The 71,784-nt window shown below is 46.5% G+C and overlaps 1 protein-coding gene across 1 annotated transcript; it reads left to right on the top strand.

Annotated features, from left to right (window-relative positions):
* Positions 1–17,315: 17,315 nt before the first annotated feature.
* Slc14a2 (solute carrier family 14 member 2) lies at positions 17,316–64,151 on the top strand. Its single transcript, XM_027935643.2, has 19 exons — positions 17,316–17,495; positions 18,993–19,173; positions 20,154–20,343; positions 24,633–24,761; positions 27,666–27,858; positions 30,463–30,610; positions 31,572–31,706; positions 32,094–32,143; positions 32,631–32,805; positions 46,724–46,846; positions 49,162–49,244; positions 49,864–50,023; positions 50,741–50,930; positions 51,469–51,597; positions 52,437–52,629; positions 55,396–55,543; positions 56,211–56,345; positions 59,868–59,917; positions 63,160–64,151. Exons 1-19 carry the CDS (start codon positions 17,316–17,318, stop codon positions 63,358–63,360), a joined length of 2,793 nt encoding a protein of 930 aa, XP_027791444.2. The 3' UTR covers positions 63,361–64,151.
* Positions 64,152–71,784: the final 7,633 nt, after the last annotated feature.

Genomic DNA, 71,784 nt, shown 5'->3' with positions numbered 1-71,784 from the left:
AAAAGCATTCACCCAGGCAGTCTGGCTCCAAGGTCTGCATAAGCAACCACCGTCCTCTTACTTTTGCAGTCTGATCTTGACACATGATGGATAAGGACCAAATGTGACAGAACCCAACCTGAAAAATGATCTGAGCCAGGACACCTTATATCAAATGCTAATAAAGTTTGATTTCCCTTTTTTTTTTTTTTTTTTTGTACCCGGGATTGAACCCAGGGGCACTTAACCACCGAGCCACATCCCCAGCCCCTTTTATATATACATATATATTAATTACAGACAGGTTCTCACAGAGTTGTGCTTAGGTCCTTGCTAAGTTGCTGAGGCTGGCTTTGAACTTGCAATTCTTCCTCAGCCTCCTTAACCACTGGAATCATAGGCATGCACCACTCCACCAGGCTCCTTAATTTTTAGATTAAAAAAATATACATAGGCATTCGACCCACACCCTAGTAGACTGTCTTGTGCACCCTTCAGCATGAACTCCCCACTTTGGGGACTGCTGGTTTTAGTTCATTTTAAGATACAGCCCTCTATGGGACAGGAGGCAAGGCAGACTTCACTCCCTGCCCAGGAGCTTTGACATCCTGAGGGCACCAGCAAACATTAAAGAGTCCTCAAGGAGAGGAGAGATGATCTGACTTGTATTCTGACAAGATTATTCTGGGGGCACTGAGAAGAAAGGGTTGTGGAAGATACACAAATAACAGGAACTGAAACAGGAGAAACCAGTGTGGCCTGAGTTAAAGTTGCAGCATTTAAACTAGAAATGGGAAGACCGGCAAGATGATAAAGAGTTGCTTACTAATTCAACTTGCCCAAGGTTAACCAGCTAGTAGTAGCTAAATTTAGACCCTAGGGCTTGCCACTCCCACGCAGCGATTTTTCTTCTGATTTGCTGTGTCAAAGAACACCTGGCCCCTCTGTTTTGCCCTTCCCCCAGGAGGTAGGTGATCCGGAAGTGAGTGTAGACAGCAGCTTACAGTCTCCAGCAGGGTGATGAAGGAAGGTGACAGGAAAGGAAACACACTGTCTTTTCCAGATGCATTTATGTTTGCACGGCCCATGAGGAGCTCCATGAGAATCGGCTGAGTATCGAACCCCACGCAGAAAGAACACATTTCTCAGTGACAACAAACAGAAACTCCAAGTAACTTTATTCAAGTCTGGGTCTTAATAAAAACCATAACCCATACAGCTGGAGGGAGAAAGAAGATGGGAAGTACCAATTTGGGCAGGGGGAGAGGAACAGCCTCTTAATTACTCTCACTTGGGAGCTGTGGTCTGTCCTCTGGGCTGTTTTAAATCCATAGTTCTTTATGCTAAGCATCCGCCCTCCAAAAATTCCTATTTATCCCCCCTCTCAAAAACACTCTGTGGTTGCTTTCTTAGAGCATCTATCAGCCTATCAACAAAGGAAACAGAAACCACTATTGGTATTGTAAGCAGAAAAACATGATAGGTGTTTAAGGTTGCACAAATTTTGGGGTGGGGTTGCAGAAGGGAGCTCTGAAGCTTTAGGCCAGAAATTACTTCTGGAACTCTACGGTTTGATCTATCATAGGAGCTACTATCTCTGAGGCCATCATTGGAACTATTGAGTTCAAGCATCCACCACTGTATTACAGGAACAGGAATCCAAAATCACATCAGCACTGGAGCTACGGCCTCTCGATCTCCACACAATGGTGACTAAGGACTGAGAGGCAGGAAACCATCCTATGTCCACAGGCCTTAATTTTATCAGCAAATAGCTGAACAGCAAGAAGAAGTCTTCTGCTTTATCTCCACTTTCTAAATATTGCCTAAGTGCCTATAATTAACAACCCTGATTGTCTTCTAAAACTCCAGCAACAAAGGATACTAAGAAACATAATGTTTAGCTGTCCGGTGCCTTGGGTGTTATAAGGAAACCTAGAAAGAGAGTTGAGAAAGTTAAACTTTATGTTCTACCACAGTAATTTTCCACATAATACATACTATGTCTTTTGAAAGCATCTAACCACTCCTCAATTCCCAAAGGACAGGGAATGTAGATTTTACATCCTTCAACTACAAATGTTACAAATGAGGGGTCCTTGCTAAGGATGGACAGATAATTAAATGACAGAGCACCTTGCTTGATCTAGGTTTTATTACTTTGCTTTCTGATTTTTTTTCATGCATTTAACTGTTGCTTCTATGTTCAGTTTTCTTGAAGGCCATGCTAGTTGTATTTCTGGTACATTCTCAAGGGGGAGCCACAGGGCTGGATATGTACTACCTGAGATTAATACGTTGACTGTGTCTTCAAAACTAATCTCCAGTCAAGGTTGTTGTTGTTTTGGTTTGGTTTGGTTTCCCTAAGACACATTCTGCACCATTAGACTAAACCAATAGGAAAATAATTTTCTGCAAAAGTGTCAGGCTAACAAATTTATCATTTATTTTGACAGCAGACTACCTTCCAAGTGGCAGGCAAGTGCTCTCTGCTATTCTGCATGTTTGCTGGGAGGATTAACTAAGATAACACAAGTAACAACACCTATCATATAATAGATACTCAGTAAATACTGGTTACTTCCTTCTCCCAAGAATCCTTCGTGTGTGTGTGTGTGTGTGTGTGTGTGTTCATGCATGTGTGTGTCCTGCTAAGAGACAACTAATTTGATCCATGAGGAGGTGTTAATAGCTAATATGTTAATTATCTATTTACATGTTATAGATTGCTCAAGCGTAGCAGGTTAACACAACAATAAACATTTATTATCTTCTCACTGTGTTTGGCCAGGAATCCAGCAGCGGTATAACTGAGTCATTGTGGTTTAGTATCTCCAGTGAAATTGCAGTCAAGGAGAGATGCTATCACCTACCACTGATTGGGGCTGGAGGATTCACCATCAAAGCAGCTCATTTATACAACTGGCCAACTGATGCTGGTTTTTGGCAAGAGGTCCCAGTCCCCCTCTGTGAGGAGCTCCATAGGGCAGCTTGAATGTTGTCATGACGTGGTAGCAGTTTCTGCCATGGCAGGTGACCCAAAAGTGCAACACTGAAACAGCAGTGTCTTTCATGACTTAGTTTCAAAAGCTGCAGACCATCATTTCACAGTTCACCTCTGTGACTACTAGGGGGCAAGGATCCTTAAGGACCACTTTGCTGACTGGCGGCCACACCTAAGGATAGTCTAATAATTAGCTCTTCTAATATGATTTACGAGGGATTTTGAATATCTTAATGCAATATTGTGAGATATCCTTAGAGATACTTGTATCTTTGTCAATATTTTAGCTCTGGAGTACACTCATGAGACACAGAAAAATGTGAAAAATGAACAAATTTGTCATTTAAAGCATGCATAAACATGGAGCACTCAAGGGATACCTATAAGCCTTTCATTTGAACAGACACACACACACACACACACACACACACACACATGGATGATGTATTATGTGTACATATGCATGTAATAAAATGTTTTCACCTACAAAATGAAATAAAAGAACTTAGGACCCTGCAAGTTATGATCAAAGAAATAGAAATAATCTCTCTTTCTGAATTCCTTTATACATAGTTATACACACACACACACACACACATACACACATATATATACATGCACACATATATTCTTCTCTCTCTCTCTCTCTCTCTATATATATATATATATGTATGTATGTATGGGACAGCTGTGAATTATAATCATAGAATCAAACCTTATCAACCTTGACAAAATTAGAATAACAACAATAATAAATATATTTGTTATTAATAGTCATTTAGTAATATTTAACAAATTAGTAAATTAATAAATTGTTTAAATTTTGATGGCTATTAAATTAATTAATTTTTAAATAGTTTGATAATTATTAAATTACTTTTGAGCAATTGATCATGTTAACTTAGAAATTTTAAATTCGATTTGGTAATTGTTTGAATTTAATTTTAAGACAGTAATTGCTAAGTTAATAAATTATAAAATAAAAATTCAATAATTAATGATTAATAAATTACTGCCTGACAATAAATAAAATTATTAATAAATAATAAAGTTAATAAAGTCAGTAAAAATATTTAAAAATTAATGTTCTCATTTTTCTTAGCAAAAAGATAATTGTTACTGCCAAAGTATGAGATCTGGATTTTTTTTTAAATATTAAGCTCTTCATGTTTTACAAAGTAGTTTTTCTGTTTTCTTAGCCTCACAGGAACTATAAAATCATAAAATAATACTGTTACAAATAACTAACTGAAGTTTTTTTCATTTTCACTTTAATTCATTTCCTTTTGAAGTGAAATTGGTTTGAAAAACCCAAGTAAAATTAAATATAATACATTCAAAGTTTTAAAATATTTCACGTGGCATAATCCTGTTTTGAGAAAACTTCTTTTCTGTCCATTTATCTCATTGCTTGTGAACATGGACAGAGAGCTGGCTAAAAGGACCACCCTCTCACCTCACTTTCACATACCCTTTTCCACATTTGAAAAGTGGCCGTTGTTTCTGATCTCTTTTTTGTATCTTTGGTAGTTGACCTCTTCGTGGTGAACATGCAGATGTTTACAAACTTGATAATGAGGAGCTTAAAATTAAAGAACATGATTATTTGATAGACTCCACCGTCATCACATTTTTAATGCACACCTCAAAGAACGTCTCCATCCTACAACCTCAAACGTCCAGGGAGATGTTACACATGGGTTATTGGTGCTTAGAGGTGTGTTTGACCCGAAGGCTCAAGTGTGAGCTTTCTGAAGCCACAGATGCTCGAGGTCACATCCAGCTGGGCTCCTCGTCTTCTCCCACATCTGTAATCCCATCTGCAGCCCTTACTGGAGCTGAACCCTCTAAAGCAGTGTATCACTGATCACGGAGTCTGTACCTCCTGGAATTCTGACCAAATCCCACTTCTCCTTAGTGTACAATCAGTGGCAACAGCCTTGATAATGAAGGATTTAGGGACATTATGTTAAAAGCAACATAGTTGTCATGTGGAAGGAAATGCCCTAGGGAAAAAAAAGGATGTGCCCATAAAATAAAATAAAAGAGAAAGAAACAGAGCATAGAGCCCCTTAACATCTAGTTCAAAGCTCTCTTAAAAGCTGATCTTAGGGAAATGACAGAATTAAACATGTGTCTCCCGAAAGGCAAGTTCTTGGTTTTCACGGCTGTTCTCCATTCATGCTCTGCCAAGGCTTCTCACTGAGGTTCTTGAGTGGGACAATCTTTTCTTGTACAGACTTGTCATGCATATTACAGGATATTTAGCCTCCCTGGATTTTACCCAATAAATACTAGTGATCTCTCTCAGTCATTGCAACAGCTGAAAGATGCCCTTCCACCTCCAATCTCCACCAAGCAACTAGTGGAAAGCCCTGCAACCCCAAGCTTAGGCATTTATAATTACTTTGTTTCCATTAGAGCAAGAAGAGCTCTTTTTTATTCACTGTTGAATCCCTTGTGTGGACTGGGACAGAATAGGTGCTCAACAAACACTGTTGAATAAACAGTATCCAACATGGGATCTATTTGGTGCTTTAGAAATTGATGCTCTAGAAAGATCAATCGTTCCAAATATTTACTTCGACAAATCCACTCATTAAAACCCTGGTAGTTGGAGTTTTTAGACTTGTGACCAACCCCCAAAAAGATAGGAGGAGGGATGGTAGAAACTGATACTTGTTGACACTTACCACAGGCCAGGCAGGGTGCTGGGCCTCTGCACACTGCCATATGAGGCAGTTCTCACCGCCCCTGTTTCCCAGATGAGGAGGAGGCTATCCCCAACATGGAACCACAGGAAGTGGCAGAGCCGGAGTCTGGCTGCCCTGAGTCTATGCTCTCTTTGTTCCACCCGCTGTGACCACCCTGGTGGGTTTTCTCATCAACACTCACCCTCCTTTTAGGAGACACTTCTTCAGAGATTTTACAACAAGCTCAATTTATTTTCTAGTTATTTCCAGACAAATCCCACCTTTTCAGAGACTTGACTGTTTAAATGCAGCCAACTTATCTGTCCTGTTAGCTCAGCCAAGCCCCAGAGTGGAGAGATGGCGAGGACCTTGGCACCACCAGCCGCTTCCAGAATGCATCTGTGCCTTAATGCTCAGTGACGGCGACCTCGGGGGCTTCTTTGGGTTTCTGAAGAAAGCCCATTTTGTAAATCTGATTAGGCGGGAGGGAGGAGAAAAGGAAAAACAAAGCCGGAATTGTTCAGCTCCCGTCTCCATGCCAGGTCGCCTCTGGTTCTTTTTCTCCAGTGGCTGGTCCAGAGGCTGTTTGAAAGCCCAGAGGGTTTGCCAGGAGCCACAGAGTGATGGAAAAGAAGAGCCCAGGGAGACAGAGCGCTGCTGGAGAAAGGGAAGGAGGCGGGAAGGAGCCTCCCCAGGGAGTCTTTGCAGCTTGAAGGCCATTGTCCCCTCTGAGAAGGGACACCTGGCGCAGGAGCAGCCACCTGTCTCCCCACCCGTCCCCTCTTCTGCTCTCCTCCTCCTCAGCGTGTCCAGTACCACCGGCCTGCAGCCTCCTCCTGTGCTGCTGTGGCTCCTCATTTTCATCTCCACCTCCTCTAATTATTCTTTTCTCTTTATTATCCTTTATTCTTCTTCCTTTTTCCTTGGGTCTGTCTCTGAGTTCCTGATCCTTTCACTGTTTCCTTCCTTTCTGCCAATTTCAACTGCACCTATTCTTACGACTTCCACAAACGTCCCTTCCCACGCCAGGTGGGCCTTCCTCTGATCTCCTCTCCTGGGTCTTGCACAGACTCACTGTTTGGGCACTTAGGGTCTTTGCTAGTGCTCTCTGGTCCAGCGCCCACGGACCCCAGGATCTCCCCCACTGAAGTTTGTAGCAGAGCTCCACAAGGGTGCCTCCCTAAATCCTGCTGAGTTTGATTCACCCCAATATACACAGGTCTGGAGGGCCATCCTCTTCAGGGCTGAACAAACCAGTAACCCATCTGGACCCTCCCTCTGCCATCTCCTGTGGGCTTACAAAGCAAAGGCCAGCAGCCATGTATGCAGTGTGTCCAAAATCCAGGAGCCTCCATGCCACGGCCTGCACATTTTTATTTCTGAAATCCTACACCACCCACAGCTGGCTTCCTCAGGAGCATGTCATTGCTATGACCTGAGCAGCTTGTGTGGAAAGCAGGGATTCAGCTCCCACAGGCCCAGACACTGGCTGAAAATCACTGGGGTGCTTGTACCTCCTTTCATCAGGAGATAGAGGAGGTAAATAGTGCTTAATTAAAGTCATAAATCGAGCTTTTGTTTTGTTTTGCTGTTGCTAAATCTAATCGAGCTTTGCTTGTTTACTGAATATTTGAACCATAAGCAAAAATACTGAAATCAGTGAAAATGGTTTTCAGGACCCCATGCTCCATCCCCCCCCCCCAATTTGTGGTACTCACTACAGCCATACCCAACTCTCAGCCAGCAGTGCTGCCCAGTTCCAGACCCAGGACTCTACTTTTCAGACCTGAAGGAGCAGAGAAATCCACTGGGTCTCCTTCAAATGCAGATCCTGTTTCTGGAGGTGGAGCCAAGAACCTCCCAGGTGAAGCTGATCCTCAGCCCTCACCTAGAATGGCAAGAAGTAAAACGTGTGCAGTAGGAACACAGAACCAGGGACCTAGGCCAAGGCCTCTCCCTCTTGGGTGGACATTAGCATCACCTGGGGAGCTCTGAAGACATCCAATGCCCCATCCCAGGGCACCTCAGACCAACTCAGCCAGAACCTCTGGGAGAGGGGCATGGGCCTCAGCATTTTCAAATCTCCCCAGATGGAGATGACCATGTGAGCAAGGTTGAGTGCCTCTGCTCTCAGGAAAGAACTTTCACATCCAGCTGAAGGGAAAGGGAAAGGGCCTCTAAAACCAAGGCCTCAACTGAACAGAAAAGAAACCTCTATCACAGCAGGTTCAACTCACAATGGGAGGCCAGCAGGAGATAGATCTTGAGACTGGTGGACTTGGAAAAGCTCTCCAGTGCCATCACTCCCTTGAATTCCAGGCTGGTCTTTTTCCTGGAGGTGTGTTTTGCTCCACCCTGATCTCCCCCAGCACCCACAGATCCGCCCCAAAGCAGCAACCACACCCACGACTCACCCACTGTGTTTTATACCAAGTCAGGCTAAAAGGGTTCGTCATGGGCAGGGAGTGCGTGAGCATGGCCAGGTTTGAAGGATGGTAGGCTCCCTGGGGAAAGCCACTGCAGGGAGGACTCCAGAGCATATTATGTCATGTTTGGAAGCTCCATGAGCAGGCCCAAAGGAGGGGCAACCCACCATGCTGCACCAGGAGGACCCGGCGCCAGGCCCCTTCTTTGTGCCTAAAAGAGTCCCAAAATTCCACCCCAGCCCATAACTACCCCCATCTCACCCGGCACCATCTCCTGTCACTCTAAACTCCTCCCTGCCTGCAAGTGGCCCTTTCTCCCACCCAGGGGACTTCAGTAGTCCCCTGATTGGGTTTACCTGACTAAGAGGCTCTAGACGGCTCCTGATGTGATCAGTCCCAATTTCTACACCCTCCCAGGGATGGGCCTTCTGTCCCTCTCCACTCGGTGTTGCTTTTAAAATACAAACATAGGCACAGAATCAAAGTCTTGTTGTAAAAGAAGCAGTGGGTCAAGGTCCTAAAAGGACATACAAAACTAAGTCCTGGAGCCTGCATCCCTGCACAAATGAAGGAAGGAGGTCATGTGTCACCCCTGCCTGCACATGGGAAGACCCAGCTTCACACCGTGCCCAATGCCTGAAAGGACACGTGTGCTCATACGCACTCACTCCAAAGGCCACAGACTGTATGAGGCTGGACTCTGAGAGCATCAAGGACCCATCAGCTCATGGTCATTGCAAGAGACAGACATCTTTAAGGATGATGCCAGGGTAGAAAGAGCCCAAGTCTAAACACAAGGAGACTGAGTCAATCCCAGGTTCTAATTCAACTTACTGTGTGACTTCAGGCAGGCACTTTTCCTTCTCTGGACTTGTCAAATGAAAAGAATAGCAACATCTACCTCTTCCCCTCCATCATGGGATCATTTAAGAAAATAAAAGCAAAGTGCTCTGTAACATAAAATATCATGTGTGCTATGATTCAAAAACAGGGCAGAATTTGTAGACTTCATAGTCTCCAAATCCAATGAATGCTTCACTCATTCGAGTATTTATTAAGAACCTACTGTGTGTAAGATTTCATACCACAAGGAAAACAAAGAACCTGCCCTTAGGTTTCTCATCTGGGGGTAGCTACTTTCAGATCTTCTCAGCTTCTCCTCCTATGTAGCCCCAACTAGTGGGAAGACTGTAGCAGCCCAAGGGCACAGCCAGAAACAGTCACCTACAGATTCAATTTTTTCTGCTCAGACATTTTTATCTTTAAAATAAAAACTTTTCCATTCAACTATGTTATAAACCGTGTTTGCTTACCTATGTAACTATTGTTCTAATTATTTCCCTTCAAATCCAAGTAGCATTCAAGAAACTGCTACTTTGTACCCTGGGCTTCCCCCACTCCCTGCCTGCTCCAACCCCCAGCTCACCCTTTTGTGCCCAGAAATGAATGTGCCAAGTTCATCAGACTCAGACATGGAGCACCTTAGGAGACTCTGGAGCAATAGCACAATCAAGTACTTTTGTAAGATAATTCATCCAACCAGGCATGGTGGCCTGTGATACCAGTGACTCAGGAGGCTGAGGCAGGAGGATCACAAGTTCCAGGCCAGCCTCAGCAACTTAGCAAGGCCCTAAGCAACTTTGTGAGATCCTGTCTCAAAATAAAAAATAGAAAGGGCTGGGGATGTGGCTCCATGGTTAAGCATCCCTGAACTCAATCCCTGGTACCAAAAAATAGAAAAAATAAGATAACTAATTCAATCCCAGGGCAAGGTGGAGAAGACCTAGGAGTGGCAGTCAGAGAGTGAACTAGACACTGACCTGGGCTAGGGAGGGCCTGGCCCAGAAGTGGGCTGGTCCAAACAGAGCACATGGAGGAGAACTTGATGGTGTAGTAACTGCTGTTGATGAGATGCCATGGGGCAGGGGCACAATACAGAACTCTACAGGGTCACCCTATTCTAGAAGTGTCCACTGAGAAGGGTGCCCCCACCCCCTCCAACGTCCTTCCAGTCACATGCTCGTATCTTCAGAAGGGTGAAAGGAGGTCTGGTCTTGTCCCCCAGGGCCATGGCAGACTCCTTGCATCCTTGTGCCCGAGGGTCACAGTTCCCGGGCCAGGCCTGGTTGGATTCTCAGCTGTAGCACTCCAGCCTGCAGGAGAACCCAGGCACATGGAGCCATAGGCCTGCTGGCCATCAGCCATCTCTCACCCAGACAGTCTGCAGATGGCCCCAGGGAGACTGGGCTGCCTCTGACCCCTGCCGCACCCAGCCTGACCCCCTGGCCCTGTGAGTCAGCCTCCTTTCAGCTCAGATCGGTCTTGGGCCAGAGCTGCCAAGAAAAGCTCAGAGACACCCCTAGTGAAAGACAGCCCTGAGCCAACCTCTTATACAACGCAGCCCTGAGAAAGGCCTCCGTCCCTTTAGCCCAGCTACCAGCGGGTTCACCCACTCTGCCTAGTAACTGGGCTTCTCCTGACCTCCCTGGGGTGTGACCCACCAGCCCCTCACCCTTTTTTAAATTTTATTTATTTATTTATTTATTTATTTGGTACTAGGGACTGAACCCAGTAGTTCTTTACCAATGACCTACATCCCCAGCCTTTGTTTTATTTTGATGTTTGTGTTTTGTATTTGGAGACAATCTCTCTAAGTTGCAGAGGGTCTCACTGCCAGCTCCACACACCTGATTTCTCTCTTCCAGCCACGTTCCTTGGTGCAGGGATCAGTATACCCTGCCCCAGAATTCCAACATGACTGAACACAGGGTCCCCTCAGAGTGATGCTGTCACTGTGATCCTCATGGCAGGGTGGCAGAGTCTGGGATCCTTGTTTGGTGAGCCAGATCAAAGAAAATCAGAGGGTTTCCCAGAGAAAAGAAAGGTTAGGGCCAACCTCTGAGGGGCTCTTGAATGAGAAAGGTGGGTCCACATGTCCTGTGCAGACATCATGGGAAGAACAGAAACCAGCCCTGGGGTATAGATATCAGTGCCATGGATACAAGGGTATGCAGCCATCAGGACTGTTCACAACAAAAAACAGTCAGACTTGTGGGCTGTGGAACCCCAGGTCCCCAGACAGCAGGAGACATCCATCTGTCAGGGGTACTAGAGAATGTGAGAGGACAAAGGACATCTCCCTGGATCCTAAGATTGACAAAATGTATAGAAGCCTTCCATGCATCCATTGCAAAGTCTTGGACAAAAACAACCAATTCAACAAATATTTTTCAGAACCTGCTAATCACTGTTCTTCCCCAGAGCTGCTGCAACCTCCATAACTCAGTTGGTTAGAGGGGGACATAAAAGAGGCCACTCTGGACTCACCCCCAGATGATCAGCTCACTGTTGTGCTTAAACCCAGGAGACCACAGCTCTATACTAATTCACACCAACAATTTGAGAAACCCCTCACAGCCTGGACCCTTTCCACCCATGGCGGAGGAGCATGCTGGAAGGGGTCTGGCCTCTTCCCTTTGGCCATGGGCATGTTTTTTTCATTTCCACTAAGAATGAATGGTCTTATAGAGAAAAGAGCCAAAGAAGAATTTTAAATTTAGCACAATGGAGTAGGAGACACATTTTCTAAACATTGGGAAAAGAATCCAAGTGCTTGGCTTCATCTTTGATTGCTGACACCCCTCTCCATTTGATACCAGGTTCCACACTGAGATTTCCTGGCCCAAATCAGGAATTTTCTCAGGCATTGCTTTGGCTACTGTGTGATTCTCTTATTTGCCTGCTTAGCCAGATCTTGACAGGAAGGCTAGGCCCTAGTGTCCCCAAGGTGGAGAGGACAAGGGCAGCCACTCTGTGCTCTCCTGGGGTGGACTGGCCCTGGATCCCTACCACCCAAATTCAGCTTTTGTTGGCAAGTCCTGCACCTCTCAGCTCTGCTCTTTCCTGGGGAGCTCCTGGGTGCATAGTAGGTACAGACCCAACAAAGAGGACTCTTCCCAAAGAGAATGAAGGAGCCAGTCTGTTGGGTGAGACTGGCTTTCTGGAGAGATGTGGGACTGATCCAAATAGCCTTTCAGTCAGGATTTCTGAGGGAGAAGAGGTGTGGGCAGCCAAGGAGAGCATGGGAGTGGGCCAAGGAGATCATTATGTGTTCTTGGAAGTAGGTTTAATGGACTGGCTCTAAGCTGAGCTGGGAACGGGCTCTGAGGCCCTCAGACAGGACGTGGCTGGGCCAGGGATTCCACGTCCAGTTCTAACAAGTGGCGACGCCTTATGGAAACTCTTGAGAGACGTTCTGTTTCAGAGGAGCCAGCTTGTACTTCATCTGATAGCTCTGGCCATCTTTCCCCTCAATTTGGGAGCACAAGAAGGGAAATGAAAATCACCAACTGCCTACTATGTGCCAGGAACTAAGTCAGCAGTTTTACCGTCCTGAGAATCCCAGATTGCCCTCTGAAGAGGGAGATGAGGAGGCTCACGCAGCTAAAGCAGCCAGACTCCTTCCAAACACAGCGACCTTCTCTTTATGAGGCCATTTTTTGCTGCACGTCTCACCCTTGCCCTCAAGCCAAAATTCCCCCCATTTTAATAGGATAAACATTCCCATGGCAAAGGAACACTGTGTTCCCTAGAGGAGATGTAAGCACGTCACTCCTGCTGAGGCATGTGGGCTTATGAAACAGAGGGCCAGGCTGAGGCCTGGCCCCAGCCTCCAGGGCCAGACACCAGGCTCTACGTGCCCCAGCTAGGCCCACAAGGCAGGAGGACTAATGGGAGATCCCCAGGCAGGGAATGGGGTCTGATCTCGACCCTGCAGCAGCTATCAGTTCTCCGGGTCTCTACCTCCTATAGACCTTACGGTAAGGTGAGCTTGCTTTGGAAAAGTCAGAGAGTTTCAGTCACATGAGAAACAACTCCTGCTTTGCAATTTCAGGGCCTTGATTTCTCTGTAAATGGGAATAGTGTCTGCTTAGAGAAAGGACACAAAAGTAGAGAAGAAAGTGCCTTTTTGGACAGTGTTTCAGAGAGCACTTGCTTTGTGCAATCATTCATTTCTTTCCTTAATTCATTCAAAATTTATCCAGGAATTAGGACAGGTCAGGCTTTCTGCCGCTGGCACAAATACAGGACTTAACAAGCCAGCAGTCCCTGTTCTTAAAGGACTCATAATGTATACACATATGTTTCATGAAAAAAAAAAAAGTATTTCCAGTCTTGTGATTAGAGAGTAATTCCTGAATTCATTCATTCTCAACTCCTAAATGTAGACTTGAGCACATCACTTAAACACCACCCCATGTCCTTGATTGTGTGATATATGTTGTTTTCAGAAATTCACATTTCTGAGATCAAGATGCATCTTACAATTGTGATCAGCAGCGTTTTCTTCTTTCTTGTCGATACATATAATGATTTATCTTTCCATTGATAACATCTTAGATTCAATGAAATAAGCATTTTAAATATTGTCATCATTATTTGACAATAAAACCTCGATAGTAGGTTTTACAGCCACTGAATTTAACACGAGGTCTTTCCAGAACATTTCCAGTTCATCCAGATGACACACATCCAATGTCCACATTGGATGTAGTGACCATTCCTCACTTTTCCTGAGGAAATTTTTACCAAGGGGCTAGGAGTGTTGTGTCACCTCTTGGCCACCAGAGGGAGCAAGCACATTGGAGAGGGACAGATTCCAGGCTCCTTGCAATCTACTGTCAATGAAACCTTTCCAGCATGATCCCTCCAGACCAGAGTGCAGCACCTCTCCCTGAAACCCCACCTGCAGGACCCAAGTAGAGGAAAGCACCCCAATTCCAGAGCGATGGCAGAATTGAGTGGGTTGGATTTGAATGTTGTTAGAACCATACAAAAAATTAGTTGTTGCTTAATGAGCTCTTCCTGGATGTGAGGACAATGTTGGTCACAAGTAAGGGGCTTTACCTTATGGAAATGCAGAGACGAAGCCCACACTCTTCTTATATTATTGGAAACTCTTGAGACCCCCAGGGATTTGTAAAGTTCTCCAAGGAATTGTTCCCACTCTAACCATCACCACCTGTAGCCTCACTTACAATTCCTTCCTTCTTCCTTTCTGCCTTCACCCTCCCTTCCTTTCATTAAATATTTATTTATTGAGCATCTACTACAGGCCCCAGGCACCATGGTAGGAGCTAGGGATACAACAGAGAAAAGAGGAGGTCACTGTACTTGTGAATCTTGAGTTCTGGGGGATTTATATAAATTAGTACACAAATCTGCTGTAAGGAAAAACATCGGGTTCCAAAAGAGCATGGGACAGGAGAGGGCTGCGGGAGGCTGGATCTGGGAAGGTTTCCCTGACAAGTTATAATTGAGACAAATTCCTCTAGGAAAGATGGATGGGGAGGCCTTCCAAAATGATGGATCCTGCCCACCGAGATTCTGAGCTGGAAAGAGCTCAACACCTTCCAGGGACTATTAATAGACTATTAATAGGAGACCCGCATGAGCCCAGAGTAATGCAGAGCCTTCCACACCAGGATAAGGGCATATTTTTTCACATGAAATTATTAAAGGGTTAAAACAAAGAACCAATTTGAGTGGATCTGGGTATTCATGTGACAGCTCTGTCCCATGGAGCATGGCTTGGAAATTAAATCTGAGGGAAGGTGGAGGTATCCAAGTGGGAATTACTGGGGAAGTAGCAGGAAGTTATGGTAACTCCTTGGTGACAGTATGTTCTAGAAACAGAATTGCTGGGTGTGGAGAATAATATAGAAGGGACCATTAAAACTATCTCCTAAGTTTTCTGAAGGAGCAGCTTGGGAGAGGGGGAACTTGCTCTGGGTGGACACCCTGTGACAGAGGACAGGATTTGGCAAAGCAATATTATGAGCCTCTTAACTTCTAGCCATTTCTGGAACCTGAACCTCCATGTACAAGTACAGAGTAGACAATCACATCTTTTAATCCAGTGCTCAAAACTGGGCTAGAAATGTCAGATTTGAGAGTCATCAGCACATACATGGAATACAAAGCCACAGTGACAGCTGGCATCAACTGGGTAGGAACAGCAGTGAAGAGAAAATGGTCCAGAACAGAACTCTGCAGGATGCTCACATATGCAGGAGGCAGAGCTAGCCAAGGAGAGGGGAAGAAGCAACCAGAGAGCAGATCAGATGTAAAGCCTCACCATTGTGTCCAATAGGGATGACCGAGTCTTGGACTCCACTAAGAGGTCTAGCGAGATGAGAACTGAAGTGTATTTGGATTTGCCAACATGGCGGTCTTAGGGACCTCAGCAAAAGGCAATAGTAATACACTGGGATGAGGTGGGCTGAAGAGAGAGAGAAGGAGGCACTGGGTGTTTGTTCAGAAATGGAAATCACAAATACCAAGAGAAAGCAGCACCCAGGGCATCAAATTGATGTTTAGCCAGGTTCAATGACTCAATGAAAACGTGGAAGAGTTGGAGACCTGGGTTCATCCTGGTTGGGATCTCACCACATAGGCATGAGGGAGGGAGAGAGGAGGAAGCTGGCTGAAAGAAGTAAAACGAAATCTAAATTGGTCAAGGAGGGAAGGGAAGATAGGCGATGGGTGGAGCCAAGGGGTTGGAGATCTCCAGGAGGTCAGGGGGCTGGGTCAGAGGGGACACTTGAGCAGAGGAACTAGAAGGACAGGAGGTAATGACCAAAGGAGAGATTTGACTTTTGAGACTTCAGAGCATGTGTGACATCAGGCCCATGCTGTGACTGTGGAAACCGGTGACTGGAAAGAGAAGGTGGAGTCAGTGGAGTTGAGGAAAACAAGGACCTGAGAAGCCAGAGAGGGGGACAGTGGGTTATCTGCCAGGACACTGCAGTTGCTTAGAATGATTGGCAGGGGGATGAAGATGCCTGGTAGGAGCACCTAGAGCCTTCTGGAAAGTGACCCGAAATTCAGTAGCCGCAGCAAGCAGTTGGGAAGCAGGTGACCAGCTGGTGTTCACCTCTGGGATGAAAGCTTCTGCACAGTCAAGGTCAGTAGCAATCTGGAAACAAGAGTTCCCCCTTCTATTGGAGGAGGAGAGTAAATGGCCCAGGGAAATGGTACCATTATAAGGAATGGTAGCAGCAGTGTTTGGAATCTGAGATCAATGTCCTAAGGGAGACTTTGGGCACCTCAGGACAGGCAGCTGGAGCAATGGGGAGAACCTTAGGTCTTATGGACAGGAGCTGTGAGCAGGTTCAAAACCACTTCTCAAAAACACAACAAAGCAAATAAAGATGTGACTGAGCTGGAGGAGACCAAACAAGAATGGCTAAAATAATAGAATGGGAAGGAGAGACATACAGCACTGCCATGGTGGCTGGTAGGAAATTGGGTGAAGCAGGAAACTGGGGGCCTTAAACAGAGGAACTTCCACGAGCCCTGGTCCTCAGAGTGAAGGGGAAAGGAGCCAGACACAGAGGAGGAAGGACCTCCAGCCTGGATGCACACAGCTTCCAGTAGGACATGCCAGAGCTTCGTGCTCCTTCTGGGGAGGGACAGAGGGAAGGAGCTAGAAAGGGCCCAGAGAAGAAGGAAGAAAGGGGCCATTGCAGGTTGACTGTAAGCAATGCCATCTCCATAGCAATTTGGAGAATGAGTTTCTTTTGACTCCTCAATTGGTAAAAGATCTACGTGCCTACATCAAGGGACAAATATATGTACAAATAACTACCACAATAAGATAGTACAAGGGGCTACATGAAAGGTGAAGAAAAAATATTTCAGTGATCAGGAGAGAGAGAGAGAGAGAGAGAGAGAGAGAGAGACTTCTGCTGGGTATTGTGGCACAGAATTGTAATCCTAGCAACTCAGGAAGCTGAAGCAGGAAGATTAGAAGTTTGAGACCAGCCTGGGCAACGTAGTGAGAACCCCTAAAAATAAAAATAAAAAGGGTTGAGTTGGAGCACCTAGTACTGCAAAAAAGAAAAGTGGAAGTGGGGAGAGAGAGAGAGAGAGGGACTTCTAGCAAGGTAGTTAGGGAAGTTTTTACAGCAAAAATGGAGTTTCTTCAGGACTAGAATTATAGGGAGATTTTGAAAGGAAAAGCTCACATGGCTAGAGAAATGGCCCCAGCCCTCCTGACAGCACAAGCTACTGAAACAGTAGACCCCACATGTGTCACTGTTCACCCTCTGACCCCCAGACCTCATGCCTCCTGAGCTGTCAGTCCGGCCTCAGGCCAGTCCTCTGGACCCATCCTCAATCACTGTCTTCCCTTTCCCTCTCACCAGCTGTATGACGGATGAGCAGCTGCCCCTCAAGGAGATGTCTGACAACCACAACAGCCCTCTCCTGCCAGAGCCTCTTTCCAGCAGACACAAACTCTACGAGTCAGAGCCGAGCAGCCCTACCTGGCCGTCTAGCCCCCAGGATACCCACCCAGCCCTGCCCCTGCTGGAAATGCCTGAAGAAAAGGTGAGCCATGTCCAATCCAGGATGCTCTCCAGGTGAGGATTTGCGGGGAAGGGAGTGAAAGGTGCTGCTTTCCGGGCCTCCCAGTGGACTCCATGATCAGTCCTACCTGGCCTTAGACATAAAAGCGTGGCTCTCTGTGGAACATGACCGTAAACTGCAAGCAGACAATGCACGCACTCACACGCCAGGTTTCCAATCTGTCTCCAAAATCTTTCCCCTTAGACTTGCTCCCTGAGTTACTCAGTGACCTTCAGAATAAAAGCCTTTTCCAGAATGTGGGCCCTGGCACTCTCTGGACACAGGAGCAAGAGGTGGACTGGATAACTTGTGACAGTGGAGGGGGACACAACACTGAGACTTTCTAATGAGATAAAATTCACATGCCATAAAATTTATCCTTTAAAAGCATATATTCAAGTGCTTTTAAGGATATTTATAGAGTTGTGCAAACATCACTACAATCTACTTCCAGTATATTTACCTTGTCTCAAAAAGAAAGCCTGTGTCCATTAGCAGCCACCCCCTTTCCACCCTCCCCACCCGCACCTCTAGCAACCACCAATCTATTTTTGGTCCCTATGATTTTGCCTATTCTGAATATTTCACATAAATAGAATCATACAATATGTGGCCTTTTGTGACTGGCTTCTTTCATTTAGCATGTTTTCAGGTTCATCTATGTCACAGTAAAAATTAAGACTTCATTCCCTTTTATGACCAAACCGTATTTCCCTGTGTGGACACACCACAGTTTGTCTATCCACTCATCAGTTGATGGAGATTTAGGTTGTTGCCACTTTTTGATTTTTATAAATAGTGTTGTTATGAACATCCATGCACAAGTTTTGGTGTGGGCGTATGTTCTCATTTACCTTGGGTATAAAGCTAAGAGTGAAATTTCTGGATCAGGTAACTCTATGTTTAACATTTTAAGGAACTGCCAATCCCGTCAAAGCAGTTGGACCACCATCCATCCTCACCAAGAGTGTCCCATGTTCCAGTTTCTCCACATCTTCATCAACTTGTACTGTCCATCTTTTTTTTTCCTGATTGTATACAAAGATTGGGGTGAAGAAGTCCCATATAGCCACTCACCATGAATTTTAGATTGTAATAGGCAATAGATCTGATGCACACATACAGACCACAATTTTTTTAAAATACTGTGGTAATTGCATTTCAATGTAATTGGTTTTCTTGGTAATCTTATTTTATTTTATACATTTCCAAACATTTTTCTGCAAAGAAGTTCATAGGCTTCACTAAACGGCCAAAATGGATCCCTGGTACAAGATGTTAAGATACCCTCTCATGAAGGATGTGTGGCAGTCCAGGGAAGGGTGGGCTTGCATGGAGTGCTCTGGACAGCTTTAGACAATGAACATGTGCCCCACCCTTTGTGTCATGATCCTTTACCTTTATCAACAAAACACACCCCCAATGTCCCTGCTCTCAGAAGAGTATATTCTGATGTCTTCTTGTGGCCTTTCTTGGAAGGATCTCCGATTATCTGACGAAGACAGCCACATTGTGAAAATTGAAAAACCCAGTGAAAGGAACAAAAGGAAAGGGAGCAAGGTGTCCCACAGGGGCTCTACAGACCGGGGAGGCTTCAGCCTCTTCCAAGCAGTGAGCTACCTCACAGGGGAGATGGAAGAGTACAGGAACTGGCTGAAAGGTAAGCAGACGCCAGCAAAGGAGCCGTGGGCCAGGCCAGAGACAGCCCTTGTCTGGTTTAGAGGAGGAAGCTACTCCCTCACACCCCATCCCAGGGCTCCCTCAGTTGAGGGGTGCTCCAGCCCCTAGTCACTCCAGATACGCATCACATACCATACTGAGCTGCATTCCCAGGGTCAGAATGAAATGCCCTCCACTGACTTTAGTCCTTTGTAAGTCATCCGAGTAAAGGACAATGACACTGGCAACATGTAAACCCTTTCCCAAACAAACCATTTGAATAGCCATTCCTTCACTTGCTCCACAGCTATTTTTTAATGTTGCTTACCAAGAGCCAAAAAAACAGGCATCATCTTTCCCAGGGTTCCAGGGTTTTTTCCTTTTACTTCTTCCTGAATTAAATGCTACACCAAACACCACACCCTCCCCGTCCCCACTTGCCCCCCACCAGCATGAGTTGTCTTAGAAACCAAATCGGGGAAGGAGGCACACTGTGTCTCCCCTCTTCTATACCCGGCTTCCTCTGGGCCCTGAATCAATAATGATTTTCACAGCTGGGCTAAAACAATTTCTTTTCCCACTTTCCTTTCTTCAGACTACTTTCTTTGCTAAACTCAGATACCAGTCCTCAACTGAGTCATGCAGCACTACACAAAAAGAGTTTCCCTCCCTCCCACCCCTTCCCTTGGGCCAATAAATTTTCCTTGGAGTGCTCCTGGGGTTTTCTGGCCAACCGAGCCAATGGCTGGAACTCTGTTAAATTAGTCTCAGGACAGTGCCTCAGTCTTTATGGCAAAAGGAACCATCCAGTCTTGGGTGTCACCCGCACCCTTCCCCTTCACTGCCCCACCCTAGGCCAGGCTGAATTAGGAGAAACATCCTGGCTTAAGCATCCTGTATGCCTTGGTTGCCATGCCAACCAGTGGTCCAGTGGGGCAGTGCAGGCTAGACCCTGCTGATGGCTCTGTCTGTCTCTTGCAGATAAGCCCTTGGCCTTCCAGTTTGTAGACTGGATCCTGAGGGGAGCCGCTCAGGTGATGTTCGTCAACAACCCTCTCAGTGGGCTCATCATCTTCATCGGGCTTCTGATCCAGAATCCCTGGTGGACCATTGCTGGGGCTCTGGGGACAGTGGTCTCCACCTTAACTGCCCTCGCCTTAAACCAGGACAGGTGAGTCCCTCTCTAGAGGTCTCTTGGAAAGATGTGTGGGGCACAGCCAGGCGAGTCCCCTGAGGGCCAATTTCACACAGGTCACTGGAGGTTCCTACAGAATGAAGTTCACAGGCAGGGATGGCACCAGGCTCAATTTGACTGTGGAACTTTCTGGAAACTCCCCCTCTGAGAAAGGTGTAGAGGGACATGTAAGCTATTCTTCCCTCGTGGGGCCTATGATCTAGTTTCAGTAGACAAGATTGACAGGCAACAGATGCCTCCGAATACTACAGGACCATACACACCAGAGATTTCAGAGAAGATAGACATCTCTGCCTGCTGGGAAGACTGGGAGGCACTGTTGAGGTAGACATGTTGGGTATGGGGAGAAGTTGAGAAAAAGGGAAGGGTGGTGTGGGAGGGAGCCTCTAAGGAACAGGATAGACAGGGGCAGCAGGAAGAATAGAGAGGCGTGGGGGAGCCAGCTATTGTGAGCCAGGGCAAGTGGGTGCAGAGCCAGGTAACAACAGCAACCAGCATTTATAGAACTAGACTGTTTCTTCAGACTTCTGTTACGTTTTTCTCCAACAGTTCCCAAACCTTCCTGATCAGAATCTCCTGGGATGATTACCAAAAAAACAGTTTCAGCCCCTCCTCCCTCCCTCCCTCCCATAGCTATTCTGATTCAATGGATCCAGGAGGAGAATTTTTAACAAAATCCACCCAGAAGCTTCTGGTATCAGAGAACTTTAGGACATGAATACAGGATTATCCCATATCTTAATGTTTTTCAATTTGGAGCTTATGGAATCATTAATTAATTACTGACAGCAATTTTTAAAATTAAGACCAATAGAATAAAATTAATCTGACTAGAGCAATCCATGTGTGATAAAGGTAAATATTATTTTGTGAAATGTTTGCTTGAATTCTGTTGGAATGTGGTGGGGGAAGAATTTGATCATAATATAAAAGGTCTTTCTTTGTACCACAGTGAATCTCACCATTGTGTCCATCCACAAAAATGGGGTCCTAATTAGAATAAGATATATTCCATACTTGTATGATTATATCAGAAAGGAATCTACTGTCATGTATGACTAAGAAGATCAATTTTTTTCTCTCAAAAAATTAAAAAGAGCTGGGGTTGTAGCTCAGTGGAAGAGCACTTGCCTCGCATGTGTGAGGCACTGGGTTTGATCCTCAGCACCACATAAAAATAAAATAAAGATGAAAAGAAAAATTAAAAAGCACCACTCTGCCTTGTCACCCAAGGCTCTTAGCACTGCTTACCAGGGCAGATGGTAAGGGCAGCAGGTTTCATATTTTGCAAGGGTAAGGGGACCTGCAAGACAAAGGTGCTCACCTAAAGTGCCACAGGCAGGGGTGGCAGGACTTGGGCTTGGACATATAATATGTCATGCTTGAAATCATGCTGTCCCTGTCATTGCACCTGCAATGACAAAATGGCCAGAGGTCTCATGGTAAACACAGAGCAGTGGCAGTAGTCTGAGCAGCCAACATCACACCCTCCAGGCCCACCTGGCCTCCTACACACCACGGAGGCAAATGCTTGGGTCAGCTTGTCCCCATGAGGAGCTGCCCATGCACCTCTAAGGTGGCCAGAGGGCCCACTCTGGCAATCTGGGCAGCCATGTGAGTTCAAGTGGAAGAGAGGCTGCCTTCTTTGGAGGGCAGGGCTGGTGGGTAAGGAGACAGTGGGCTCCCACCAGGATTTTGGGTCTGCTTCAACCAGGGGCCCCTGTTCCTCATGCCCACTTCCCTATCAGCTCATGGGCAGCTGGCACAGAACTGGCCCCCAGACGGGATCAGCTCCTGCCCACTGCTTCCCCAGTGTTTGCTAGAACTTTCTCTGGGCTGAACACTACCCAGTCCTCTGCCTTCTTCACTGTGACCTCAGGCCAGCACCTCCCTCTTTTCCTATCATCCTCATCTGTCATATCTGTGGCTCTTAAACCCGTCACTTCTTGGTTGACAGTCGCATGCTCTGCTTTTTCTCATGACCATATATACTGGTTAAACTCACCAAGCCATTCAGAGTTGCATCAGAGACTTCAGTTTTACACCAGGCCCACCGAATCCTCCCAGACAACCCAATTAAGAATTCAGATAAAAATCCAAGCCCTCAGCTTGGCTTCCAGAACCTTCTTTGAGGGCCAGGTCTCAGAGTCACTCTTATCCTCAGTTAAGCACTCTCATGATTTCCGTGATTGGCACCTGGTATACCTCTGCCTATCCAATCCTACCATTCCTTCAAATCTCTCCTCCTCCAGGGAGGCATTAGATTTTATTAGATTGTTCTTTGATTTTTTTTTCCTGAGTCTTCTCTCCATGGAGTATTCAGGACAGCAAGACCATTTCCAGTATTCCATATTATACCACAGCACCTAAGAAAAAATCAAGCTTCCTTGCTGACAGGCAATCAGCATGTTTTACCCCAGAGGCCCAAAGCTCCAGGTCCCCTTCACAACACACCTGCCTATCTCCTTCCAAGGACTCCATCACTGTCCCCAATGAGCCACTGACACAGCTAGCTGTGTGTCCTAGCCATAACCTCACCCCACTACCCCTCAACACCCCACTGCCTCTCTCCTCCATCCACACTGGTCCGAGGTACACTTTGTGAATAAGAACTCAGGTCAACACACTGACGTCATTTGTGGCCTGATGGAATTTGGACCTGGTGAGGACCTTTTTGGCATTGGGATAGAACCTAATTTTATATCCCCAATGGTCAGGGTGGGGATGTAAGGCAACAAGTTTCCTTTTGATAACTAAACCCAGAAGCCAGCACTTTTGGCTAAAGAGAGAGGGAGTTCTGGAAAGAGATGGTCCACAGGAAGCAGCTGTCGAAGCAGGCTTGAGATGTCCCTCTAATTTTGTCTCCCCTGGACTCTCTCACCTTGACTCCTGCTACCCTGGCCACACTCAGCCCCTGGGACTGCAGAATCCCCCCGTACACAAAAGGGGCCAGCCAACTTTCCACAATTTCCCTAAAGCAGCTGGTATTGACACAAAGAGAACTCCATTCTAATAAGAAACACAACTGGAAAAGATGGAGAAAACAGAAACACACTACAGAGAAAGATTCCCCCCAAACAAGGGTTCTGCTCCTGAGGGGGCCCCAGATGTCTCTGCTGGTGCCCTTCCCAGGCCCTGGTATGTCTCCAGCTGCCCAGAAACTGCCTGGCCTCAGGAGTAGCTAAAGACTCAGCTGATCCTGTGTCCAGTACAAGGGACTTGTGTCCACAGCTCTCTTGGCAGGACCCTGTCGAAGTGACTCTCCTGCCACGCCCCCATGCTGCACTCAATCTCCCATTGTCTAGTTCAAGATCTCCTGGCTACTATGGAGGGGGAAGCTCCTCCTGACTTCAGTCCTAAGTCATGGCCCCCGATGGGCACAAGCCCTCCTCTTAGAATTCCCTCCCTTCATCTCAGGGAGCCGGGAGCTTCCAGAAGCCTCGGCCACACAAGAGCAGCCAAAACATGACTAGGATTAGTACTTACACATATTCATTCAACAAATGCTGGTTGGGTGACTATTGTATACCACACACTGCTGAGGTAGGTATACCAGTGAACACAGACAGGCCCTTGCCCTCAGGGAACTTATAGCCAAGTGCCAGAGGACAGATCATAGGCATAAGGCTCATTCTCTGGCAGGGACCTTGTGTAGGATTTGTCCAGACCCTTCCCCCTACCCCCTTTCCTGCTTTCCTCTCCCAGCAGTGCTATTGCAAAGGTCAAGGGCAATGTCACTCAGGATCAGGGAGAGAGGTTTAGTACAGCAAACTTCTCTGAAACAGAGACAATGGACCCAAGCTTGGTTCTACACAGCTCTGCCCCCATCCTCCAACACAGACCTGGGTGGGGGTGCTTGTGGGTACCCCAAGATGATTCAGCACCTCCACTCCCTCAGACACACAGGGAAAGCCCCCAAAGCTCAACCAGAGAGACCATGTCTCCATCTGCCTCCCTTCATTCCTCAGCCCGCTCTCTGGTCTTTCTCCCTTGCAACACACACACACACACACACACACACACACTTTCTCTGAGTCACACCTCAAACTTCTATAGATTTCCTTCTGTACCTGGCAGTATGAGATGCCCCCAAAAGAGCAAAGGAAAAGTGCTGGAACTACCCAACTGCCCAGTATTCATTGATCAAGCTGACTTTTTAATGTATCATTAGTAAAGTTATCATCTAAATTACCTTAGAATTCTTGGGGGAAAGAGCCCAACAGGCCACACCAAATTTCAACTCAAACTTACTGTTTCACCCCTAGATCAGCCATTGCCGCAGGACTGCACGGCTACAATGGGACGCTGGTGGGACTGCTGGTGGCCGTGTTCTCTGAGAAGTTGGACTACTACTGGTGGCTTCTGTTCCCTGTGACCTTCACAGCCATGGCCTGGTGAGGCGCCTCCTTCTTTCTGCATACAGATCCGTGGGGCCCCAAGATGCCTGTGCCTTTCACTGGACAAGGACAGGCCGTCCACTGTCAGTGGACACTGACACTCAGTGTCTTCATGAACAGGCTGATTTGTGTAGCAAGACACCATAAAAGCCCAGGAGCTCAGGAGCAACACAAGGGAACAGCATAGAAATGTGTTGATAAGCTTCCTTGAGTGACAGGCTTCATAATAAAGGCTAACTTTGAGTAGCTCCTAAATGCCAGGCACAGTGCTAAGCAAGATGGGGGTGTGTGTGTCCCAGTTGACAGAAGGGAAGACCAAGGCACGCAGAGGTCAAGTAGCCTGCCCCAGGTCATGCTCTATGAATGTCTGTGATGCTTGCTTTCTGAGTCCAGAGTGGGCACTATCAGACCCCAGGCTGTGTGGCAATCATCTATTATGTAGCCTACCCTAGACCCAAAAGCTGAAAATTCACTTGTGATAAAACAGAAGGCTTTCTTGGGACAAAATGTCCCCCTGTAAACCGGAATATTTGAACTAGAAGTATCACTTGTGTCTTCCTCAAGGTGAAAGGGGGTTTGAAAAAAAAAATTCATTGAGTGCAGGGTATGTGCCTGTCACTCACACACATGACTCTTAGCTCATCTGAATTTACAGCAGGTCGGCAGAGGGCCCAGAGGGTCTCAGTAGTGTGCCTGCTGTCACGTTGAACCCTTGACCTCCACCCCTGACTTCCTGTGTGCATTCTACCCTGGCCTCAACTCCACTCACACATGGTGATTTATTCCTGTTCTCAGTGATAAATCAGACATGGTGACTTATTTTTAACATCTCTAAGAAATAAATTCTTTCTCTGGTTTTAAAGTCTGGAGTTCCTAAAACCAGTTAGTTTCATTTAGCTTAAGTACTGTTTCATTACTTTTTAGTAGTGCTTGCAAATAAATTACTACATTAACCATTCTGGGCAATTTATTTTTCTTCTTCGGATTTCTTTCTAAATCTGTTGGGACAAAATGATAAGGCAGTCATTTCTGTGGGGATTTCTTTAATGCTCACCCCCTGTGAGGAGCAGAACTTGTCCTCATTTGCATAAGTGTGCTTTATAACTATATAGATTAAGCCCCTCAGCCAGGTGGCACTAGGTGGCAGTTAGACTTCAGTGTCCCCCACTTCCCAATTTAAAAGAAAAACTACATTGATACTCTACCCTGGGCAGAGCATTGTGCTTCATTAACTCTACTTCATAATCCATTCATATGGTCTTTCAAATTTATCTAAGTAGGGTGGGTATTGGTAATGCCACGTCCCGGATTGATTCAGTAAACAAATATTTGTGTTGATTTGACAATTGGTTGAGTGCAGGGATATTCTAGAAGCCGAGGATAGTAAGGAAAGGTAAAGAGCTCTGTTCACAAAGAGAGAAATGAACTCATAAGCTAATTAATAAAAGGAGGTCATTTCAAAAAACACAGTATGTAGTTTGGAAACCAAAATAGAGTCAATGGAACCAAGAGTGATTCCGGCCATGGGTGGTCAAGGAAGGCCACTTTGTAGACGGGACATTCAAAGATCTAGAGAAAGGATTGTCACAGGTAGAAAACCCAAATTGGGGAAGTGTGATATGTTCAAGAAGTAGAGACGAGACCAGTGGGCCAAGGCCCCGAGAGTGCTGGAGGAAGTGCAGGAGGGGAGAGCAGAGAGGAGATGAGGGCTGGCCCCCTGCTCCCTGGAGAGCCAAGAAGTCTTATGATTTTTATTACAACTGTAGTAAAACACAGGACACAGGATTGACGGATATAATTTATATTTAAACAAATGCCTCTGCTTGCAAAGCAGAGCAAGAATGGATGAGGGAACACAGTCTGCTATAATGAGCCACAGAGAGATGAGAGCAGTTGGGACTTGGGTGATGAAGGAGAAGACACTTCCATCAAAGGAAAGAGGCAGAATATGTGGGTGTGAGGTTTGGTTTTGGTTTGGTTTGGTTTTTTTGGTCGGAAAAATGAAGGATTTCTCATTTTGTCATTTGTATTTTTTTTAAAGGAGTAAAGCCCGGTGGTTGGCTGAAAGTAAAAGGGAAGCAGATAGTAAAGATTTGAGGGAAAGCCGAAAATGTGAAATAGTCCTTAGTGTGTTGAAGAGTTTGTGAGCAGGGGAGGTGCGGTAGGGTAAGGTAGACCCCATTGAGATTCATGGTCATGAATTGAGGGTAGACTGTGCAGGCAGATCATGTGATTGCATGTTAGGTATCTAGGGTGGCTGGTCCCTTCCAGAAGAAATGGAAGTGAAGAGAGGTTCATTACCTAACGTTGCTCATTTGACCTGTAAGCATAGTAATGAGGATTTGTATCCAGCTCCATCTGCCTCCAAAATCCATGCTCTTTCCAAGGAAGAGGCCAAGAAGACAGAAGGTACAAACAACTGAAGGCTCACTTCACCTGGCAGTTCTCAGAGTAGTTCTTAGTATTCTTGCTGAGTCCAGGCCTCCACAGGACCCACACACCATACCAACCTCCTCCTAGGTCAGACTCCTAAAATGCTATCACAGCCCAGGACAATAGCTATTATCCATGCTGATTGTGAAAAGCAAGAATTGCATTTTTTTTTTTAGAATATATTGGTTTCATTTTCTCCATTTAAGAAACAAGGAAATGCTTAAATTATTTATAATGTATTCTATTTAAAATGTTTCAATATTTTCAAATTTTGTTTCTCATAGCTGTGAATTTAAGTTGAACACCTCATTTCCAATCCCAAAGCAATGGACCACTAGAATCTTGAGGGAGTCAGAAACGACTATAACAGGAGAGGGGAGGGCAGAGGGCACAGTGGCCAGAGCAGAAGGGACACTGTCAATGTAAGGGTACTCACAGCGATCGGCCCTCTGTCTCTTCCACCTTCAGCCCAGTTATCTCCAGTGCCCTGAGCACCGTCTTCAGCAAGTGGGACCTGCCAGTTTTCACGTTGCCCTTCAACATCGCTGTGACTCTGTACCTGGCAGCCACAGGCCACTACAACCTCTTCTTCCCCATGACGCTGGTAGAGCCTGTGTCCTCGGTACCCAATATCACCTGGACAGAGATTGAAATGCCCTTGGTGAGTTTCCCAATGGCGATGAGTTGAAGCCCCTCAATTCCATGGCAGATCCTCTTGCTTCCCAGCCTGTACCTTCCCCAGGTGCTCAGCTTCAGCTTCCCCAGACACTGTCCTTGATAGTCCAGAAAGTGTGGCTGCCACATCCAGACACCCATCCAACAGAACATATTGAGCGTCTGACATGTGCCAGGCAATTTTCCAGATATTGGGCATACACAAGGAAGAAAGCAACAGCCCTACCCTCCTGAAACCTACATTCTATAGAGGGGAAGAAATAACACAAGTGAACAAATAAGGGCTACGTTGACAGTGCAGGATGATGTGATTGTGTGAAGAAAAAAAAAATATTAGATAAGATAGATAAAAGAGTAAGAGACTAAAACAAATGTTTAAAATTAGGATGTTACAGGTGTTACCAGTAGAAGACAATGGTTAAATTTTCACATACTCTCTGTATTAATGATTCTCAAGCAAAGGTGATTTTTGCTCCTTGGGGACATTAGGCAAGGTCTGAAGAAACCTTTTTATGTCAAGACCAGAGAAGTGCTTCTGGAATACAGCAGGTGGGAGCTGTGTACCCCCTGCTCGACGTCCTATCATACACAAGACTGCTTCTCACCACCCTCAGCAAAGAATTCTAGTCCAAAATGTCTATAGGACCCAAGTTGAGAAAGTCTGCTAGATATCCTACCATCACAAATGTACAGTTGCTGAGAATACACTGTCACCCATCCTCTGGCCTTTGGGAATATGGACCCATTGTCCCTGGCCCACATCCAAAAGTCACTATTTAAGCACCCACCATAGGAACATGCGGCTTGACCAGAGAGAAAGGCCCACTCCACACTGTGAGGCCGGACAACCCAGTCAGTGCTGAGGGGACCTGTGTGATGTGGGTCATAGAGAAGAGGACCCTCTTACTCCTCCTCAAAATAAACAATGAGAAAGCAGGTGGACCAAATCCGGATATCCTGAGGCCCAAGCTCACCCTCCAACTCTGCAACAGCCCACCACTCTAACAAACAGCATCCTTCTCTCCCACATCAGCCAAATCTGAATTTTGAAGAATCCATGCCACTTCCCTGTTTCTCTAAAGCATTGCAGGGGAAAGACTTCGTTTTGTTTAATCAGCTTGTTGTTGTTCGTGAGAATTATAAGGAGTATGAAGAAGACCAGGTGCTCGGTAAATTTCCACCACACACCTGACTGCGCTTCACCCCAGGGTGTCAACTGGGCCTGGAGAGCAGGGTTAGGGGAAGACTGCACAGTTCACCAGGCTAAAATATGGACCCTGGCAGAGGAGCTTCATTCATTCATCTGCATATGGCTCTATTCCAAGGCCCCTTGTTCCCTCATTCCTCTCATTCTTGATTGCTTGAGCTTACAACTGTGTTCCCGGATGGACAGGTAGAAGCTGGATTCCCCTCAGCACTCCGCATCCCCTAGACATTGGCAGGTCATTGAGATCTTTGTTGAGTAGACTTCTAGCCTGTTCCACATGTAAGCTGAGTTCCCTGGTCTGGTACAAAGTATTTTCTGGAACCAGTATATAACACTGGGTAGGGTCTACCCTGCCATTCCTTGCACAGGTTTATAAGCTAATCAATACATATTTTTATGCACCTTTTGTATACTCAGTCATAAAACACCCTATCCTCTAAGAATCCTATGACCCAGAGAAATGAGCTACAGAATTTTAAAGATGGAAGGACCTCTGCTAGGCCAGCCTCCTCATGTCGCAGAGGAAGACACCAGAGCCTGGAATGAGGAAGTGACACACTTATGGTCACACAATGAGTTCCCTCTGGAAGCTGGAGTCCTGAATCCCTAGGCCAGCGCTCACCCTCCTCTACCCCTCTCCCTCTTTTCCTCTTTGACCTCAACGGACTGCAGAGATATGGACAATTCAGCCTGGCCAGAGAAGGACTATTCAACCTCAGTCTCAAATCAGTCATCCCCAAGCCCTCCACCACCAGATCACTCTCAAGGCTCAGGGGTGTTGGGGCTGCGTGCCGTTCTTCAGCTGTTCCAGAACAGTACTTTATCACTCTGCTAAGTGGAAGAGCAGGGAAAACGCCTTCTCCTCCTTTCCAGGGGTAAAATAGAGAGCACCTAAAAGGATGTATCAGCCATGTGGGGGTGGTAAAGACCTGGCTATAGGTCAAGTTCAGAGGCTCTAGCTTAGGGAACTCACTCATCAAAATAACCTAGGATATCTCAGCTATTTGTAGATATTTCTAGGATTCCAGGAGGTTGAAAGGAAATCCCCTAGTGCCCTGAAACCCCAAAAGGCAGTCTGAGAAGGCCCTGCATTCTCTTCCCCTCCAAGCAGAAGCTGTGTGTTCCTCAGAAGCATCTGTGCCTGGCCCCCATGTTGGGTCCTGCCCACCTGGGTGCATGAGGTTGCCAGATGCCTGGTAGGTGGTGGAGTGGGGAGCTATTTGTTCCAGTTTTTGCCCTCCCCTGTTCTCACACTGGAGGGCACGGTCATCCTCCCGTTCCACCTCATTGCCCCCTCCAGGAATGGCTCAGCAGTGGCCCACAGGCCCGGTCTTTGCGTTATCAACTTATGCTCCAGTGACTCGGGCTCTGTTGATTTTGCAGCTGTTACAAGCCATCCCCGCTGGGGTTGGCCAGGTGTATGGCTGTGACAACCCCTGGACCGGCGGCATGATCCTGGTGGCTCTGTTCATCTCCTCCCCGCTCATCTGCTTACACGCAGCCATCGGGTCCATCGTGGGGATGTTAGCAGGTAAAGCACGGCCCCTGCTCGGATCTTCATATTAATCGTTGTAGGGTCAGTTCTCCCCACACACAGCAAATATTCTAGACGTACTCTCTTCACTGGAGTTTTAAACACTGTCAGGGGTAGGAACTTAGTTTTCCTTTTTTCTGAGTCTCTAAAGGGAGCAGATTGCAATGTAGGGGGACGGCAGCTGCCTGTGGGGGAGGGGCGCAGGAAAGCCCAAGCTGGACACACGGCCAGCACTTTGGAGTTTTGCATAAGCTAAAAAGGAAAAGTTTTCCCAAAATTGGATCAGCATTTCACAAGTGCAATTTCACCTTCCTCCACCTTTGTACATACATAGACGGATATGCTCTGTACCACAAGAGCCAGAAATGAGGAAGGGAACATTGGGAGTAGAAGCCTGTTTTTTACTTATTCCAATACTATTCGATATTCAAAGACATTTGGAAGCAGCCACTTTAAACATTTTTAATTGGAAATACTCTCACACTCATCAAAAAATCACAAAAATAAATAATACCAGAGGTGCCCACTGAGTCCTTACCCAGACTTACCTGTTGTTTGCATCCTACCCCTGTGGCTATGACTCGCCTCTGTCTACATGTGCCTATAGTTGTAGACTCATAATTTTCAGCCATTGGACATGGAATTTTTAAAAATCAAATCGCTCTTGGTAAAAATGCAGCTTCTCTGGCTAAAGGAGTGGGTAGGCTGGACTCCCACTTCCGCTGCCCGTCTGTCCAGCAGTAGTCACACCTCTGTGTGAAAACCCTGCCTTTGGAAAACTGTTTGGAAACCACTGCTTTCTTGCCATTGTCAGTTTCCTGAGACCAGAAGCCATCTGCAGAGATTCCTTTGATAGACAAGGTTGTAGGTATAGGGTGAAAAACCAGAAAGGAACTGAGACCTGGCACCATCCTCGGGGGTCCAGAATCACTCAGAAATACCACATCTCATTCCACAGCCCTGACGGTGGCCACGCCCTTCGAGACAATCTACATGGGCCTCTGGAGCTACAACTGCGTCCTCTCCTGCATCGCCATCGGGGGCATGTTCTATGCCCTCACCTGGCAGACCCACCTGCTGGCACTTGTCTGTGGTGGGTATTTGAGAAAGTGACAACAAAGTCACTTTTCTATTCCTATTCCTAGCTCCCTTGTTATGTGCCTGAACTAGCTCATCCCCCAGATCAATAGGAACAAGATGTTTATTGTCCCCTGGCTCCATGCAAGGCCATCATGGACATGGGGAGGGAATAAAAGAATGTAAGACTTTAATGTCTTCCCTCAGAGAATGCACCATCAGGTGGGAGATAACTGCAAAGATGTCAAACAGACATGCCCCATGTCAGGGCACAGTGCAGACACCGAGGCTGCAGGAAAAAACACAGGAGCCCTGCTCTTGGTCTGGGCTCTGCCAGGGCAGTGGCTGGAGGGGGAGGGGGAAGGCTCTGGGAAGCTGACTAATGGTCCTTGTAACTCCACAGCTCTGTTTTCTGCTTACATGGGAGCAGCCCTTTCTAACATGATGGCGGTGGTAAGTTTGGACTCTGTCAAGCACCATCCTAAAGTGTTCCTGCCCTATCAGAGCTTCCGGATGCTTGGGTTCTTGTGCAAGGTCCTGAGTGGATTATGGTATCTGGTACTTAGTGCTTCAATCAAGGCTTCGCTAGGGTTTATCCAGAGAAGAATCTGTGCATGTACCTCTAGGAAGAGTGTGTGTGTGCGTGTGTGTGTGTTGAAAGAGAAAACAACAGAGAAGGACAGATGGCACTATAGAGATGATGTAGGAATCTATGTCAAGACCAATTTTTAGCTCGAGTATTAAGTGATTCTGATTTTGCCCAAAGGGACCACCTCAAATTCCTTGACCCACTCCTCAGACATTGAATTCAGGAATAGCAGTGCCTTCCCTAGAGAAGGATCCCCATTCTCAATCCCTACCACATCCTTCTCCCCCAGTGTCTCTAGCCCAACACAGGAGCCTAGAATCATTCTTCAGACCCCGATGCTTTTATTTCCAGGTGGCTGTACCACCAGGCACCTGGGCCTTCTGTATCTCCACCCTCATATTCCTGCTCCTGACAACCAACAACCCAGCCATCTACAAGCTCCCGCTCAGCAAGGTCACCTACCCGGAGGCCAACCGCATCTACTACCTGACAATGAAAAGCAGTGAAGAAGAGAAGTCTCCCAGCGGTGATTAGCCAGCTCCGGGCAGAGATGCTCTGCCCGGACCTTCTGTTCTCAACTCTGGGACAAGCAGCTCAGTGCTTCCTTCTTTGCCTTTTCTTGCACCTGTATGGAATCAGACACACCTGTCATTCCCTGTCCCTGCGGCTGATCTTCTTTCTCTGTCCAAATCCTCACAATTGTCCTCATAATGGCCACGTTCAAGGAAGTCAGGGATGAGATTGCAGAGTTAGAAGGAAGAAGCATGTTTTACATTGTTGGTGTACAACAAAAATATTAAGTCTTTTGGAAAGGTGACTAAAAGGTGATCTTCTTGGACTGATTAATAAAACATAGATGCTATAGAATTAAACTTGGTGAGTGGCTTCTGGACAGACATGGAGTAGGGGACACGTGCTGGAGATGAAGGCACCCTAGGCGCAGAGCCAGTGGCTGATGGGGACCTCTGGCCACACTGCTGGAGTTTTCAAATCAAAACAGGGACAAGCAGGGGACTGAAAGTGTCTAAATAAGAAGTTCTGAATATTCACGTTTTCCCAAACTGGTGATTACTGCCCCTTTCCCAACACTCATGTTCAAAACCCTGTTTCTATATTATCATGTGAGCAAAATACCGGAGGGCTTACCCTAGCTGGACTCCCTGCTTCTCCGATGCTCCTTTCCCACCCTGAGGAATTTACAATTGCTTCAGGATCCACCCCCAGTGCCCCAGACCTTTGAACACTGGACTTCTCCCGTCATCTCCCACCTACATTTCGCTGAGATCATTTATCCTTTTTAGTTTTCCCCTTGCAATATGCCTTTTCTTTTTGCAAAGAATCCTATACCACACATTCCTGGTAGTTCTATTATTTTCCACTGGGGTTTACTGTGAATCCTGGGATGTTACCTTTTATCATTCTTTCTTCTGTTTTCCATCTTCCCCTGCCTTACAACCTCTATTCTGGTTTGTTCATTCCTTGTTTAGAATCCTTCCTTGAGTATATTCTTCAAATAATACAAGAGAAAATAAGGTAGCATATTCCTGGACGCTGTGTCCACAGAGTTTCTTTCCCTTGATAGGAGAACGGCATTTTGACTGGGCACTGAGCCCCTAGGGTGCAACCCTGCCCCTCGGATGTCTATACATGTTCTTTTATTTTCTCTCAAGTGTTAAAATGAGAAATCTGAGGCCAATCTCATTCTTTTTCTTTTGTGACTAGCCCTTTCCTTCCTTCTAGGTGACCACAATCTCTTGTCTTTGAAGTTCAGAAATTTTGGGAAGCTACGCCGGGGAGTGTGTCTCCTCTCATCAGTCCTGCCTTTCCCTCTGCAAACTCCAGCCCTTCTTCAGCTCAGCCGGCTTTCTTCTAGCATTTACTTGATTACTGCTTTTCCCCCATCTCCTCTGTCTTCTCTCTCAGGAACTCCAATATCCATATGTTAGGCTTCCTCGAACTCTGGTCCAAGTTACTTATCTTCTTCCAGTTTTTACCATGCATAATTTTGCCCTGCTTCGACATATTTCTTCCACTTGATCTTTCAGCCACTGATTCATTTCCCAACACTAAACTTTCTTCCTTAGATTCAACTGATAAGTATAATTTGGGATATAGATATAGCTATAGATATAGATATAGATAGATATACGTATATACATAGTCTTTGTTTTAGAAAAATCTTTGAGATTTGAGCTAAAATGAAACCCCTATGTGTGTTCATATTATTCTTTTGTTTTTATCTATCTCCTTTTGCTCCTCAAATCAAAGTTACCTTCTGGTAACTTGTAGCCCTAAACTTAGGCCCATTCCCCTTCTTCCATCCCATATGGGCCCCTGTGCTGATTGCCCAGAACCGTCCACCTGTGTTTGTGACCTAAGAAACTCTGTCTTCTGCCTGACCTCATTCACTCACTGACCAAGGAAACACTGTGTATAGAAATATTAATATGTTACTAAGTCCCGGGCTTGACAGTAACCGAACCAGTCCCTGCCTTTGAGAAATTTATTTTATGGGGATTTGCATGACCAGGTGAAGAGTCTTACCTGAGATAAAGATGAGGCTAAGCAATCTTCATCTTGAGGAAATTATCTGGTCGGGTTGGTCTTTTGTTTAGGAAATGTATCAGGCGTGATTTTAAGGGTTCCAGGAAAATAACTGTGCCTCTTTTCCTGTCCCCTGTGTTCCCATTACCTGCTACCAAAGCATTTCCAGCCATCCCTTTGATTTAAGGCTTTGAACCAGTTAAAACGTAAACAGCCCTGGGAGGGTAACAGAGTAAGCATGATCAATCATTTGCATCTTAGGTCGCAGGAGCCATTTCTGAGAATAGGTTCGATGAAAAGGGAGGGGAGAGCACAAAGAAACATGAGCAGCATATTTTAAGATAGTCTTTGGGAAGAAAAAAGAAAAGGGCATCCTGAGATAAGGCCAAGCTGGGTGAAGGAGGGTCTGGAGCACACTGTCCCACCAGAATGACTGTGAAGCTGGTTGTATTTGGCTTGAAAAGAAGATTTGGCTGAGGTCATGGCTGTGTGCAGTAAGAGGAAACACATGTGGAATAAGTCAGCTAGACGTCCCCCTAGAGCACGGGGCACAGAGGTGGGAGTGGTGAGCAGGCCCCCTGAATCTGTGGAGAGGGATGCATCATAGCAATGGCGGAGCCTGAGCACAAGTGTCCTGTGAGACTCTCAGTCCCCTACTTGGCATTGCAGGGCTGAAGGCCTGCAGGGGACATTTGCTTTGGGTGGAGTTAAACCAAATGACCACTGCAGGTACTCTCCTCCAACTCCAAATTTCTGTGATTCTGTGGCCCTGAGCTCCTGCCAAGGAATAAGGTGGAAAATCACTAAGGTGACAAAAACTCATGGGGACAAAAGTTCAAAATGTACCATTATTGTCTTTACAGCTTTTCCTAAAGCTTGACCAGTTAGCCATTTGGTCCGTTTTACCAAAATGCTCAGCATGGTTGCTTGGAGGACCAGTGTCACTCAGCTGGCCCTTCTCCTTGACCTGCTCCTCCCGACCCTCTCCCCTCTGGGGGATTCTTCTTCCTGTCCATCCTCTAAGCTCTGACCGTCACTTGGTCTTCCTGGCCTGTGTCTGTGGCTGCATCAAACGGATGTGCCCCAGTTTGTTCATGGTCCCTGTGTGAGTCTCAGCTTTGTTCTCTTAGGCCCTAAAGGTTGTGAGGGCCTGGGGACAGCTATCACATAAAACCAGGTGGGGAATGAAAGTTTCAGTGTGGGCATGATTTCTACTCAATAAACTGCAGTCTCACTTGGCAGCTTTAAAGGTATTCACATTTTATGTGAGATTTTTTTTGACTTGCCTGGTTTTTCTCGCCTCTAGCCATTCAGAGCAGATAGAAGGACCTATAGGGACCCCTTCTACCTCTTGTGGAACTAGAAATTCTAAGGCCCCAAGGAGGGGGTGGGAGAATGACAAGTCCTTTTTAACCCTTTGCACATTGGTAACTAAGAGCCCCCAGTTCCCTGCTACAGCTACTGGGGCTGCTGGAGCCCAAGGAAGCAGCAATTTGCTTGCATTTTACAAGCTCAGGATTGGTTCTCTCCACAGGACCTTGGCCCCTTCCCCTGGAGGAATCTGACTGCCCTGAGTTAACTCTGGGAATTTGTTTCATTATTCTCCCTCCACAAGATCAGAAATGTAGCATTGTGAAGAAAACATCATTCTGAAGTGAATTCTGGTTGACTGAGCCTTCAAGGAAAGAGTCTCTTGCACAAACAGATCTCTTAGATAGTCCTCAATACCTGGGTTCCAGACTTTGGTACAACCCACAGGGCACAAGATTCCATCTCAGCTTTTTGCTGCCTGGGAAGTGCTGGATTACCCTGCCCTGGGTCTCACATGCCAATGTGTGTGACAGACACTACACTCCTAGGAGCTATGGTTCCTTTCAGCTCAGGACTCATGATGAGCTTCCTAGATGGCTTCTCCAGGGGACATCATTTCCTTTCTTTTCAACTTGGTTCCATATTCTTCCCAAGTGGCATCTGTCTGTTATGTTTGGGTGGGTGGATGCTCAGGGAGCCGGAGTGAGCTCACTACAAGAAGTTCAGGAGCCCTTAGAAGAGGCCAGAGAAAGATGGCAAGGGGCGAGCATCAGGGCCTGAGCCAAGAGACTAAGTGACGGGGGACAAAGAAAAGGTGAAGGCTTGCATTGCCCAGAAGATGCCAAGGCCCTGACCCAGCACACCCAGGAAGGCCCCTGTGCTGGGAACCACCTGCTCTTGCACACTCGGCCTCTCCCTGGAATGCAGAGGCCTCCTGGATGCTCCTACCCTCTCCTGCCTCCAAAGCACTTCCCTAAGCAGGAACCCTCTTCAGCAGTTCCGAAACACCTGGTGCTGTGGGACGGGGACCTTTGACGTCAGCGGGGGAGTCTGTCTACTCAGGTGTAGCTAATTTCCTCAGTGTGAGGTTCTGCTTCTCATCCTGAGTAAGGCCCACACTCCACCTCTGAGTGTGTATTTGGGGGTGGGGTGGTACGTCAGTCTGGGATTGATGACCCATCATACTAGCCAAACAAAGCATGTTTGGATTGGGCCCCCTCCCCAACCTCCAGCCCACCAGACCCCATGGCCTCATGGGACTTGGGAGGGCCTGCTTTCATAATATATAGACCTCAGAGTTCTTTCTTGACACAGGGGTTAGGTCATGCCCTTCTTGCTGTGAGAGGGTCCCGCAGAGCCCTCCCGGCCCCAGTCGGCAAGAGTTAGGAGGAAAGGTCTGAAAATTTCCATAGAACCAGAAAGACAAGATCTAGCATAGGCTGTGCAAAAATTTCCATGGAGACGCTGATGGCAAAACTGCTCCCCAGTCTGCACCCCGCCTGGATGGGGAATTAAAGGAGCTTATTGAGGTTGGAAGGCAAATTGGCCCCCAGAGGAGACAACACTTAGATAATTGCTTTAAAGGCAAATGCTAGAGCTAGAATTCTAATGAGAAGAGGTGACAGCAGGGCGGCTACTAGACATCCCAGCTCTGCCCTTTGAAGGAAAGCTGCCTGGTCCCCCAGCTGGGGAACCATGGTAGCTGGCACTCACCTTCCCCTGGGGGTTTAGGAAGTCATCTTTTGACAGGAAAGCCAGAGAGAGAGGGAGTGCTGCAGAAGGGGCATTTGTCCCTCCTGTCCCTACTCCTCCTCCGTAGTGCCCTTCCCTAACCCGCAGACTTGACCGGAATGGGTTTAGGGGATGCACATTGATGAGTTTACAGAAAGTCAGCAAGAGGATGCCTGGAGGGCTCGGGGAGGTGAGGAAGTTTGAGTTTAGGAGAAATCACAGCACCTGGAGCTGAGGACCACAGACGCTGCCCATTTGGAAAGAAGTTTCTTCCCGAGTCCTGATGGTCTAGATTCCTCCAGCCCTGTGCAGGAAACCCAAAGGAGCCCAGGTAAGAGATGCTGGGGAAAAGAAGTGGACCACGTAGATCCCCAGCCAACAGCAACATCGGGCACTTCAAAGGAAAAGTTTTAACTCTTTCTTCTGTTGAACTGCATCTGGGAAAGACTGTCATGGAGTGAGAAACTCACTAAGAAATCCAGACAGAAGCTAGGTTTTGGAAACTTTGAGATGAAATGGCTCTTGAGTATTTGTAGCTCAAACTCTGTATTTTATAGACGAGGAAACCACGGCTAGCCAGAGATGTGTCCAGGGGACTAAAGAGCCTGGGCAAAAGTCCAGGATCCTAACATGCAACCCTGGGTGCTACATGCTCACCTGGTGATGAAACCAGGCCAATTTACCAGCCTTCTATCCCCCCTCCACTTGCCCACTGGAAGGGCTTTATAGCATTTGTCACCCTTCCCACAGGCTATGACCCCCCCAGCTCTGACATCACCAGTATGGCTCCCAGGGCTGTGCTGCATTGGGTTGAGCCTCTGGGAAGTAACTTCTGGTTAATGAGGTAGCATTGAAAATGTTCTGCAAGCACTCACTACCTGCTGCTTCCAGAGCTGAGCACTGCTCCATGTCCCTGGCTTGTCTCCTTAGGTCCTATATGCCTTCTGCAGAAGAACAGGACCAACTAGTCTCCACTCGCATCTTAACCTCACAGCTCCTCACAACCGAAGTCCTCGGTAACCCCTCTCACATACCCATCTGAGATTACCATAGACTTATTCTGTGTAGCTACTGAGAAGATGTTTCTGGAAGACAGCCGCAGGCCATAAGAAGCAACATTTCATGATATTGAAGTTATCTAAGTCAAAAGTGGATAGCCTGTAAGGTTGGTGACCTCCTCCAAGACAGGCAGCCGGTGATATGAGCCTTGGCACACTTGCTGGCAAAATCCATCCTGCAAGGCTTGGCTATGTCTGCGGCTCTGCTTGTGGTCAAAACCCTGGCTTCCATGTACCCCTTCTCTCAAATGTGTGTGAAATCTACAACCTTCTGTGAGGCTGGGAGAGAACTTAAGTTTACTCTTAAGTGTCAAATCTGGCTGATTGGTATTGGTTTTATGGATAACCGGGTTAAGAAGGATTCTTAGGCTGCATCTAAACTTAGTGGAAAAAAACTCTGTACCCAAATAGCTATGTCTACCACAGAAAATGAGGGGAGGGTACAGAAAAGAATTGCAGGGGACAGAGTATGGAAATGTTTCCACAAGAAAAAAAAAACTAACATATAATGGCCCAGAATTTTCCTTGGCTTTTTCATGGGTGTCACAAAAGTGATGACACATGAGTGTTTGTGATTTTGTGCAACTTTTGTTACTCCTCTCAAAATATGAATTATTTCATAATTTTCTTAATTTAAAAAGTCACAAACCCATTGCTATTATTTAGAAACCTCCAACTATCAGTAAAACACCTATTTGCAGGAAAAAAGAATTAAATCAGGAGGTTGAAACCTGGCTTCATAACTAACCAGTTAGATAGTCTTAGGTAAGCCACTCCTCTCTGGGCCTCAGTTTCCTTCTGCCAAAGCCTGGATATTCAGATCACCTGGTTAAGGAAAAACATGTATTGCAAAGTGGTTTCAGTAGGTTGGAAAGTATTTATGGAGTACTTTTCATGTGTGTTGCAAATATCAGTATAAAACTCTACTGTGCACTTGTACAGGTGCTATCTAGAGTACTTTCCCCACACCATGGGCAATCGGAGTACGTGGATTCATGTGGGCCAGCAAGCCAGGGATAGCTTTCTGGGGGAGTAGAACATGACCCAGATGATGAAACATACCTAGAACTTAGGCAAGAGAAAAGAGGAGGAAGCACAGAGAGCAGTGAACAAGTCAGCATGGGCCCAGTAGGATGCATGTTGGAAGAAAAGATGGTGAAGTTCACCATATTGTGGAACATCTGCAAAGTCCAGCAGAGGAGTTGGAGCATTATGCTCTTGGCAACAGGGAGCTATGCGGATTATTGAGTAAGAAAGTGACATAAAGACATGATCAAGCAATAGAAGCATAGAATGGGTTGAAAGGAGAAAGGCCAAGATCAGGGAGACTGGTAATGTGGGCATGCAGTTGTGAGGGCATGGGCTGGGTGTTTACAGTGAGCAGAGAGTGCAAAGCCATTCCAGAAGATGGGTCAGGACCCACCCCAGTTACAGATGGGGTACTCTTTGGATTCTCTTTAATTTCATTTATGAGGTTATCATAAAGTATTGTGAAGCTAATTGAGATATCAACTCATTTATGATCATTAATGTCTTCCCCATGAAGTGAGTCGAAGACACCAAAAGAAATAAATCCAGGCAATTCCATAGGTCAGCTGGGAGCTGGGCAGGGAAGGAGCAGAGAACAAGTTGAAATCATCAACTGTGAGGCTTATTTTACAGTTATGGTGACTCCTATCTCACCTTCCTAAAAAATTTTTAAAAATCAGGTACCTAAGAAGCTGGAGTTTCCAAACAATTTATCTCCAAATGTTCCTATAGGCCAGGTCTTCCTCTTTACCTCGCCTGCTCTCAACCCACCTCCAGCCAGTTCTATTAGGAAGGTGCAGGCAGACTGTGGGGTTTTACTTGAGGAAAGGGGACTACAGTTCTAGAAAAATAAATTCTAGAATATGCTATTGAGCCCTTGCATTCGAAAGCAGAATTAACTGACAGACCAAAAATAAAACCCTCATGGGAAGTAATGTTTAGGAAAATAAATCTTAAGACTACGAGGCAAAAGACAGAGCAGACCTATATAACACCTCCTTCTGGCCTTGACAATAGCTGTGTGACCACAAGCAAGTCACTCCATGCTCTAGGCCTCAGTTTCCCAATCCATAAAATCAGAGGGACTAGAGAATCTCAGAAGTCCATGCCTCTGATAGTTATCCTCCAAACTATCAACTAAATACAGAAAAAGAGGTCACAAGCATCCATTTCTCTGTGTGTGTGTGTGTGTGTGTGTGTATGAGAGCTTTGCTAGTGCAAAGCTCGACTTCCACATAGGGAAACATCTGCCCAAATTGTGGCCAAAGCATAATCATGTAGAACATTTTGTAGGAAAAATCAAACTATATAGATGTGTTACCTCAAAAAAAAAAAAAGTCATTGACGTTGCAGCTAGGAAATTGCCCTGTAGTGTGTGGGTGTGTCCCCAAACAGCAGAGTGAGGGAATAAGAGGCCCAGGGAGCAGGGACGGATGACAAACACCTCTCGATGGTAGATTGCAGATGCTCCATGTGTCGATACTGCGTGTGATGCATGGCCGGCATTGATGCGCCTCCAGGAGAGGGCGAACCCTGATCCAAACCTGAGAGACAACCTGTAGAAGGTATGTAAGCGTTGGCCTTTTGGGGTTGATTTTTAGAAAGACAGACCAGATCATTTTCCTCTTCTGAAAGACATCAAATAGGGTTCAGGTGTGTTTTGTTACCTCAAAAAAATTGTAATAAGCCTCAACATTTGATTTCACAGGTGGGCTCTTCTGTAGAATCTTTTTTTACCACTGATAATTTGAAAGGCTGGCATCTCCTGTGCATTAGGGGTCAGTAGAGGCAGGAGCTCTTGGGGACCACTGTTCCCCAGAGAAGGTGTTTCTGAAACCAATCAGTGCAGCTCAGACTATTCTCTCCTTCTGAATCAATGGGAGAAAGCATCACGGGAGGCTTGCTGTTAAAACACGGGAGGGTGGCAGTCCTGGAGGGCAGAGACCATGCCCCTAAAGTGGTCCTGAATGGCCCCTGTCGTGAAGCTACTTGCATAGGAACACTTCATGAGCCTGTTGGAGGGGGGAAGAATGGCCATTTCCTGCACCAAGTGTCATGCCAGGGAGCGACTCGGCCACTGAGGTACTAAGAACAGAGCTATACCCCTGAGTGCCTCAGCATCTGTGTAGCCATGTCCAAGGAGCAGAGAAACATGATGGCCAGTGTCCTAGGGGCCCACATCTGTTTACTGAACCAGGCCACTCGAGTTCTAGTTTCTGTGTGTGTCTGATGTTTGGGGGAGGGCGACATGATAAAAGCACTTATTGAGCACCTAGTGTGAACAAAATTTATACTTGGGATAGAGGCCCAGCCCCACCTTTAAGCAGTCTTGGGCTTCATGGCCAGATGGAATAAACCCATGTAACATCTGGTGATCAAAACAAATCGCATCAAGCCAGATCTCGATCTTCCTTGGCCTGTTTTCTTCTTTCTCATTAACTGAGTTCTTCCAGCCCCTCTTACAGGACCATTTTATCAACCACCATCTATAAACTTCCATCCTTTTAGCCAAGTAATTCAAAATAGTCATCCCTCAACTTCCAAAATCTACACAACTCAACTATAAATTCTATCATCCTCCAAAAGCTTTCCACCTCTATTTCAATATTTATCAATCATTTAACATTTGCCATAAGAAATATTATTTTTAAAATAGTTCATACTCTGGGGTATCCAACGACTATACTATTCAGAAATTAAAATTTGCAGATTCAACTACACTTCTGAGTGCCTATGGTATACCTGGTACCTGATAAGTACCAGGGGTGCTAAAGGAAGTTAGTATGATCCTGGCTGTCAAGGACCTCACCGTCCTATTAAGGTGACAGTCGGGAACAAATGATTAATCCTCAGCTAGGTAAGGGGCAGCACACGTAGGTGTAAAATACCAGGTGTCTGAGACAGAGGATGGATCCTTCCAGTGCCATCTGAGGGGAGTTTGTCCTTTCTAAAGACGTCCCCAAGGGAGAAGCACTGCCAAATTATTTTCCAGAGCATTTTGCAAGCATGATCTCATTTTATTACAGAATGAGAAAGAAATGGCAGGTATGCCTCTGAGATGTCTGTCTCATTCACAGGTAGGATTTGCAAGGTCAGCCCGACAGATCCTAAGCACATTTTCCAGGGAGAATTGCATGCCTGCACTTGAGGAAACTGTGAGGTCACATGACTTGCAAAAGGCCAAGCAAAAATTAGTGACTTCTGGTTCTCAGTCAGTGTTGTTTTCTTTTTTTTCCCCACCACACCAATGGTACATCTCATTTCTAGAACTTTTGATAGACATGCTCATAATATTCTTGAAATTGCCTTTATCCATTATGAAAGTCTTGAGAATTTGTCCCAGAGGCCAGCAGTAAATTGCTATCACCTTCACTTTAAGGGTTTGCCAGCCTTGGGAAGCTGGTTATTTCATCTCCAATCTTCTTTGTGGCATTTGTTCCCACCTCTCAATCTCAACCCTCCCAGACACAGCCTGAAGGGCTGCAGCCCAGCACTTCAATATCACCCATACGACAAAGGTGCCTCTTAGTGTTTGTTTTGCTGAGGTTTTGTTTTTATGTTGTTTTGTTTCTTGGCTTCTGGGTTCTGAGCAGGCACAGAATCGGAGCTACTAAATATGCAGACCAGGGGGACAGAGGCTGAGCCACCAGGCTTCTGCAGCCACCTGTATGATGTAGGACAGATGAGGCTAGATGCCAGAGGAAGTCTCAGGAAGCAGGTTTATTTAAGCTGCAATGGTCCAGAGGGGCTGATTCCTAAAAATCTCTGGATCCCAAGTCTTGAAATTCTTTTAGATTTCTACTCAGTGGGATAGTTACAGGACAGTGGGAGTGGGTGGGAACATAACAGTTACTCTTTGTCCCATATTCTTAGGCTAGAGAGAGGTTTCACACATTTTGTCTACAAACCTGGCATTTACAAGAAAGAGGAAGCTTCAAACCACATTTGAGCTCTTTGCAGAACTCCTGTGAAATCCTGTTGACAGTCTTGTAAAAGTCTTTCTGACAAGAGAAGAAGCTTAATTATGGTGGGGGAGGGTTCTTTGGGGTGGGGGGTACGTGCTCTGCTTCATGTAAGCCCTGCCTGATGGATAAGCTCAGCCTCACCCGCACCTTGGCCAGCAAGCCCAGCTCGCCCTGCCTCTGCTAGTATATAACTCAGTGAACAAAATCTAGGGTATCTTAACAACCAGCAATTTTCCCTTTGGATTGCCAAGACTTTCGGATAAATGTTGCTTTGGTTTGCTAAACTGAAGGACCCTCTTTGTACATATGAAAAATAACACAGGCTCATAGGCAGCATGTGTTGTCCCCTTTGATATCCAGGACCAGGTCCCAGGATAAAAAGAAAGGAAGACAGGTCTGTGCTGCACCGTGCAGCCAGCCCTGGGTGGAGAGAGCAGCAAACTGAGCATCAAGAGACCTGATGCAATTCGCAGCTCTGCCGAGATTAATGAGCTGTGTGTCCTGGAGAGTTGATTTCCTTAGACAGGGGAGGCGGGCTGTGATCCCGAAACTCCCTTCAATTCTGCGTTTATGATGCTAAGGTTAAAATACAGCTCTGCCAAGGAGATGGCTGGGTGGCCAGCACTCGTTATACGAGGAACAAGAAGCAATGGTCCAACAGAGATGCCCTCCCAGTCTGACAGATGTGCTCTGGGGATTGACATTATGGGAGAACACCCTGCTTTGTCAGTGGTGCAAGGATGCCCCTTCCATTCTCACCCTGCATGAACCCTGTCTGCAGAGGTGTCTGGGGGCAAGCTGACTTCCTGGTGTCTCTGCGGTGCATTGTTGACTTCCACTCCCCAGCTTGGGATGAGGCTGAAGGCTGACCCACACACAGGATGCCTAACAGTAACTGCTTCTCCACCTGAGCCAGAGGGAAGGGACAGTCTTTTGTTACCTTTCAATCTAAAAGACTAAGCAAGGCCTCATTCTTTGTTCATGCATACCCGCAGACTCTTGGGGTTTTGTTCCTCCTGTGTTCTGAGCTTTGTTAAAGTTGTCCCTAGAGGGGCTGGGTTGAGGCTCAGGAGTAGAGTACTCGCCTCGCACCTGCGAGACCTGGGTTCGATCCACAGCACCACGTAAAAATAAATAAGTGAAATAAAGGTATTGTGTCCAACTACAACTAAAATAAATAAATAAAGTTGTCCCTAGAACAGTGTGATGGAGACCAGTGTTTTCAGATTTCAATGTACCTCCAAATCAGCAGGTTTCTTGCTTGAAAGCAGATTTCAACTCAGCAGGTTGGGGATGAAACATTCCTGGCAAGCTCCCTAGTGATGTCCATGAAGTTGGACCATGGACCAGACTGGGCGTTGAAGATGCAGAGAAAAGGAAAGAGTCCCCATTTGTAGGTTGCTACAGAATACTCAGTGCTCATGTGTCCCTGAGTTCAATTTACCATACCAAAAAAAAAAAAAAAAAGAAGGAGGAGGACGAGAGGGAGGAGGAGGAGAAATCATCTTTAGCCTCAATTTTTCATCTTTTGGCAACATCATTTTCTAACCTGTGTGTTTCAAGTTACCATTGAAAGAGCCAACTGTGTTAACTTAGAAAATGTGCAAATGTAATAGTGTAAATGTTTTCCACTCGCCCAGGCAGCTACTGGAGCATGTGATTCTGGTATACTAAAGAATCTCTAGCAGAGTGTGTTAAACTTGCATGCCCTAGGAATCACCAAATATTCCAGTAAACGGACCTTGAGTAGGCCTAGGCACATGCAATTTAACAAAGCACCCAGGTGATTCCATGCTGTGAGTTCTCAGACCATGCCTTGAAAAATCTGTTCCTAGTGGTAAGAGTGCTCTCCTACCCGTAGTATGGAAATTGAAGACCATATGATACAGAACAGGGATTCTTGGAGCTGAGAACTTATTCAAGGCACTTGGTTCCCCATAGATTGATATTTGTCAAACTTTACTGTGCATGGAACTCACTTGGGGAATCTTGTTGAAAGACACATTCTAATTCCATCAGTCTGGGGTAAGACCTGAGATTCTGCATTTCTAACAAGCTCACAGCTGATGCCAATGCTGGTCCGGGAACCACACTTTGAGTAGCAAGAACCTAGACTTCTCAGCCCAAGCTGCATATTAGAGCCATTTTTAAATACATGGGCATTAAAAACTTCGATTTTTTAAATTAGTCTGGGGTAAGGCTCATGCATTTTTTAAAATCACCCAGGTGAGGTAATACACAGCCATTTAGAACTCTCTAGCCCAGGTGTGTCCAAGGCACTGGCTGAAGAGTAGTGACTGGGCAGTCAGCCCAGGATCCACCTGTTCATGCTGGTCTAAGGTACAATTAAATGGCTCTTAGGCTGTCTCTTCCATCTCTTGACACAGATGTAACTCAGGTTTCTGTAGGGAAAGTAAATAGCAATTGCCATGGATTAGAAGCTGAGGGTTGAAAGGCTTAATGCAGAATTATATAGAAATCATCCTGCGTCTCAATTTTCCATCTTTTGGCAATATCAACGCCCACCTATCCATTTCAAGGTGGGCCAAGTGAGTTAACTTATAAAGTGTGCAAATGTAGCCATGTGAACGTTTTCCACTGCTCTGGGCAGCCTCTGGACCACGTGCCTCTGCTGTGCAGTCGCAGTGGAGTGCTTTATACAAAGACTGATGTAGTCACTACTCCGGATCAGACTGTCACACTCTACTTCCCAGCTTCTGGGTGTGGTTTTTCCTGGCTCTCTGCTTGGCGCTCAGGGGTATGGACCAAATGAGGTGCTGACCTGTCTCTTCTCGCCCCTGGCTAGGTGGCAGTGGGGAGCAGTCACCACCACCAGGCCCGAAGGCCGAGGAGGGCTCTGAGGCTGTGCTCCCCAGGCACAGGAGCGTGTTCCACATCGAGTGGTCGTCCATTCGGAGGAGGAGCAAAGGTGTGAGCACTCTCCCCCTCGTGTGCAGTCCCTGGCTTCCTCATCTCTAATAAAACAGGGGCAGTGACAGTACCTGCTTCACAGCATGGTGGGGAGACCCATGAAGGTCAGGTTCATTCTTTTTACGTGACCATTGACCAAAGACACCATTTTCCTTGGTCTGAACACACCCTGCCTACGGTCCAGGCTGTGGGCTAACACAGGGCTAGGCCAGGGGTCTCAGCCTGGCTACATGTATCCCATCCCCAAAGCTTTAATTTAATTCATCTGAGGAGTAGCTGGGCTGGCCTGGGGTCCTTTAGAGCTCTTTATGAGATTCTAATTTACCACCAATTCAAAAACCACTGGTCTGGGAGATTATAGTTGAAAAGGCCTCATCTGAGACAGTGGTGGGAATATCAAGGCCAAGGGAACAGGAGGAGGGTGATGGTGAGGAGGGGACCAGGGGGAGCAGCCAAAGCTGAGCAGGTGAAGAAGCCAGAGACCTGGAAGATGAGGCAGGTTCTGGTAAACAGGGGGAGTCTGGAGAGATCAGCTGCAGTGTGGAGTAGCCTCGTGGAGAGACAGAGAGCCAGTCCCAACCCCAACCCCCAGAGAGGGGAGCAGATTGCCCAGGGTTGCACAGCTAGCCAGAGGCACTGCAGGAGGTAGAGATGACTCCTCAGGTAGTTCCCCCCTTACAACACATGCCTCCCTGAAGATGCATCAGTATTTCCTTCCTCCAGTTCATCTAATCTCTCCCTTGCACATCAGAAGTCAGCAAGGCCAGAGAAATGGGTCTGGGGAGGTTATAGGAAGATTTACAAGGTGGAGAGAGAATTGCAGATAACTGAAGGGCCCCCAAGCCCTTTAGTGTGTCTTTGACAGGGGCCTCTGACATGGTGTGAAAGAGCATTGTCTCAAAAGGTCAATAGCTTCCTTCCTAATATCTCTTGGGATGGTGAGCTGGGGGCATGGTAGAGTGGGATCCCATGCAGAGGAGCCTGGAGATGGAGTGCTTGGGAATTCCGCAGAATGGCAGGCAGAGGAATCTCCAGACAGAAGCAGTGGGTCTGTCAGGAGATCACACATGATCTGAGTTATAGGACTTCTCTCTGCTCCTCCTTTCAAAACTTCCAAAATTAATGTGTTTCTCCTACGTGACATAACATCCCAACCACACTAGTATTTTCAGCCCGTGCTCCTTCAAAAGTGGGAACACAGTGCCTTTGACACATCCCTTTCAGCCTAGACACCCAGAAGTCTCAGGAATACAGAGTGGCAACCGCCAATGCAGTCTCAAAAATACAGGAGGGCAGAGTCCAGCCTGCCATTCTCACACTTGACCACAAGAGGGAGCCATAGCACCAAGACGGAAACTTGCAAGGGCAGATCATTCAGGGTGCCTAAAACCCTACTGAAATTGGTCATCCACAAAAAATAAGCTGTCCTCAGTAATCAAAAGTGTTTAGAGTCACATTACAAGAGTTTTCTAGAATTAAAAGTATACACAAAAGGTTATATGAAGTATCTACATGGATATCACTTATCCTGATCCAAACAGCAATTGCCATCTATTAAAATGCCTAAAATTGGGGCTGGGGATGTGGCTCAAGTGGTAGCGCGCTCGCCTGGCATGCGTGCGGCCCGGGTTCGATCCTCAGCACCACATACAAACAAAGATGTTGTATCCGCTGAGAACTAAAAAATAAATATTAAAAAAATTCTCTCTCTCTCTCTCTCTCTCTCTCTCTCTCTCTTTAAAAAAAAAAAATGCCTAAAATTCAGAGACAAACATCAAAAAATAGAGAATAAGAGAGAAAGAGACAGAAACATAGGGACAGAGAAAACCAAAGACCAATCACCCTGAAATCAGCCAGCTAGGGAGAGTCAGAGTCAAGTTCAAACCCAGATCCTTCATGGCCCAGGCAGCCTACTGCTTCATAAGGAGCAAGTGAAGGACGGCAACCCCATCCAGTCCCTTCCTCTTGCACTGACTTGTGGCATAGGAGAAAGAACTCTGGTTTCAGGGGTCACAGGAAAGTCACATCCCTCAGGGGCTCCTGTTTCCTCATTTAATGAACATAGGAGTCGAGCTACATTGGGGCTTCTTCATCAAGGGTCAGTGAACTCCCGATACTCCTCTGAACTCCCTATATTCCTTGTAAAACATCCTGTTTACATGATCACGTACATTTTTTTTCCCAAAGGGAGGACCCAAATGGGCCTAAGACCAGTAAAGGAAGGTACAATATGCCCAAGAGTCTAACTCGAGCCTTGTACTAAAGTACTGCTGAGGTGCCCGAACTGATGATTCTCTTTCCTTCCTTCTTCAGTGTTTGGAAAAAGCGAACACCAGGAGAGACAAGCCAAAGAGCCATTTCCCTATCCATACCGGAAGCCCACCATTGAGCTGCTTGTGAGTACAGGGTGTCCCAAATCAGGGACAGCACCTTCCAGTCACACCACCTGTAGTAGATTAGGGAGCTGAGGTCTGTCAAGGAGATTTTCTCATTTAGGCAAATTTTTCTTGAAATTCATATTTTCAGACATGTAGGGACATTTAGATAAAATGGTCACGGTTTGCTTTGTGAACTTTCATATTCCTTTTATTTGAATTATCTCTTATCAGATTTCCTCTAAATCAAGAATTTAGGAAATAAGATCATGCCAATTTTCAAAAATGGAATCTTCACTTATTCAAGTTCATACCTTTATATTCATGGCCAGTTCAATTTTAAAGAGTGTACAGGCAGAAGTGAAAACGATTTCTTCTAGAAAGAAGAGTATGGTATATATATTTAAAATTCTAGACATCTGTGTTTAACCTTAACCCTACTGTTTGACCTTGACCTTTGCAAATAAGAATCTCTGTATGCCTGAGCCCTCTACCACAAATGAGAATGAAAATGTCCTCTCGTCCCTCATTAAATGAGGTGGCCTGTCAAACAAAAGAAACAGGTCCCTGAGGACCACACACATCAGTGTGAAAACCACAGGTGACAGGAGGCTCTTGCCCATCTCTTCTCCCTGGGCAGGATCTGAACACCATGGAGGAGAGCTCCGAGATTAAGGTAGAAACCAGCACGTCCAGGATTTCCTGGGTCCAGAGCTCCATGGCCGCCAGCAGGAAGAGGGTCAGCAAAGCCCTCAGCTACATCACGGGAGAGATGAAGGAATGCGGAGAGAGACTTAAAGGTACAGTTTTGTGACAGCAGCCCTAGATCTACACCTAAAAGGTCACCTTGGCCACCCCTGGAAATGCACTGCCATAATGGGGGCTGAGGAGGTGTTTCTGTAGACTAAGAATGAGCTCTATCTAGGGTTTTCCAGGAAAGCTAGGATTTGCTGTTACATAGTCTCTTGGGATATAAATACAGGTACAGATACATGTGCAAACTCTCATTTCTAAATGGCATAGTCCTGCGCTCCCAAATGTCCCACTCAGATAAACATTTGTAGTGCTGGGATTCTAGAGAGTTAGCAGCATTCTAGAAAAATGCCTTCTGGCTGACGTACAGGAGAACTGTCTACCAGGTCAATAGATTCTCTCCAGCAATGCCCCTGAGCTCAGCTCCTGGGTGTGGCAACCTCTATGAAGCAAGAGAGTTTTCTGGAAACTTTATGCCACTCTTATGGGAAGCATAGACCACACAGGGGACCTAACCCCCACCGCAGGAAGGACAACCTAGAGACGACGTCCAGCTGGCAAGGGGTCCCAAGGTTTTGGGCAGTCAATGCTCTCCCAGGTTCTCCTTTGACACTCTTCTGTGGCAGGTGACAGCAGGTGGCTGGCTCCCTAGAAGCCCACTTTGGATTTTCAGAGAGATCCCACACTCCCTGGGCCTGGCCACCAGACCTCGCCCGGGACCTCCACACCGAGCCTTTGCCAAGTCCCTCCCTGTTCCGTTTCAGACAAATCCCCAGTGTTCCAGTTTCTGGACTGGGTGCTCCGGGGCACGTCTCAGGTGATGTTCGTGAACAACCCCCTCAGCGGCATCCTCATCGTCCTTGGCCTCTTCATCCAGAACCCCTGGTGGGCCATCTCGGGTTGCCTGGGCACCATTGTGTCCACCTTGACAGCCCTCATCCTGAGCCAGGACAGGTAAGTCCCCAGAGACCCAAAGTCCAAGTGTAAGGCCAAGAGGGCACTCCTCCGAGAGGACCCCTTCTCACCCCTCAGCTCAGAAACCCCTCAGAATAAGAGCACTGGTAGCTGAAGGCAATATTTCCTAGGGACATACACATTTTTCTAGAGAAAAATGCAGGGGTGATAGGGCTGTGTCCTCACCCAGTCACTCCCATAATGATGGCCTGTGAAGCATGTGGCAGGAAAAGGCCCTGGGAGCCAGGAGTGGTAACGCACGCCTGTAATCCCAGCAGCTCAGGAGGCTGAGGCAGGAGGATCGCAGAATCAAAGCCAACCTCAGCAACTTAGCAAGACCCTTTCTCTAAATAAAAATATTAAAAAGGGCTGGGGATGTGGCTCAGTGGTTAAGTGCAGAAAGGACAACCTAGAGACGACGTCCAGTTGGCAAGGGGTCCCAAGGTTTTGGGCAGTCAATCCCCGATACCTAAATAAATAAATAAATAAATAAAAGGCCTGGGAAAACCTCCACTTCACCAGCCCCATTTGTCCCCAGGTCAGCAATTGCAGCAGGACTCCATGGCTACAACGGAGTGCTGGTGGGGCTGCTGATGGCAGTGTTCTCAGACAAAGGCGACTATTACTGGTGGCTTCTGCTCCCTGTCATCGTCATGTCCATGTCTTGGTAAGTCTGTTCTGAGGTCATGGGTTCAAATCCAAAGGCCACTGTTCTTTTTACCTTGACCCTGTGACTGCCCATCTAAACTCCGTTTTTAAGTGCCTTTTGTTTAACTTGCACGTCAGAGACACTCACTGGAAACCTTGACTGACATGATGCTGCTGCAGCACAGTGTACAGGTTACCTATACACCGGGTCTCAGCTACCATCCTTTCTTCTTTTGTTAAGATCTAAAAGGGTTTCTGCTTAACCCTGCCAGAGCACAGAGCAAGAAACTGAGGTCCACACAGGGCAAGAACCACACTATGGGGGCCTGTCAGTTTCTGGCAATCTCCTCCCTCCTGCTCCCACATCTTTCCTCTGTCCCTGGGACCCCGACCAGGGTAGGCTGAAGGACAGCCGTGGGGCAGAGCCCTCAGAACACCAGGCTCCTCCCTCACCTCCAGAAAACACCGGGCACCCTGGCCATGAGGCTAGTGAGCTTGGCCACTCAATAAACACTAGCTAAATGACTGAGTGACTGTGATTCCCTCCCCACTGCTCCCCCAACCTGTCCTCTCTCCTCCTGCCTGGGGAGGGAGCTGTATGAGGAAGTAGTGAGACTTCTGTCCTTTAAAACATCTCCCAGAAAGCCCTCTTTCTGGAGGTGAGTGTGGGCATCCCTTCCTGTACCCTGCACAGGGAGGGGGCCCAGGGAAGGCCCTGCCCCAGGGCCAGTCATGCTCGGGAAGGACCCCAGCAGGCTGCTTTTCTCTGGGAAGGTGCAGGGGTCTCCTGCTGCTGAGTGGCCCGGTGGGGGAGCCAGGCAGCTTCCTGACCACCATGTCTTGTGCTTCTGCCATCAGCCCCATCCTCTCCAGTGCCCTGAGCACCATCTTCAGCAAGTGGGACCTGCCAGTCTTCACGCTGCCCTTCAACATTGCTGTGACCCTGTACCTGGCAGCCACAGGCCACTACAACCTCTTCTTCCCCACGATGCTGCTACAGCCTGCATCCTCTGTGCCCAACATCACCTGGTCGGAGATCCAGGTGCCCTTGGTAAGTGTCATGGAAGGAGGAAGGGCAGTGTCGGTACAAGCTCAATATCAAAGTGGTATCTGCTTATTGTGCACACAAGGAATATCCTGAGTGATAATTCCTGACAGTTATACAATCCAAGACATGCTTTGCACACATTTCATGACCTACCCTCCTTGCCTCCTTCTAAGGGCTAAAAGGATTATTTCTGGTCCCACCTGTTATAACACAGAGAGCAGAATGGAGGCCAAGTTTGGAGACCCACCTGAGATCACACAACAAATTAGTAAGGAGCAAACTCCAGACCCCTGACTCCAGGCCTGGGTTCTTTTCTTTTTTCCTTTGTTGAAAAGTATTTGTGAGCAGGGCATGGTAGGAAGCACATGCCTATAATCTCAGCAACTCAGAGGGCTGAGGCAGGAGGATTGCAAGTTCAAAGCCAGCCTCAGCAATTTAGCAAGGTTTTAAGTAAATTAGCAAGACCCTGTCTCTAAATTTAAAAATGTTTAAAGAAGGGTTTGGGATGTGGCTCAGTGGTAAAGTGACCCTGGATTTAATCTCGGGTACCAAAAAAAAAAAAAGTATTTTTGATGCTTTACTCTGATTTTAATGCAAGTGTGTCTTTTCTTCCCTCAATATCATTGAATCATTAAAAATGTGTACATTATGCTACCATGTATTGGCTTAAAAAGTCACAGTTATAACCTCCAGAGCTTATTTCATTTGCTCTCTGAGGCTGGCTCATGTTTTAAAGCGCAGGTGTTCCCCCAATACGAACTATATATAACAGAGCTTTCAAAATTTTTTTTCCTCTTTAACGAGTATTCTGTATAAAATGCTGACCTCTGGAAGTCTGCCAAGATAATGAATAAGAAGCTACACTAAAAGCACTAAATCAGCTTGAGAAACATGCCCATCAGCCTTCTTATCTAACCAGGCACGTTTTCTCCGAGGCCTCCTACTTTCCATTACGCTAAAAGGCCCCCCAGTCTGACACTCACCCTGAAACTTCATTATTGGCAATTCATCACCACAACACCACTTGGGCTTGTTGAAGGAACTTTTGGAAATAATGAAGCCTGGTGTCTCTCCACATTCCACAACATGGGTCAAAAGAGCCCTCCATTTGCACTAAGAAGCATCATTAGTTAGCAAAAGAAACCTTTGTGATAGCCCCGTTTTGTTGATTGTTATGTTTTTCCAAGGTCCTTCTTGGGTCAGAGGTGAGAAAAGGTGCTGTGTTGGGGTTCAGCTCCCCAGATTTCCCAGTCATGGTATATTCCCAATTCAGTTCTTTTGGAAGCAAAATTACTCAAGCAGTGTGTTATGAGATGATGTCAGAAGTTGCAAGTTTAAGATATTACATTCTCTGCACCACATTTTCAATTGGAAAAATATTTTCATCACTTTATAGAAATGAAAAAAAAAGAAGAATTCTGTATACATAATTTAGACATCCAAAACTCAAGGCAGGGGGAGCCAATTTGTGGTGGTCATTCCTTAAGAAACACCTTTCTGGCTAACTGAATGAATTATGATAATGATTCATTTATTGGATCTTCTTGACAATTCTAATTAGAGTCCAGTTTCTGAAAAATATGTGGTCAATGTCAGAGCAAGGGTCTAAAACTACCAACAGGTTTGAGCCTCCCTGAGTTCCTCTGTTCTCATGGCCATTAGAAAGGCTCCTCAGCTGGGATAACTATGCAGGGATCAAACTGCCCAGTACCACTGCCTCTGTGTCAAACTCTGCCACCTGTCCCCTTGCCCCTGGATGGCCATGCCAGAGCTCCTACTCTGTTCTCCATCCTGGAGTACAGGGTACTGGCCTGCAGGGTTAGCCCACTAGGCCTGTGCTCCTGTCTCCGTATCCTCTCACCAGGTGTGAAGCCCATGAGCTGCAAGTTCTCCGTCCCCTGGCACCCACAGGGACAGTCTTCTCAGAGGGCTCAGATTGACAGGAGACTTGCCATAATAGATAATACAAATTCACCCCAAGATTCTGCTTCTCCCCAGCTTACTGTCCCAGGGGCAGGCAAACCCAGCACATGCCAGTGTGGCCCAAGCCACTTCCACTCAGCACTTCTCTGTACCAAGGGCCTTTGGCCAAACCCTCCAAGACAAAGGACCCAGTGGCAGTCACCAGGGAAGCCTGCATCCTAGTATCCTCCTCTCTGACTCCAGGGCATCTGTGCAAGTGCCTACAAGATTTCCAACTTTCTTGAATGCTCTGTCACTCTCGAGTCCCATTGGACCTCAAAATACCTGGAGAATAGAGTCAGGCAGGGTACCCCAGGTTAACCAACAAGAGAGCAGATGGCGGACATGCCACCTTCTCCAGGCCCCTTCTGTGTCTCGTTGTTCAGCCAGACAAGACTCATGTCACCACACCCAGACATGTGGTTCTTAGAAATACAAAAGTACATTTTCCATCTTCTAGTTAGTCTTCTTGTCATCTTATTTTGTTTGAAAAACATTATGAATGTTTTGATCAGAAATCCATTGCTTTGCTAATGAATAATGCCCTCGAGTGAAAGTTTTTCAGTTTCTCTTCACAAGGAAGATGAGAGTCTTACCCTCCTGTTCCTAAATGAAGGAAACTCAACATCCTGACCCCTGGGTGTTCCAAGAACTCAAATTTAAGATGATCCTTCTTGTATTCCTCTTAGAGTTGACCTATTTGAGTCACCTTGGAAACCAGTGGCAGTATGTGTTGGTGCTGAATCTTGGAGCTAAGGTTGAAGTCATCTCTTTGGCTTCCCTAATAATGTGACTCTGTATCCACAGCTTTTGAGAGCCATCCCCATTGGGATCGGCCAAGTGTACGGCTGCGATAACCCCTGGACCGGAGGCATTTTCCTCGTGGCCCTGTTCATATCCTCACCTCTCATTTGCTTACACGCAGCAATCGGATCCACCATGGGGATGTTAGCAGGTCTGTGTCATCTCTTTCCCTTGTTAATGAGCTGCAGGGACCCCAGTGCCTGGAACCAGCTGTAAAGAAACCAGGGACACGTGTCTTTATCGCCACATCTGCACATTCCCAGAATTCCAAATTCCCCCTCCTTCCACTGCACTGTGTTTCTCCACTATTGGTGGCAGCGCCCTCTAGCTCCTCCAGGTAAAAGTGGTCCTTGAGAAAGACTGGTGCCAGTCACTGACACCGTAGTGTAAATTTAAAGTTTGGGAGAGATTTCCTCTAGGCATTTTCAAAATCTTATCATCCCCAATGACAAAAAGGAGCTGGATCTGTTTGCAAAACGATTCCCTCCCTCCCTTCCCTCCTTCCTTCCTTTCTTTCTTCCTTTTTCTCTTTGGCAGGAGAAGGACATTCTCTGGACTGTTTAAATCAGATTTTAGAGTCTTTTATCAGAGGCTCTCTGCAGCTCCTAACAGCTTAACCACTAGAATTCATGTGGCCCTGTGGCTATTTATTCTGTTTTAGATGTAGTTTCACTGGATAAAATCAGAAGTCCTTTTTTTGCATAAATACCTAAGAGGATTGCTGGTTCTGGGCTGTGAGGACTGTGGCGGGTGTGGTGACAGGCTCACGAGCCCCATAGGATCCATGACTCAGTACTGACACCTGCCTTCTCTTCCAGCGCTCAGCATTGCCACGCCCTTTGATGCCATCTACTTCGGCCTGTGTGGCTTCAACAGCACTCTGGCATGCATCGCCATTGGAGGCATGTTCTACGTCATCACCTGGCAGACGCATCTCCTGGCCATTGCCTGTGGTAGGTACCTCTGACAGTGTCCCCAAAAAAGATCCACCCTGTGAAAATTCTGCTACTCCCCAAAGATAAATAGGGGGATCTGTTTGCTTTATAGCTGGGCTTTTAGTTAAAACTGTCTTCAATAGCTGCTGAAGGATCAAATGGTTACATGCAAAACTGTTTTCTCCATGGACACGATATTTCTGTCTCATGGTGGCAGGTTTGTTTTGAGGTTATGGCTAGTTCATTGTTGAATTATTTCATTGTTGAACTGCGAATTTCCTGAACAGTGATTGGAGCTGACAAGTGTCTCTTAAGCAAGTTAAGCCTTACACATGAAATCTGGCGATTTACATCACATACAGCATTGAAACTTAAAGATCCAAACATTGACCATAATCCTTTCAAATGATCCCTCTGAGTTACATGCTCAGTGCCCCAGGAACCTAGATTAACCATAACAATTGGCATATTTTTATATTTTCATCCTTGAACATTTTTTATTTCTTGATGTTTTATGAAGGAAAACCGAATAAAACTCCTTTTGAAACAGAGATTTAAAACAGAGATGTCACTTCAGCACAGCATAGATTCCGGAATATGATCTCCATTAACTTAAGGAATAAGTTTACAATCAAAAGCTTCCCAAATATTCTTTACTGGGGAAGATGTTCTGGATCAGGTATTACCATAGACTTGTTTCCTTAATATAATTGGTATATATACTGTCTTTTCTCTCTTTTTTCTTTTTTATTATTTTTTAGTTGTAGATGGACACAATATCTTTCTTTTATTTAGTTATTTTTGTGTGGTGCTGAGGATCAAACCCAGTGCCTCACATGTGCTAGGCAAGCGCTCCACCACTGAGCCACAACCCTAGCCCCCAAGATATGTTTTCTTTTGTACTTTATTATCATAAAGTACATTAAGTATCATAAAGTCACTGCAAACATGAAGAAGGCGAACCCTGAAGTAGGTGTGAAGGGTTAGTGCTGCTGTATTTTTCTTCCTTCCTTTTAAAAATTATTTTGTGACCCCAAAAATCTCCGTTGTAAAGCCAGGCACTGTAGGTACTTATGTAATTATTTTTATTTGCTCATATTGACCAAATAAGCTTAGCACTAAAGAGGCATTTTAAGTGTCACCTGGCTAGCCTACACCAGCTCTATGAGGCTGGTTTTTTTCCATTTTGTGAAGGTGAAAAAAATTCCTCAAAGAACCAGGGCCAAGATGAGGATGTGACAAATGAGGCAGCTCAAATGCAAAACTGCAGGAGGTGTTCACTGTCAGTGTCCTGCAGGTGATGAGGTCTACATGTCTCCATGACCCTGAGCTTGAAGGCCACCTTAAATTTTATACCTCACTCACCTCTCCAGAGTTCCAACCTCCAAAAAGGTTAACATGTCAGATGTTACACCAGTGATTTTCAACCAAGGGTGATTTCCCCCTTACCTGGGGACATTGGCAATGTCTGGTGGCATTCTTATTTGTCACACCTAGGAGAAGGAAGGGATTTCTATGGGCATCTCCTGGGTAGAGGCCAGGGCTGCTGGTAAACACCCTACAGCGCAGACACATTGTAGCCTCCACAACAAAGACTGTCCATGTGCCGTGGTTGTGAAAGCTGACACGGGTCATCTCATTCAATCTTCACTACAACTTCAAACCATGTGGGTCCAATTACCATCCCCACTTCACAGATGGGGAACTAAAGCTAAAGGAAGTAAAATAAATTGCCCAGAATGGGGTCTGTAAAGACTGTGTCTGTGCTCCTTGGAGGGGATCAGATTCCTTCCTGAAGCCAGTGCTTTCTCTTCGGGCTGAAAGATCCAGAATAGTCATGGTCCTTTTCTGCAGTCACACAGAGAGGGACAAGACAGGTAAGGTGGAAGGCTCCTTCCATTGCAGCCTGCTCTGTCTGTCCCACAGGACAGACAATTCTCCCTCCCTTCAACCCAGACGGGCTGCATGTCCTCCACCCCCTCTGCTGACTATCCTTCCTCCTCCCTCCTCACAATGCAGGCCCTGCAACTGCAGATGAGCAGACATAAGGTTTTCAGAGAGTTTTCCTGTTGGTAACAGATCAAATTTGATTAAAGATATCAAATCTGAGAATAACTCCTCCAGTTCCTGGGCCAATAGCTGAATCTGATGTGTTGGGCTCTCAGGCCACCGCCTCAGCCTCCACCTCAGCCTCCGCCTCACCCTCCACTCTTCACCAGCCACGCCCAGAGCCCCACTCAGCCTTCTGGCTCCCCTATTATTGGGGGTCAGGCGGCATTGGATTGACCTTTGACCCTTCCATTTGCCCTGCTCTTTCTAACCTCAGCCCTGAGAGGCCGCTGGGCACAGTGGGTAAGAGCCCCGCCTTGGAATCAGGTGACCAGGGCTCAGTCATTTGTCAGCCATATAGTCCTAAGCAAGTCCCTTGAACTCTCAGTGCCCGATGCTAACTGTGCCCACCTCATAGAGCTGTTGTCTAGAACAGACCAGATAATTCATGAGAGCAATGAAAGTAATTCCCAACACCTAGGGAGTGCCCCCCAAAGTGCTGACCGGGTTTTCTGTGGTCAGTAACCTCTATTAATTAACCAGGATTCAAATGATGCAAAGGATGCCTGGGCTTCTCCTGTTCCCTCTGAAAGAAACTGGCAGGTGCAATGCATGGAACTACTGCATGCCCGCGACCTCCTCATAGAGGTCATCTCTTAATCTCTCCTGCTTCCATCTTGAAACCCTACCCCAAACAACAGGGACTTCTCCAACTCAGAGACAGCATGACAGTCGCTCTATGAAAGCTCTCTGAGCCTCAGTTTTCTCATTTGTGAAATAAAGACAATAATAATGCTTCCATCATAGGAACGCTGAGGGACATGGTTGATGTTCCTACTAAGGGGGCACACGGTGACTATTATGGGTTCACTGTTGTCGGTGTCCTAGGGACAATTGGGACGTTCTCTGTTGAGAAGTGAAGAGCTCAGAGGCAGAGCCCAATTACGCCGTCCCATTTCCATCACTTCTCACCCCTTGCCAGCATCTGGCTCTGGCCAGTGGGCAGTGTGGTCAGGCCCTCCTCTCCAGCACCCAGAAGTCAAGGCCGTCAGCAACATTTGGTGCCCCAAGAGCTGACAGAATGCGGCTTCTCCCTGGAAGCTCATATTATGTTAATGCTTTGTCATGAAATACTCCAGCAGGGAATTGGGGGACTCGCTTGCCTTTGCTGTATAGTAAAATTTTCATTTATGGTTTATGCTGTTAAATGTTCCTTTACTGGAATGCAAGGTGGTGGGACCCAAGAGAACTGTAACAGCCAAATTCTGGCCTTTTTTAACAAAGTTCATCTGCCGACTTAGCTGTACTGGTATTTGCGTGGAATTTAACACTTTTAAACCTGCCAAGCAATGGAAACATAACTCAGTGATTTTTTTAAAAAAATCTGAGATAGCATTAGTGGCATAAAATTAATGAAGAGAAAATATGTCGACCAAGCCTGAGAAGCTGTAAAATAGTTATTGGATATTTATGGATGGTTCTTTCTTCCAGCACTGTTTGCAGCCTACCTGGGGACTGCCCTGGCCAACATGTTATCTGTGGTGAGTCAACATCTCTGGGCTGCAGATGTGCCCACAGTCCCCTCTCAGCTTCCCCCAAACTTGTTCAAAACCCTCCTTCACAAACCCTTCCCAATTCTCCCTCTTGTCTCTAACCACATACCTAGAACATAGTAAGTGCTCAAGAAATAGCAAATGAATGAAGCCCTAAGGTCACAGCCTCAGCACAGGGGAAATTAGATCTGGGGCTTTGCATCTGAATGGCAGAAACTCTGAGAGCTCCCTGTTACCCCCACAAGATGAAAGGAGTTGGTTTTCAGAAGTTCAAATGTCAACTGTTGCTCAATCAAATCCCATTGTCAGTGAGCCCAGGGAGCTTCCCATAGGGCAATTAGAAGTGTGTTCTTTTATAAATCGAACTCTTTTCTCATGCACTATTCTTTAGGATTATTTTTAAATCTTTATTATTTGTTTTTTATAAGTGTCTATAGATCATCTGCCCACCTGGCTTGTGGGTCAATGAGCATCTTTGTCTCATAGCAAATAGCACAGTTCATGGGGGTGAGGGGGTGTTGCTGGCAAAGATCTCAGGAAACAGGGAGAGTCAAGCATTAACCAGCAGAGAGAAGCCAGAGTGGGCAGCTATGCCCAGCAGCCCCAGGGCCCCTTCTATCTGCGCTCACATTGGGTGGTACGTGAGGTCAGGAGGAGCTATTGGCCAGCCCTAGGTCCAGCACATAGTCTTGAGGGCTCAGCATGCAGTTGCTGCCTCCTGTTCTTAGATAAGGACTCAAGGGACACATCACATGAACAACCAGGAAAATTCCTGTTGCTCCTGCAGGTGGGACGGTGGGGACATTCTGCTCATGGCTGTCAAAATTCCTCCTTCTCCTCTAATGAAAACGGGTGTTTTGAACTTAACCTAGGACAGTATTTTCTAAGCAGTGGAGTTAGCTTTCCCTGATACTATCTTGTCTCCCCCAGTGGACTGAGCTCTTCCTCTTGGGCCTATCACATGGTGAGCACTCTGGCTATGACACTTGACACACAGTATTGACACATGTCTAGTATTTGTCGGTCCTCTTCCAGCTTTAGCCCATGCGTTCCTTCAGAACAGGGGCCCTGTCCTGTTCTTCTCTTCATCTTGAGTACCTAGTACAGTACCCAGCACATAATAAGTGCTCAAGAAATAGCAAATGAATGAAGCCCTAAGGTCACAGCCTCCAGCACAGGGGACATTCAAGCTGGGGCTTTGCAGACGACTGTCCAGAAACACTGAGAACAACAAGAGGGTGCAGTCTGACCTCCATGCCTGCTGCCTTTTCTGGCACCATCCATTCACCCATGTGCCTTCCTTGGACAAGGGACCAGAAGAGATACAAAGCAGGAAGCTATGGTTCCTGGTCACTGGTATTTCCAGTGGTGATCAGCCTTCACCTCTGTGGGCAGAGGAGTTACAGATTACAGCGCTCAATTTAGACGTTTTTCAAAATGAAAACAAGCTGGTGTCCTGGGTGCCTCCTGTGTTTAAGACACTGTGCTGACCACGGCCAGGGATACCAAAGCATGCAGGCTATTAACTTACCCAGAAGTCATTTCCAATCTTGTTGAGGAACAGGGTATTAAAATGTTGAATGACATTTATGAGACCATTCAAGCCTCCTCAGAAGAGCCCTTATGAGCCACACTCCTTTGCTTTCTAACGGGCACATGTATCTGCAGCCCCGGGTCTTCAACAATCCTGCCATCTGCTTGATGATAATGACTATGTCCTGAGGACCATTTATTGAGCATTTACTATGCACTCAGCACCATCTCTCCAAGTAGGTATTACGATCTCTGGTTCACTATTGAGGAAATAGGTCTCAAAAAGATTAAATGATTATCACAAGGTGATCAGAGCTGAGATTTGGATCTGAGTATGTGGAGCTCAATGTCCTTTCCACCATGGGACTCCAAGGGATGCATTCCAGAGTACCTTGTGCACCTTGTGCTTTGGAAAGACTCATGGAGCAGCATGTATCACTCAGGGTATCCCTGCAGCCTCTTTTCTGTTCTGTTCTTGTTCTTCCCCCAATGCCCATCCAATGGTGCCATCTTGACACATATGAGTAATTGGTGTTGTCTCTCCCATGGTACCACCTGAGGTTCTTCCTGCTTATAATAACATGATATTTGGGGAAGAGGGGACTTGATTTGATCTGCTTCAGAGTTGAATGTATAGGCTCTCTGTTTGCAAACGATGCACTCAAGCTATCTCAAAAGACTGAGGAAATGCATCCAAAAGCCTCAGGGCACCTCAGGGAATGAAAAACCTGTCACCATCATGAGGAAGGGATGTGGGGATGGAAGAGCCCTTGAGAGGAGAGGCAGCTGCTCTTGTCTCCAGCTCCCAGGGACAAGGCTATCATTCCTCCCCCGACTCCACTGTGTTGCGTCTGTCTGTGAAGGGTTTCTCTGTGGCATGAAGCTTCTCAATGGCCACCTGTCACTGTGCAGTTCTCAAGTCCCTCCAGTTCATATAAGACCTATGAACACTATCTCTGGACCTTTCTTTTTTTTTCCTTTAATTTTTATTGTTGGTTGTTCAAAACATTTCATAGTTCTTGACATATCATATTATCTCTGTACCTTTCAGTTCACGTTCTCAGAAGTAAAGAATCCACGCAAGTTCAAAGCCAGCCTCAGCAAAAGCGAGGCACTAAGCAACTCAGGGAGACCCTGTCTCTAAATAAAATACAAACTAGGGCTGGGGATGAGGCTCAGTGGTTGAGTACCCCTGAGTTCAATCCCCAATACCCAAGAAAAAAAGATCCATTAGTCCAAGCCACCTGCTTATGGGAAGTGGTGTTTGAGTGGGGTGCCCAACTCAAGTCCAGTGAGTTGTGACCAAAGACAAAGGTCTTGAACTTCTAAATGTCTGCCAAAGGCATTCCTTCAATAACAGCTGGTGGGAGGAGACACGGACTACCTCGGTTCCTAGAGCTAGACAAGTGGCCCAGCCAGACTCCCCAAGACAAAGCACACCTTCCACACAGAGGCATGGTAACCCCATTAGAGTTCCAGGGCTGCATTGCCGGAGAGTGTGCTCCCTGCTATGAGGGGGAGGCTAGTGCCATGGTCATGATTTTATTTATATTGGCTTTCAATTAAGCATGCCCTCATCAGTGCCCCCCGGGGACCCCTTCCTCCACCCAGGACCAAAGGCCATTGGTGAGGGCTGATTAAACAGGCGCTAGCACCTCATTAACTCAGGCTTCTCTTTGTGTCTCCCCTCCCTCCAGTTTGGATTACCACCCTGCACCTGGCCCTTCTGCCTCTCAGCGCTCACCTTCCTGCTCCTGACGACCAACAACCCCGCCATCTACAGGCTCCCACTCAGCAAGGTCACCTACCCAGAGGCCAACCGCACCTATTACCTGTCCCAGGAGAGAAACAGAAGAGTATCTACCACAACCAAGTACCAGGCCTACGATGTCTCCTAAGTGGCCCTTTCTAGCAGGCTACCTGTGTCCCCAGGCTAAAGGTCACTTAACCTCCCCTCTGTCTGTTCTGTGATTCTCCCTGCCAAGCACAGACCAAAATGTGTGTGGTCACCTTCAGGAGCCTCCCTAAGATGCACGACACTTGTCCACAACATGTTAGTTTAGACTTGACACCCACGGCTGGCTCTATTGCCCAAGAGCTCCCTTTGAGGGGACTTGCTGTCTTCTGCAAAATAAGCTCATCCTTAAAGAGAGGTCACCCAGAAGGGACAGAGATGGGTGACAAGATCACCCAGCACAGTCATTTAATGTAGCAAAGCACAGTCCAGAGAAATGTTCATTAGCCTGGAAAGCAAGAGGCCTGATCCCCTCCTAGCTCTGCCACTAATGATCCCCAACTGTCTCAGGCTCAATTTCTTGTTGGCAAGGGTTTCTTTATGACAGGGAGGGACTCTAAAGTCTCTTCCACCTCAGAAGTGTTGATTCTTCTCTGTCTCCTATAAACTGATCAAATTAGCATGACCGGCAAGTATTACCTTAGGTTAAATAATAGAAGCAGCAGCAGGACAGCGCTACGGCTCTCCAGAGCTTAACTCTCAGATTAGAGAAGTTCTCCAGATTTGAGGTTAGGAATCTACTTTCACCAGAATTGCCAACTGCCTTTCCTGACAGAACAGAAATGTTTCTGGAGATGTCATAAGATGATCTCTTACAACACTTGAATCACAACATAAAGAAGTATCTTTCCTTTTGTAAAATTCACAATCATAATGTCATTAAACTGCTCTAACATTGTGAGTTGGAACCAGGGTTTCCCTCCACAGTCACGTGCTGCCCACTGGAAGGGTTTTCCTCAGTCACACCTGTCTGGAAAGAGACGAGGGTGGGGTAAAAACTGTCAGAGGAGGGTGTGGTTTGCTGATGGAGAGAGTTACACAGAAATGACCTTGGACATTGCTTTCTGTTTGAGCTGAAGTGCAGATTCTGGTGACCCATGTGTCTTTGAGCATATTTATCCTTGTGTGCCCAGAATACAGACCCAGCTCCTCTTAGATGGCCACTAACTTCCTATTAGTCGCTCTGGGGATAGCACGGACAGAGCTCCTAAACCACAGGACTCCTTTGTGGGAAGCCATGTGCCCCAGCCCTCCCACCTTTCTCTCAGCGGACGGTAAACCTCTTCTTGCCACAGTGACACACACACACACACACACACACACACACACCACTTCCAGTTTAGCATGATGGGACAATGACATAAGAAGGGAGTGGGGAATGGAAGAGGAAGAGGACAAACCCCTCTATGAACACAGCTTTAAGAAAGAACATTTTACACCAGGCATGGTGGCACACTCCTGTAATCCCAGCCACTCAGGAGGCTGAGGCAGGAGGATCACAAGTTTGAGTCCAGCCTCAGCAACTAAGTGAGGCTCTAAACAACTCAGTGAGATTCTGACTCAAAATAAAAATGGGGGTTTGGCTCCGTGGTAAAGTACTTCTGGATTCAATTCTCCAGTACAAAAAAAAAAAAGGTGCACTTTACCAAATCCATCCTTTACAAAAAGTTTGTTTCTCCCTGTGTCTTCTCATTCCCCCATCTTCTACAAGGTCGACTAGGCTGTATGTTTGCCTTCTAGTCGTAGCTAGCCCATTAGGACTTCCCCAGGAAAGTGGAGCACTTCTCCATGGAAACAAGTCCTCCACGCAGGAAAGGGAATGACTCACATTCCAGAGCTCCCTCTGAGTTCGCCATCACACCTTGAGGCCAAGAAGGTCCCAGGCTGTATTTTAATGACCATAGAATTACAACTCTCTGAGGAGCACACATCCAGGACTTTCCCCAGAAAGCTGTTTGCTCTCAATTCACTCAGCTGTCCCAGAACCTCCAAGTGATGACATCGAACTATTAAAGTACCCGTTCTCATGCACTTACCACCAAAGTCTTATATAATCTGGTTTTATTAAGAGCAGGAAACCCTCCACGTGCATGCCATTCTGATTACTGACCACTAATAAAACCTCTCAGCTGTTCTAAGTATTCCAATACCCTTGCCTATAAAGCAAGCTGAATTGGCCCAGATTCCAAGCAAGGTGGAAATAGATGGGGTGAAAGAACTCAACCTATGAAAACATGCAATGTCTACAAGGCACCAGAGTAGTCAATCTAGTCCAACACTTCAATTAAGCATCAACCGTGGAGTTGGAGTCAGCTCCACACTGCCTGAGAGTCAACTGAGCAAGCAATGCCATTCAGTGATGTCATCCTGGCAGCTTGAAATCAGCCATGGAGGGAGTATTTACACCACAGAAATTGGCAAACTATGAATCTGGGTGTGCACACAAAACCATGATATACGTTTTGCAGGACACACACCAAGAAAAAAAAAAAGTGCTTCGGAATGTATGAGGGAAAATGGTGAGGTTTACAATTAAACACACACACACACACACACACACACACACACACACACACACGGCTTCATGAATTCTAGAGAAAGGCTTTGAATGGACCAATGAAGATAGCATGCTAAAGACTAAGGCACGTGCTTAACTCAACTTTCTGTTAGAAAAAAATTAAAGGAGAGGGGTGGACACACACACACACACACACACACATGTACACACGAGTTGTTTTTGTCATTTATCTCTTCTGTACAGAACTAGCCCACCGATGGTACATAGTAACCTTGAGCTGGTTGAGGAACTGGCTGATAAGATACCACCCCACCCCTTCTCTCCTGCCCTCTTCACTTATCCTGGCTAGAATTTGAAATCTGTTTCACAACACAACCACATACTTATAATAATAGACACAAGAATCTCAGGCAGGCAGCAGACACAATCTTGTCTCCAAAAATGGCTGCCTGTGACCTCCCCCAACCTTTGGTAATGGTGTTCGGGGAAAGAATGCTTCAGAATGGTCCACACAACTTAACCCTAAACTTCTCATCATTATATGGGCAATAGCTTCAAGCCCAGGCATGCCATCTTCCACAACCATCCTTTCCTTATGGCGCGTCTACACTGTGGAGCCCCAAGTCATATGATGGCCTCAGGTGAGACCAGTAGATGGTAGATCAGTAGTTCTCAAACTCCCACAAGTATTGAAATCACCTCAAGAGCTTATTTAGCACAAATTACTGGGCCCCATTCCAGAATTTGATGCAGTAGGTCTAGGGAAGGGTCTGGGTATTTGGATTTCTAAACCTTCTCAAGTGGTGCCGATGCTGTGGGCTTAAGGGTCACACTTTGAGAAACATTAGTGTAAACTTAGAAATAAGATACTGTCCCCAATCACCCTTTCCCCTTCACTGAACATTACATGCCCTGGTTGCAAATTCTCATGCATACAAGAACCATCTGCAGAGATTGTTAAAACATGGATCCCTGGATCTCAGCCCCAAAGATTTGGAATTGGAAGATCTAGATGGAGCCAGGAATCTGAACCTCCCACAAACTCTTGGATTATACAAATACTGCTGGATCAAGGTCCAGACTTCAAGATCATTGCATCAACTCTCAGCCCTGGTAGCTTAGAATTGACACATGGGGGCTACCCCAGACCAACTCAGCAGTGGGCCTGGGAACAGGGGTGTTTTTAAAGCTCCTGGGGTATGTTCTAATGTGCAGACAGGATTGAAAGCAACCATAGTGTCTGTTCTCTGGGCCCCAACTGGTCTCCAATCGGTCACTCCTAGAGGCTATTAAGCCCTAAAGCCTCCATCCTCAGTCTGTAGGTGGGTTTTGAGTAAAGGGCAGAAGGCCCAACATGAAGTACAGTGGGAAGCGCTGGGCACCTGGGGACAGGAGGAACAGGCACACCACAGAGATCCTGAAAAACAGTCTTATCTCTTTCTCAATGTTGTTGAGGGCTGTCCCTGCACCCAGCAGAGACTAAATAAAGAAAAATGAAACCACTAACCAGAAACATCCGGCTCAGTAGGCCAAGCAGACAAGCAAGGTTTGGTATTGGCCCCAGAAGACTATCAGCTGAGCACCTTGGCCCAAGAGAGGAAACGGAAGGCACTGAGGCAGTCCACAGCCCAGCCACAGTGTCCTCAGATGGGCAGCTCAGGCCTGGTGGAGGGGTGTGGCCGCAGGTGGGATGCAGCCGTGTTCAGCCCTGTGAGCAGGTATGGGATGAAGGGCTGCCCAGGGTGGGGCTATAAGATGGGAGGAGTCGGGGTGACAGCAGCAGCTGCTGCTGCAAGTGGCCAGGCAAGTGGGGAGATGGTACAAATAGGAAAGTAGCCCCATAGAGGCCCTGAGCAGGTAGGCAATCGAGATGAGAGGTCAGGAGGTGGAGAAAAGCAGAACACAATGACGGGCAAAAGAGCAAGTACCCACGGGCCAGGTGGTACTAGAACAGGAAGGAGGAAGAGGGGAAAATGGGCAGGTTTGGGTGGAGAAGTGAGACTCCAGCCATCTGCAAACTGCCTGGTGGGGCCAGGAGTGTGACAGGGACAGGAAGGAGCGCTCACTCCTTTTGCCAGCATCTGTTTCTTGAGGGGTTAGTCTGAGTCACAAGGATCCACCATAATGTTGGAAAGAGGGACTGTCCCATGAATGTGGCCTGAGCAGCCATGGCAAGGAGCATCACAGGGTAGGGAGGTAGGCACTCATGTGAGTGGGACATGGAAATATCCCGGTGCCCAAGCCACAGCCTGGCCCCATCAGATCTCTAGGGCAGACCCAGGCATGTGTGGCTTCAAAGCTCCCTGGGACATACGAAGGTTGCTGTGGGGCCCATAGATGTGGAGTGGTCCCTACTGTCAGGTGGGCTACAGGGAGGCTGCAGGGAGAATTCTCTGGAGAGTTCTCAGCTAGGAGGACCCTCAGACAGCATGGTTTGTCAAGTGGTAGTTGTCCCCATACCTGGGTCAGAGGTGGCATGCAGTTACATGCACTTCTTGAGCTCTGGGTCTGGAGACTTAAGCTGTATTCCAGGCCTTCTACAGACCTGTGGAATCCTTTTCTGCTTGTCTATGGATCATTTTTGTTTTAAGCTCCTTGAGAGACATCCATGCTCTGCTGGTTTCTGGCAACCCTGATGTAGACCAAGAAAGAGAGCTCAGGACACAACCTCGAGGAGAGGATCAGGACGGTAGGCCAGGGCCTCACACAGGGTGATCTCCCTCATCACCCATCCTGGGCAGCCACTGCCCTCAAGGGACAGCTTCTCCACTTCAGGGCCCCACCTGGCTCCTTGACAGGAACAGACTCTGAGCCCAGCACAGGGCTTTGTATGGTCTCTGAGTCCCCACACTTCCTGATTCTCCATGCCCCCCCCCCCGCCCCCGCCCCAAGTATAGTGAGAGGGCAACATCTCCAAGACCACACTTCCAATGAGCTCAGGTTTGGGATTCACTCTTTCATGAGGATTTGCTTATATTTTTTTGAGGATGTGCTTACTGACTTGAGTGCTAATGGATCTTTTTAACTTGCTCTTTGAGAATTAGAACAACAGAGTGATCGGGTTTTTGTGTTTGTGGAATTGCTTCTTTTATCTTACACCAAGTCAGAACCCATATGAGACAGTTCACCTGTGAATTCCTCTGGGTATCTTTTAGCAAGTGGATGCAGGAGCCACATTTTTGGATTGCCACTAAAGTATCAATTTTTAAAAAATATAAGCAGTAAACAGTGTGTTGTGTTGTATTGTGTAGGCTTGGTTTTTGGAAGTGTGGTCCAAGAACCATCTGAATCAGAATCACTCAATGATTAACAATGCAAATCCCTAGGGCCCCTCCAGACCAAATAATCAGAAACTCTGCAGCTGGAGCCTGATTCTGCACCCTAAAGCTCCCTGGTGATTCCTGTGCACATCAAAGTTTAAGAACCCTACTTATCCTTCAACTGAGAGAGAGGGGGAGAGGGAGAGACTAGTTGGTTATGTGTTAAAGAGATTGGGCACAGAGGCTGACAGATACTTAGGACCAAGATGTCTCTTCCTGTACCTAATCCCATTCCCATAAGCACTGCCCCTTCTGTGTCCTTTTGCATGTGGACATTCTGTGTAGTCTGTGTGCCATCACTGAGCTTGCGCACACTATGGGCACCTTGGCTTGTGATACCTCCAAATTGTCACCAGAGGGCACCAGAGCATCTCCAAAAACCTCTCAAGGCTCCCTTGTTCTTGCTCTCCATTTCCATGGCAGACAGTTCACTCTCCACAACTAGGATCCCAATCTGTCCCCACTTCACTGTCACTGATTCTCAAAGGACACTGCAGCTCGTCAGAGTGAACAGCTGCTAAGAAAAGCATTAACTAATCGTGAATCCTGAGGAATCTACCTTATGCTTCTAAGACTGATTTCTCCTCCTAAAAAAGAATTATCACAGACCTATCACTGGAGTTCTTTTCAAAGTGAAATGAGATAATAGAGGAAAACCTCCTCGACCATATCCTGGTTATTATTCTACCATCAGGAAGTGATGTAAATTGCTAGAAAACCAGAAACCTTGAAATGCAAAAATAATTTTTTTTAAATTTTATTATTAACAAATCAAAATTCAGTCATGGCTGTCTTTCACACATATATTCCAAAATTTTTCCACCCTTTTTATAATTTTTGGTCTCTGCCTGTATTTTCCACGTAGCACAGTTCAAAACTCTGCTGGTGAGCAGAAAAGCATGGTTAAAATGAGGAATCGCCTCCAGCAGGCCAGGCCAGCTCCTCAGCTCACACCCGACCCACCTGACTCTTTCTTAAGGCTAGGGGGTTTATTTTTAAAACAGGTGTAACTCAAATTTTGTTCCCTAATTCATTGTGCTGTACACAGCATTGCAACAATTTATTCTGTGAAAATAATTATAATAGGAACTCTGATGGCAGAGGATGATGTGGAGTTGGAGTAGATGGAGTTGGTGGTGGTGGAAGTGGTGGAGGTGACAATGGTGGAGGTAGTAATGGTGAAGTCGGTGGTTTTGGTGATGGTGGTGGTGGTGGTGGGTAGGTGATGGTGAAGCTGGTGTAGTATTGGTGGAGATAATTGGTGAGGGTGGAGGTGTTGGTAGCATTGATGGGGGTTGATGGAGGTGGTGGTAGACTCTCTTACTTAGCATCCTTCAGAAGTTTCTCTTGCCTGAAGGATCAAGCTCATGTTCATGACCTAGCTCCTGCTTATTTCTTCACTCTTACTTCTCATCAGCCACACACACACACACACACACACACACACACACTCTAACACACACAAAGTTCTTCCATACTTGAAAATCTCTGAGCCTCCATCCCAATGCAGAATTTTATTCTGTTTTCATTCATTGCTGCTCTGACCACTTCTTTTCTTCAGTCTTCAGAGCCCATTCAGTATTCAGATCCCAGTTTCAATGTCACTAGCATTTTTTGCATTCTTCAATACTTCGGTGGCATTTGGGGATACCTCATCTGTAATTTCTCTGGTGTGGCTTGTAAGAAATTCATGGGGTCTCTCTGCCTGCCGGAGGTGGCCTTTCAATTGGTCTCTCCAAAGGCCCATTTAGACGGATCCAAGAACCCTAGCCAGTTCCCGTGCGGACCCTGCAGTCCCGCCATTGCAGTCTTACAAACACGTTGTGAGATCGGGTGACAGAGTAGTGTGTGCTCTAGGCTCAGACAACCTATCACAAGTCTTTTTGTTTCACTTTGTTTTGTTACATCTTATTAAACTAATATCTTCCTAGAAAAGTTAACTAATCGTCAGCGTGTCACTCAGTCAATGAATTTTGCATAAATGAACACACCCATGTAACCAGCACCCAGCTCAAGCAAGAGAATATCACTAGCATTCAGAAGCCCCTCAACAGTTTTATTTTTTAAAAAGTAGGTTTAAACTTATGATGTAAATATGAGCTGCCACATTTCAAATATGTGAGTAGATAGTAGCTTTTTCAAAGATCTATTAAAAGTTTCAGAAGCCAAAATGCTTCCGAGGAAGTCGCTTTGGGGATCTGGATACACAGTGTTCCTTTCCAAAGCAACACCCAAGCCCTTAGCTAACCTGGAGCTCCTGCGGGGGAGAGAGCCAGGTACACACACTACTTGAGTGAAAGGACCAACGATGTTTGGAGAACACCACGTTAACTGTAAGGACATTCCGAAGAGGTTCAGGGAATGAGATGGGAACACCTACATGGTTGCCTGCCAACTCCAACATGTCTCTCTATGAGGGACATCACAGGTACCATCTCACCGATTCCCTTGAGTGGGTCACCCCATTTGAAAGCAAAGTAAGCTGAGGAAAGACAACAGACTTGTGTCAAATCCACAGATTATGATGTTCAAAAGCCCCTTAGAAACAGGATTTCAGTCATCTGGCATCTTACAAAGAACAGCATAGGCAAAAACCCTGGGTGGAAGAGAGGACAGCTCCTCAGGCACTTCCATCCCAGGGGCCCTGACACCTCTGTGCAATGTCCCCCCTAGGAGAATGAGAGTTAAG

This window comes from Marmota flaviventris, chromosome 16 (assembly GCF_047511675.1).
Source record: "Marmota flaviventris isolate mMarFla1 chromosome 16, mMarFla1.hap1, whole genome shotgun sequence".
Classification (NCBI taxonomy): Eukaryota; Metazoa; Chordata; class Mammalia; order Rodentia; family Sciuridae; genus Marmota; species Marmota flaviventris.
The sequence above is the reverse complement of the archived record's forward strand: the minus strand, read 5'-3'. Positions and strand labels throughout refer to the sequence as shown.

What these genes read in the sequence shown, in the direction of transcription:
- Slc14a2 (XM_027935643.2), top strand. Translation starts at nt 17,316, where the DNA reads ATGACGGATGAGCAGCTGCCCCTCAAGGAGATGTCTGACAACCACAAC. An exon ending in ACCTTCACAGCCATGGCCTG is followed by an intron (nt 24,762 to 27,665) that starts GTGAGGCGCCTC and finishes TTCCACCTTCAG; the next exon opens with CCCAGTTATCTCCAGTGCCC. An exon ending in ATGCGGAGAGAGACTTAAAG is followed by an intron (nt 50,024 to 50,740) that starts GTACAGTTTTGT and finishes GTTCCGTTTCAG; the next exon opens with ACAAATCCCCAGTGTTCCAG.